At 28.3% G+C, this 72,089-nt stretch overlaps 3 protein-coding genes across 3 annotated transcripts; 1 reads left to right on the forward strand and 2 right to left on the reverse strand.

Annotated features, from left to right (window-relative positions):
* Positions 1–2,423: 2,423 nt before the first annotated feature.
* On the reverse strand, positions 2,424–51,816 carry LOC129615499 (myb-like protein D). Its single transcript, XM_055530762.1, has 3 exons — positions 50,308–51,816; positions 4,438–4,731; positions 2,424–3,765 (listed from the first exon to the last, which is right to left on the reverse strand). Exons 1-3 carry the CDS (start codon positions 51,331–51,333, stop codon positions 3,346–3,348), a joined length of 1,740 nt encoding a protein of 579 aa, XP_055386737.1. The 5' UTR covers positions 51,334–51,816; the 3' UTR covers positions 2,424–3,345.
* A 2,061-nt stretch (positions 51,817–53,877) lies between these two features.
* LOC129615929 (uncharacterized) lies at positions 53,878–55,629 on the reverse strand. Its single transcript, XM_055531357.1, has 2 exons — positions 55,417–55,629; positions 53,878–55,352 (listed from the first exon to the last, which is right to left on the reverse strand). The coding sequence occupies exons 1-2, from the start codon at positions 55,429–55,431 to the stop codon at positions 53,979–53,981; spliced, it is 1,389 nt and encodes a 462-aa protein (XP_055387332.1). The 5' UTR covers positions 55,432–55,629; the 3' UTR covers positions 53,878–53,978.
* A 394-nt stretch (positions 55,630–56,023) lies between these two features.
* On the forward strand, positions 56,024–59,033 carry LOC129615575 (X-ray repair cross-complementing protein 5). The gene is made up of 5 exons (XM_055530834.1): positions 56,024–56,225; positions 56,298–56,414; positions 56,470–56,708; positions 56,769–56,891; positions 57,170–59,033. Exons 1-5 carry the CDS (start codon positions 56,211–56,213, stop codon positions 58,893–58,895), a joined length of 2,220 nt encoding a protein of 739 aa, XP_055386809.1. The 5' UTR covers positions 56,024–56,210; the 3' UTR covers positions 58,896–59,033.
* The last annotated feature ends 13,056 nt before the right edge of the window (positions 59,034–72,089 follow it).

Consider the following 72,089-nt stretch of genomic DNA (forward strand, 5'->3'; position numbering starts at 1 on the left):
TGAATAATATAAGCGTATGTTATACTTGAAAATAAAAATTCAATAGGAATTTTATTTTTGTTTTGGTTAACAAGGAAAAAGATTTATTTTATAGCATATATTTAAGGACTTAAAAAACTTTAACAAGCACTTAAATATTATAAATTTTTAAAAATATACACGTAAAAAAAAAGTTATCGTCTCACACGGCAGTACACACACCATTCTCAGTTTATCCGTTTTATTAAAAATCACATATTACGAGTATACTCGGTTTACAAATAATAAAGGAGTTTTTTTTGTTGTATTGTAAAACTGTTATAATTTTTTTGTTTCTATACAGGTGTTAAAAATCATTGACAAAGATAAGTAAACTCCAATTGTCATCAGACCTGTTAATATAGCAGGAATTTATTAGCCTAAAAGAAGCTTGAGTAGTTGTGACTTCCTAGAACTAGTCAAACTGACTAACCATTAGTTTTGCTCTATTTTGTCTTTGTGTTTATATTCCGTGAAAGAAGGCATGGAAGGACCGTATCAGCGCTTTAGACTGAATCGAAAAATCTCGTTCGTTTCAGTTTTTGTGTCCTAATCCTCCCCTCTATAAGGCCAGAGGTTTCAATATTCACATGATGCTCCATATACTGTATGGAGCATCATGTGAATATACTATGTTTAATAGCACAGTCTCTTATTTCTTCATGTACTTCGGGAAGATCAAAATTACTAGCAACCAGGGAGCACCCACCATATTGCGAAGCGCCCTGCTCTAGGATGTTTCCATTTCCTTGCGTTGCTCAACTCCATAGCTGTATACAAATTGTCGATAGAAGATTTATGAGAAATGTAATCTATGAATAAAAATGATTAAGTATAAAATATTTAACAGAATTTAATATTATTATGATTTTTTTTTTTGGTTTTTGTTTTAATAAAATTTAAATAACACACTTGTCAAAATAAATTTTCTTGTTTCAACTACTTTCACTTTTCACTTAAAAAAAATTTTTTTAATGAATGAACAAACTTACATTTGGTATCAAGAATTAATGCCCTTACCATCCGGAACAATTAAATTTTTATGCTATACAATAAAATATAGAATAAAAAACAAAATATTTTTGATCCTTAATTCCATAACGTTCAACAATTATTGTCCCTTTTTTTTAAATTTCTGCATACACACTACCAAAAAAAGAAAGTGTTTTTAAAAAAAAAAGGAAAAAAAATTAATAATTGACTTTTTTCTTTAAATAAAATTTAATTTTCAATGTGAAAGCTTTTCATAATATCACATAAAAAAATGCAATAGCCAAGGTCTACTTTCTTTTTTCATCCCCATATTTCATGAAAATTTAAAGATTTTTTAATTTTTATATTGCACCTACATGCAGATTAAGAATGTCTAATAGGATTGTACACTTCCCTATTGTTTATATTCCCCAAAAATTAAAATTAAAATAAATTTTTTTTTTTACTTTTCGTTAGCAAAATAAAATCCGATAATGGAATGAAAATTTTAAATTTAAGTGAATAATAATGTGTTAATTTTTCGCGTCATGAAGATCCTTTAACACTATAAATGTATACGAGTATATCTGCTTTATTGCGTCTATATGCATTATGTGTACTTCTTAATTTTAAATATTGCTAAGCTGATTTACAACATATGTACACAAACACATACGAAAAAAAAATTTTGTTGAAAAATTTTATACATATTATATAAGTGAAACTTATTACGCCAACATTGAATAATAAATTAAATATAAAATTTATGACTTCGTATACGAATAATTTTATTTTTCTGTGAGCTATTATTTTTTTAAGTGAAAAAAAACATAATGGCAATATTAATGACCAAAATATTGCATATTTCTACGCGCATAAATTAATTCCAATTAAGGTCGTGCTATCAAATTGTAATAAATCTTTAAAAATAAAAATGTCCTGATTTTGTTCAAACACATATTGTTTGAAGTTCACAAAAATCATGTGGGATTTATAATTGTGTTGATTTTTTTTCTAGAAATAATGCGTAAGTAATAGTTATGTATATTAATAATAAACGAGACTTCAAATTTAGCCGTCCAAATTAAAACGATCTAAAAAAGTCATTAGCACTTTTTGAAAAGTCGTAAATCTATTGAGTGACTGAAAACAAAAAAGTCATTTTACTAAATGTTACATTAAGTCGAATTTATTTATCATTACTGATAAATAAAACAGTTGAAATGAACCCAGCAGAATACTCCTGGGCTAATTTCGTAGCCAAGCAGTATTAAATATTTGGATAAAAAATTAAAATTAAAAGTAATAATTTTAATATTAACAAAATCTACATTTAAAAAACTTCACAAATATCTAAAAAATTTCTTACAATAAGTTCATAATTTAAATTTTTTAATAATATGCTAGTTAAATAAATTAAAAAACTTTAAATTAAATTTTTATTTATTTAAAATTAAATATTTATTCATTTTTTCTATTTATTCTAATATTTTTCGCATTTTGTTTTTTTTTTTAGTTTTATTTTTTCGTAAATAATTTTATAATAAAATATAATTTTCATTTATTCAAAAATCTTTACTTGAAGCGTTATTACTTTATTTTTTGAAATTATTTTACTTTTTTTCTGCCTAAAAATTTTGATATTGTGAAGAAGAAAATATTTTACAAAACATAAAGAACGAAAACGTATAGTAGTAAGTATATAAGTATATTTTTTTTTTAATTTGAATGTTGGTTTCTTTTTATTTTAAGTAACGTAGCTTGCTTGCCTCTTTTTGTTTAGTGTTTGCCATCCTTAATTTGATCTCGGCTTAATTTAATTGAGAATTAAATAAAATTTAATGGTGACATAATAAAATCTTTAATTGAAAACTGTGAAAATAATTATTTTGATTTTTGAGGTTCATTATTCTTAATATTAATTATTTCCGGAATATTAATATTTTTAATAGAAAGTTTTTAAATCAATAAGTGACTGTAAGAGCAATAGCATTTATGACTTTAGAAATTTTATTTTAATTACAAAATTTAATTAAAGTATTGAAATGTAAAAATTTATACTTTTTTTTTTAATTTTTTTGCATAAAATTTTAAAACAAAATTATATTTTTCAAATTAAAATTCATTTAGCTATAAATTTAATAAATAAATTATAAATATTAATTCGCATATTTTTTTTTTGAATTCATAATTTGGTAATAAATTTTTTTTTCTTATAACGTTATTATTTCGTTATTAATACACATAATTTGTATATAAATATTAAATAATATAGAGGTATATATACATATATATATATATTTGTATATATATATACATATATGTACATACAAATATTTATTATACAAAAATTTATCATCGTCCATTAGTTGCTTTTTGCTGGTCCAAATCCGTTGTTGTCGATGATGATGTTGTTGGTGAAGATGAAGAATTTGTTGTACTTGATGTTGTTAAAACTGGTGTTTGTATTTCACCGTTAACAACATTTGATAAACCATTTTGATGATGACCATTTTGATGTAAAAATGTTGGTTGAGGATACATATCTGGTGTACAACCTGTTTCATTTGCTAATTTATTACGTTGATCATAAATTTCCTTAACTAATTTTTTAACGAAACTATGCTCAAATTTTCCATCTGTTGAATCAAAAAACTCTTGATGTTTCATTAGGCAATTATCACGTTTTTCATATTCGAAAGCTTGTAAAACCATATCAAGACGATCTAAATCTTTAACAAATTTTGATTCAGGTGATTCACCACTTTCGTATTCCTAAAATAACAAAAAAAGGATTTGAATTAAATGTTTAAGGTATGAATGAATTTTGCATTAATTAAATTAAAATTGAATCAACTCTTCACTTTTCTTCTCTAGATTAAAATTGTGAGATATCAGTTCTCCGAGATATCATTAAAAGCTAATAAAACTTTAGAGCTACTACATACATTGAACACAATAATTATGGTAATATAAATATTTGAAGTATATGTGTAAATTAAGTTTAGAAAAAGTCCCTCAGCATAATAAAAATGAGAAAAATACTTTAATTCTATTCTTTCCAATATTTGTGAACTTACAAAAGAATTCAAAAAAAAAATGATGCTATTGTTAAACAATTTTAATTTAAATTTCAAAATATCTGACAACTTTATTATTTTTAAAGTAAAAATAATTTTAAAATATTAAAAATTTCATTTCTTTAAAAATGTTCATTTACAATAAATAGAAAAGCAATGCATACATACACATTTCGACATATAAACGTAATATACAATAAAATATTTAATATCCTTTTTGTTCAAATTGAAAGTGACTTACAATTTTAACTGCTTTTAACATAGACTATTTACAGCAAACAAAAATATATTTGTATATACATATGTATGTAAGTACATATATGAATGTTCTCACATAAGCAAATATAGAAAAAAAACTAATATTTACCACAAATAGTTCCCACATTCTTTTGCCTCTTGGTTCAATTAATTTACAAATTTTTTCCATAGCTTCCATTTCCATTCGTTTTTTATCCTCTTTAGTAACACCACAGAATGGTGTTAAATCACCAACAATACATTCAGCTAAATCATGTACCAATGCTAATTCCATACATTTTGTTTGATTTAATCCTTCGGTACCATCTAATAGGAATGTCATCATTGCCATACGATACATATGACCGGAAATTGATTCACAATTTTTAACATCACGTAATACAAAACCAGTACGTTTGGTGTGCTGAAACAATGAATAAAAAAAGAATGAATTAAAAAAAATTAAATTTTTAAATATTTTTTTTTAAACTAGGTACAGTATGTATGTATAGTCGACATGAAGTTTATACACATATTCTGAATAAAGAATATAATTATTGTATGTGAAAATTAAGTTAAAAAAGTAAATCGGAAATATACACAGAAAAGAAAAATAATAACAGACAATCACAATAATAATTTATTCATTTCGATATTCATCTCAATAATAGGGTAAGTGATTTATTAAAATTTTTATAAAAACACAGAATTGACCGGCGATAGAAACCTTGAATTATAAAAGTATTATAAAATTGAGTGTATTGTCATATGTTTTTAAGGTAAAAATGGCAAAAGTGTTTTACAGAGAACACAAAACAAAAAGTGTTATACAGCCTAATTCCAACTGACCAACAAAAGAAAATATAAGGCCGTAATTATTACAGCACTTTAAATTTCATTTATAAACTCCATTTTTATCAACTTAGGTATTGTAAACTAAATTATAACAAAATAGGAATTCTTTTACAGCCATATTCAAATGTCGTTAGAATTTAAAGAGAGAAAAAAACAAAGGATTATCAAGATTAAAAAATTTTCATTTAACACAAAAGAATTTTTTTTCCTGTTTTTATTCGTTTTTATTAAAGTAAAACCAACCCTTCTTGGTCAGACTCCTGGTTTTAAGTTAAAAAACAATTGCTACAATATTATACTTTTTGATCCGGAATTTTTATTTAAAAAAAGAAAATATTGTTTTTGTACCTCTTTGAAATAAAAATTGAAACGATTATTTTTACCAATTTACTTGCATTTTTGTATAGAATTGACTTCAATTGTAATCAAAATTTTGCAAAATTACGATATATGCTTAAATAAACATTAAACAGTGTTGCAAAGCGAAAGAACACTAAGATATTTTAGAGCTTAAAAACTGCGCCAAAAAAATCATGAAAAAATTAGATGTTCGCAAAATTGTTTAGTATTAATTACGTGATTTACTAGGTCAATTTAGACCTAGTCAAAAATATGTTTACTCGAAAGGGCTGAAGCCTGATTTAACATTTTTATAAAACTAAGTTAATTATAAGGAAAACATACAAAGAAACACCTTGGCGTGGGAAAACCCCTTTCGAAGTAATTCATTCGTAGGCGAGCCACCGCTTTGCATTCACGCAATAAGTCCTCCACTGTTTCGTTCTCTTCCATGCAAAGACGGCAGATATCTCGATCTCCCTCTGCCTTGTCTATACTTTTCAGATGGTGAGGGCAATGACCTCAAATCTGGAGAACCAAGCGGAAATTTTTCCAATGATTAACTATGACCGTTCCTTCCAATCATGCACGGCGCGCCTGACTGTTGGCCTCAGCACTCTGGGTGAGACCATCAGTTTTTTCATTTGCGTCTATACCATAATGTCCCGGCACCCACATCAAAGTTACCTTGTCGTACCTAGTCAGAACGCCGAGAGTACGAGTATCAACACATTTCTTTAGCAGTTTGGATCCCAGTACATCAAACAAGAAGGTTCCAAGAATGGCCCTCCTGTTCGACATAACAAAGTCCCGCTCCTCATGAGTCTCTTTCTGGTACACTTCAAAGCACACAATTCAATAGCACAATGGTTTTCTTTGAAAGATGTTATTTCAAATACGTATGTTATTTAAATACGTAAAATATTTACAACGTCTACAATCGAAATTGAAATAAACTTATGAATTCACCACTGGAGCCAACTGCTGACTATTCAAACACACATTTATATACACATTTATGCCAAATTTATAAGTATAAGATTATCATTTGAAAATATAATAAGGGATTGTTATTAAAATATGTATACGTATATGAAGATTTACGTAATTTAATGAAGACTCAAAGGGCAAAACAACTCGAAGGCAAATAAAAGGAAAATAAAAAAAAAATTTTAAAAATACACGAATCAAGATAATTTTTTTAATAACATGAAAATTCAAAAATTATCATTTGCCCCAATAAAAAAAAATAAAATAAATCCAATTTAAAATGGAAAAAAATGAATTTTTTCCTGTTTGTTACAACTTTAATAATTTAGTAATTAAGTTGAATTGATGTAAATTAAAAAAAGAAGAAAAAAAAGCAGAAAAAATATCGTCAGTAAACGGTAATTGTGGACCAACTTTTAAAAATATTAAATTATTTACAGTTTTGCACTTGCACTTGCATTTGTTTTTTTTTTAAATTTTTTTATTTTTCGAAAAATCAACCTTTATTGGAATGAAAGTGTTGGTAAACAGAAATTAATTACAAATTTAAATCGCACGTACAGTGGCTATAAAACTTTTCTGAATGCAAATCATATATGTAATTGATTTTTAAGTAAGAGTATTTAAAGAGTAGTGAAAATTAAAAATTTTATTGATTCGAATGAAATTTAATTTGGGATTATGACATTTAATTAAAGAAAAAGATGTCCAAAATTGCTGTAACATATCTGTATAAATGCATGTGGCGCTTAAATACACATCAAGTTACTGTAATTTTTCAATATTAATACTTATAATGACAGATTTGTCATAAGTTGTCATAAATTTTTCTTATAACAAATATAAACTAATAAAAAATGCTTAACTTTTAACCCGACGAGGTGGTAGTAAATTTTGTAATTGTTGTATGCTCTCTTACTCATTGTTAATTTGTTAATGTTCGATGAATATGTCAAAAAATTTCACGTCGCCATACAACAACATTACATTTGTTGCACTAACTACTTATTCAAAAACAAGCGTAATTATTTTCATTTTCAAATTTAAAATCCGTCACTATTTACTTTTAAAACAACTTTTGAGATCAACCATTACAAGTGCTATAAATAATTTTAATCAGAATCAACTGGTTGCCATTTTGTTTTTATAAATTCTAAGTATTATAAAAAAATTACTTGACTAAAAAGGAGGTTAAGTGTAATAAAATAGGAAAAATAATTGCCAAAATTTATATAAAATATTTCTAACGACTTTGATTACACAATAATAATTTGAACTTTAAAAATTGACCTGAAAATTAATGTTTCTTAATTTATAAGAAATAATTTAATGAAAGAAGTTTAGTACCTAACAATAAGCAGAGGTGGGTTGTGTTAAAACATATGTTTAAGACAGTATGTAAGAACATGATAAATAAGACAATATTAAAACAATTTCTATAGAGCATTTACATTTCAGAATAACAGGTTACGATTCACAGTATAAGACAAAAATAACCAGTTTGATAAAATTACAATAGTTACTTTTATTAATTATATCATGACCGGAAATAGTTGAAATGAACTCTGTCTACAAATAAAAAAACAACCTACAAAATGCATATTTTTAAGTTAAATAACAGTTCTGCAATAAATTATTAATCTACTCTCTGCTTCAGAAAAAAAAATCAATTACTTTAAATTATTTTAACACTTTTAAAGAGAAAAATGCTTTAATTTATATGGCACACTTTTTAACAGCAGTTTCTATTTCTCTTTCTGCTTTCGTTTTTTTCTGTACTTGACAAATAAACATAAAAATTCCTTTAAATTTCTCTTGCACGTTCTATTTATGTTGAAAAACTTTTCACTTATATTTTGAGAAAAATAAAGTAATTTGTTATTAAAAATCGATTTATTTGATTTCCATCTAAAAGCAAAAATTTAAAAAAAAACAACGATCAATAAAAGTTTTTATAAAACAAATATAATTTTTATCAAAATAGTTTCGTACATAGTTTTAGAAGTGCATGTAATAGTTTATACTTTTATATATATACAAATATACTCTCGCATTTACAATACCCACGTAGAGCGCCATGTGCACGGGAGCATACTGTATATCTAATACTCACACATAATATATAGAGAAGAGCATTTCAAAAAAATTGTACAAGAACATTTTTACCACACTTAAAACTTAATACTAATTTCCTGAAGATTTTTGTTTTTGTTTCGAGCCATAAAAATTTTATATATAAATAAGAGCTATATAAAAATTTTAGACAAACGTTGCATTTTCTAACAGCTTTTAATGTCATTACGAATAAAGATTATGAGGAGGATGTAGTTAAACAAAGAAGAAAGGAAAAAAAAAATTGTTTTTGCAATGACACCAAGTGTATTCTTAAGAATTATATTTAAATTTACGTGTTATTCTTTGTAAATACGTAAGAATTGAAGAAAAATAAAAAAAAAATAACATTTTTGTAGCTGAGGCTTAAATTTTTATGTAATTACTAATTTTCTTATTTGTTTTAGCTAAATATTATTACATTTGCACTTCTACACAACACCGTATCGTAAATATTTTTTTTTTTTCATAATTATTAGGCACTTCAATTATAGACACATGTGCTTACATGTACTTAGCAAATATGAATAGAAGGCGATTTATTTACACGATCGGCTAAAAATACCTCTTGTTACTTGTGTTATCCAACTATATAGACATACATATGTATATACATATGTATTTTCTAACTCTTAATTCAACAAGTGTACTAAAATTAATTATTTTATTGGTGCTAATTGATTTATTAAGTAGATCTATTTTTTTGCTTGACATATAACAATAAAAAAAATTTTAAAATAATAATGAAATTCGATTTTTAAGATGTTCATACAATTTTTTATTCGATTTCAACTAGCGATTCTAAATATTTAATAATTTTTCTAAATTAATTAAAAAGTAATTTAAGAAAATGGTAAGGTAGTCACTATATTCTTATTTTCGAAATTATTCGAAACAAATTGAAATTATTCCGAAGAGGACCCAAATTTTTGGCGACTATATTTTTATTCACTTTTTCTCCTTAATTTTGAGAAAATTAGTTTTAAACAAGTTGGGATCACGAAACAAATTCATTCATTAAAAAGAGAAAGATTCATTCATTGTCGCCAGAAACTAGAACATACATAACGTATATGTATGATAAAGTTTCAGCCCGATAAAATTTATCAAATTTATTAAACTACACCGCCAAAGTAGAAGAGAGCGTGCTAAGTAGTTAAGTGTATCAGTTATAAAAAAGTGTGTCACAAAAAACACTTAAAATCAGTGATCACAAAAAACACTTAAAATCGCTCTATCTCTTCTAGTTTAGCCAGAAAACGCGTTTAAAGTTTTGCAAAAGATATTTTTAAATATCTCCAATAATGTTTTTGCTACGGCCTATTATCATATAATGGCGGACTCTGTGGATTCCCAGTGATCACCAAAAACACTTAAAATCGCTCTATCTCCTCTAGTTTAGCCAGAAAACGCGTTTAAAGTTTTGCAAAAGATTTTTTTAAATATCTCCAAAACTATTTTTGCTACAGCCTATTATCATATATTGGCGGACTCTGTGAACTCCCAGTGATCACAAAAAACACTTAAAATCGCTCTATCTCTTCTAGTTTAGCCAGAAAACGCGTTTAAAGTTTTGCAAAAGATTTTTTTAAATATCTCCAAAACTATCTTTGCTACAGCCTATTATCATATATTGGCGGACTCTGTGGATTCCCAGTGATCACAAAAAACACTTAAAATCGCTCTATCTCTTCTAGTTTAACCAGAAAACGCGTTTAAAGTTTTGCAAAAGATTTTTTTAAATATCTCTAAAACTATTTTTGCTACAGCCTATTATCATATATTGGCGGAATCTGTAGATTCCAAGTGATCACAAAAAACACTTAAAATCGCTCTATCTCTTCTAGTTTAGCCAGAAAACGCGTTTAAAGTTTTGCAAAAGATTTTTTAAATATCTCCAAAACTATTTTTGCTACAGCCTATTATCATATAATGGCGGACTCTGTGGATTTCCAGTGATCACAAAAAACACTTAAAATCGCTCTATCTCTTCTAGTTTAGCCAGAAAACGCGTTTAAAGTTTTGCAAAAGATTTTTTAAATATCTCCAAAACTATTTTTGCTACAGCCTATTATCATATAATGGAGGACTCTGTGGATTTCCAGTGATCACAAAAAACACTTAAAATCGCTCTATCTCTTCTAGTTTAGCCAGAAAACGCGTTTAAAGTTTTGCAAAAGGTTTTTTTAATTATCTCCAAAACTATTTTTGCTACAGCCTATTATCATATATTGGCGGACTCTGTGGATTCCCAGTGATCACAAAAAACACTTAAAATCGCTCTATCTCTTCTAGTTTAACCAGAAAACGCGTTTAAAGTTTTGCAAAAGATTTTTTTAAATATCTCCAAAACTATCTTTGCTACAGCCTATTATCATATATTGGCGGACTCTGTGGATTCCCAGTGATCACAAAAAACACTTAAAATCGCTCTACCTCTTCTAGTTTAACCAGAAAACGCGTTTAAAGTTTTGCAAAAGATTTTTTTAAATATCTCCAAAACTATTTTTGCTACAGCCTATTATCATATATTGGCGAACTCTGTGGATTCCCAGTGATCACAAAAAACACTTAAAATCGCTCTATCTCTTCTAGTTTAGCCAGAAAACGCGTTTAAAGTTTTGCAAAAGATTTTTTTAAATATCTCCAAAACTATTTTTGCTACAGCCTATTATCATATATTGGCGGAATCTGTAGATTCCAAGTGATCACAAAAAACACTTAAAATCGCTCTATCTCTTCTAGTTTAGCCAGAAAACGCGTTTAAAGTTTTGCAAAAGATTTTTTAAATATCTCCAAAACTATTTTTGCTACAGCCTATTATCATATAATGGCGGACTCTGTGGATTCCCAGTGATCACAAAAAACACTTAAAATCGCTCTATCTCTTCTAGTTTAGCCAGAAAACGCGTTTAAAGTTTTGCAAAAGGTTTTTTTAATTATCTCCAAAACTATTTTTGCTACAGCCTATTATCATATATTGGCGGACTCTGTGGATTCCCAGTGATCACAAAAAACACTTAAAATCGCTCTATCTCTTCTAGTTTAGCCAGAAAACGCGTTTAAAGTTTTGCAAAAGATTTTTTAAATATCTCCAAAACTATTTTTGCTACAGCCTATTATCATATAATGGCGGACTCTGTGGATTTCCAGTGATCACAAAAAACACTTAAAATCGCTCTATCTCTTCTAGTTTAGCCAGAAAACGCGTTTCAAGTTTTGCAAAAGGTTTTTTTAATTATCTCCAAAAATATTTTTGCTACAGCCTATTATCATATAGTGGCGGACTCTGTGGATTCCCAGTGATCACAAAAAACGCTTATAATAGCTCTATCTGTTCCAGTTTAGCCAGAAAACGCGTTTAAAGTTTTGCAAAAGGTTTTTTAAATATCTCCAAAAATATTTTAGCTACAGCCTATTATCATATATTGGCGGACTCTGTGGATTCCCAGTGATCACAAAAAACACTTAAAATCGCTCTATCTCTTCTAGTTTAGCCAGAAAACGCGTTTAAAGTTTTGCAAAAGATTTTTTTAGATATCTCCAAAACTATTTTTGCTACAGCCTATTATCATATATTGGCGGACTCTGTGGATTCTCCGTGATCACAAAAAACACTTAAAATCGCTCTATCTCTTCTAATTTAGCCAGAAAACGCGTTTAAAGTTTTGCAAAAGATTTTTTTAAATATCTCCAAAACTATTTTTGCTACAGCCTATTATCATATATTGGCGGACTCTGTGGATTTCCAGTGATCACAAAAAACACTTAAAATCGCTCTATCTCTTCTAGTTTAGCCAGAAAACGCGTTTAAAGTTTTGCAAAAGATTTTTTAAATATCTCCAAAACTATTTTTGCTACAGCCTATTATCATATAATGGAGGACTCTGTGGATTTCCAGTGATCACAAAAAACACTTAAAATCGCTCTATCTCTTCTAGTTTAGCCAGAAAACGCGTTTAAAGTTTTGCAAAAGGTTTTTTTAATTATCTCCAAAACTATTTTTGCTACAGCCTATTATCATATATTGGCGGACTCTGTGGATTCCCAGTGATCACAAAAAACACTTAAAATCGCTCTATCTCTTCTAGTTTAGCCAGAAAACGCGTTTAAAGTTTTTGCAAAAGATTTTTTTTAAATATCTCCAAAACTATCTTTGCTACAGCCTATTATCATATATTGGCGGGACTCTGTGGATTCCCAGTGATCACAAAAAACACTTAAAATCGCTCTATCTCTTCTAGTTTAACCAGAAAACGCGTTTAAAGTTTTGCAAAAGATTTTTTTTAAATATCTCCAAAACTATTTTTGCTACAGCCTATTATCATATATTGGCGGAATCTGTAGATTCCAAGTGATCACAAAAAACACTTAAAATCGCTCTATCTCTTCTAGTTTAGCCAGAAAACGCGTTTAAAGTTTTGCAAAAGATTTTTTAAATATCTCCAAAACTATTTTTGCTACAGCCTATTATCATATAGTGGCGGACTCTGTGGATTCCCAGTGATCACAAAAAACGCTTATAATAGCTCTATCTGTTCCAGTTTAGCCAGAAAACGCGTTTAAAGTTTTGCAAAAGGTTTTTTAAATATCTCCAAAAATATTTTTGCTACAGCCTATTATCATATATTGGCGGACTCTGTGGATTCCCAGTGATCACAAAAAACACTTAAAATCGCTCTATCTCTTCTAGTTTAGCCAGAAAACGCGTTTAAAGTTTTGCAAAAGATTTTTTTAGATATCTCCAAAACTATTTTTGCTACAGCCTATTATCATATATTGGCGGACTCTGTGGATTCTCCGTGATCACAAAAAACACTTAAAATCGCTCTATCTCTTCTAATTTAGCCAGAAAACGCGTTTAAAGTTTTGCAAAAGATTTTTTTAAATATCTCCAAAACTATTTTTGCTACAGCCTATTATCATATATTGGCGGACTCTGTGGATTCCCAGTGATCACAAAAAACGCTTATAATCGCTCTATCTGTTCCAGTTTAGCCAGAAAACGCGTTTAAAGTTTTGCAAAAGATTTTTTTAAATATCTCCAAAAATATTTTTACTACAGCCTATTATCATATATTGGCGGACTCTGTGGACTGTCAGTGATCACAAAAAACACTTAAAATCGCTCTATCTCTTCTAGTTTAGCCAGAAAACGCGTTTAAAGTTTTGCAAAAGATTTTTTTAGATATCTCCAAAACTATTTTTGCTACAGCCTATTATCATATATTGGCGGACTCTGTGGATTCCCAGTGATCACAAAAAACACTTAAAATCGCTCTATCTCTTCTAATTTAGCCAGAAAACGCGTTTAAAGTTTTGCAAAAGATTTTTTTAAATATCTCCAAAACTATTTTTGCTACAGCCTATTATCATATATTGGCGGACTCTGTGGATTCCCAGTGATCACAAAAAACGCTTATAATCGCTCTATCTGTTCCAGTTTAGCCAGAAAACGCGTTTAAAGTTTTGCAAAAGATTTTTTTAGATATCTCCAAAACTATTTTTGCTACAGCCTATTATCATATATTGGCGGACTCTGTGGATTCCCAGTGATCACAAAAAACGCTTATAATCGCTCTATCTGTTCCAGTTTAGCCAGAAAACGCGTTTAAAGTTTTGCAAAAGGTTTTTTTAAATATCTCCAAAAATATTTTTGCTACAGCCTATTATCATATATTGGCGGACTCTGTGGATTCCCAGTGATCACAAAAAACACTTAAAATCGCTCTATCTCTTCTAATTTAGCCAGAAAACGCGTTTAAAGTTTTGCAAAAGATTTTTTTAAATATCTCCAAAACTATTTTTGCTACAGCCTATTATCATATATTGGCGGACTCTGTGGACTGTCAGTGATCACAAAAAACACTTAAAATCGCTCTATCTCTTCTAGTTTAGCCAGAAAACGCGTTTAAAGTTTTGCAAAAGATTTTTTTAGATATCTCCAAAACTATTTTTGCTACAGCCTATTATCATATATTGGCGGACTCTGTGGATTCTCCGTGATCACAAAAAACATTTAAAATCGCTCTATCTCTTCTAGTTTAGCCAGAAAACGCGTTTAAAATTTTGCAAAAGATTTTTTTAAATATCTCCGAAAATATTTTTGCTACGGCCTATTATCTCCAAAAATATTTTTACTACAGCCTATTATCATATATTGGCGGACTCTGTGGATTCCCAGTGATCACAAAAAACGCTTATAATCGCTCTATCTGTTCCAGTTTAGCCAGAAAACGCGTTTAAAGTTTTGCAAAAGGTTTTTTTAAATATCTCCAAAAATATTTTTGCTACAGCCTATTATCATATATTGGCGGACTCTGTGGATTCCCAGTGATCACAAAAAACACTTAAAATCGCTCTATCTCTTCTAATTTAGCCAGAAAACGCGTTTAAAGTTTTGCAAAAGATATTTTTAAATATCTCCAAAACTATTTTTGCTACAGCCTATTATCATATATTGGCGGACTCTGTGGATTCCCAGTGATCACAAAAAACACTTAAAATCGCTCTATCTCTTCTAGTTTAGCCAGAAAACGCGTTTAAAGTTTTGCAAAAGATATTTTTAAATATCTCCAAAACTATTTTTGCTACAGCCTATTATCATATATTGGCGGACTCTGTGAACTCCCAGTGATCACAAAAAACACTTAAAATCGCTCTATCTCTTCTAGTTTAGCCAGAAAACGCGTTTCAAGTTTTGCAAAAGATTTTTTTAAATATCTCCAAAACTATCTTTGCTACAGCCTATTATCATATATTGGCGGACTCTGTGGATTCTCCGTGATCACAAAAAACATTTAAAATCGCTCTATCTCTTCTAGTTTAGCCAGAAAACGCGTTTAAAATTTTGCAAAAGATTTTTTTAAATATCTCCGAAAATATTTTTGCTACGGCCTATTATCTCCAAAAATATTTTTACTACAGCCTATTATCATATATTGGCGGACTCTGTGGATTCCCAGTGATCACAAAAAACGCTTATAATCGCTCTATCTGTTCCAGTTTAGCCAGAAAACGCGTTTAAAGTTTTGCAAAAGGTTTTTTTAAATATCTCCAAAAATATTTTTGCTACAGCCTATTATCATATATTGGCGGACTCTGTGGATTCCCAGTGATCACAAAAAACACTTAAAATCGCTCTATCTCTTCTAATTTAGCCAGAAAACGCGTTTAAAGTTTTGCAAAAGATATTTTTAAATATCTCCAAAACTATTTTTGCTACAGCCTATTATCATATATTGGCGGACTCTGTGGATTCCCAGTGATCACAAAAAACACTTAAAATCGCTCTATCTCTTCTAGTTTAGCCAGAAAACGCGTTTAAAGTTTTGCAAAAGATTTTTTTAGATATCTCCAAAACTATTTTTGCTACAGCCTATTATCATATATTGGCGGACTCTGTGGATTCTCCGTGATCACAAAAAACATTTAAAATCGCTCTATCTCTTCTAGTTTAGCCAGAAAACGCGTTTAAAGTTTTGCAAAAGATATTTTTAAATATCTCCAAAACTATTTTTGCTACAGCCTATTATCATATATTGGCGGACTCTGTGGATTCCCAGTGATCACAAAAAACACTTAAAATCGCTCTATCTCTTCTAATTTAGCCAGAAAACGCGTTTAAAGTTTTGCAAAAGATTTTTTTAAATATCTCCAAAACTATTTTTGCTACAGCCTATTATCATATATTGGCGGACTCTGTGGACTCCCAGTGATCACAAAAAACACTTAAAATCGCTCTATCTCTTCTAGTTTAGCCAGAAAACGCGTTTAAAGTTTTGCAAAAGATTTTTTTAGATATCTCCAAAACTATTTTTGCTACAGCCTATTATCATATATTGGCGGACTCTGTGGATTCTCCGTGATCACAAAAAACATTTAAAATCGCTCTATCTCTTCTAATTTAGCCAGAAAACGCGTTTAAAGTTTTGCAAAAGATTTTTTTAAATATCTCCAAAACTATTTTTGCTACAGCCTATTATCATATATTGGCGGACTCTGTGGACTCCCAGTGATCACAAAAAACACTTAAAATCGCTCTATCTCTTCTAGTTTAGCCAGAAAACGCGTTTAAAGTTTTGCAAAAGATATTTTTAAATATCTCCAAAACTATTTTTGCTACAGCCTATTATCATATATTGGCGGACTCTGTGAACTCCCAGTGATCACAAAAAACACTTAAAATCGCTCTATCTCTTCTAGTTTAGCCAGAAAACGCGTTTAAAGTTTTGCAAAAGATATTTTTAAATATCTCCAAAACTATTTTTGCTACAGCCTATTATCATATATTGGCGGACTCTGTGAACTCCCAGTGATCACAAAAAACACTTAAAATCGCTCTATCTCTTCTAGTTTAGCCAGAAAACGCGTTTCAAGTTTTGCAAAAGATTTTTTTAAATATCTCCAAAACTATCTTTGCTACAGCCTATTATCATATATTGGCGGACTCTGTGGATTCTCCGTGATCACAAAAAACATTTAAAATCGCTCTATCTCTTCTAGTTTAGCCAGAAAACGCGTTTAAAATTTTGCAAAAGATTTTTTTAAATATCTCCGAAAATATTTTTGCTACGGCCTATTATCTCCAAAAATATTTTTACTACAGCCTATTATCATATATTGGCGGACTCTGTGGATTCCCAGTGATCACAAAAAACGCTTATAATCGCTCTATCTGTTCCAGTTTAGCCAGAAAACGCGTTTAAAGTTTTGCAAAAGGTTTTTTTAAATATCTCCAAAAATATTTTTGCTACAGCCTATTATCATATATTGGCGGACTCTGTGGATTCCCAGTGATCACAAAAAACACTTAAAATCGCTCTATCTCTTCTAATTTAGCCAGAAAACGCGTTTAAAGTTTTGCAAAAGATATTTTTAAATATCTCCAAAACTATTTTTGCTACAGCCTATTATCATATATTGGCGGACTCTGTGGATTCCCAGTGATCACAAAAAACACTTAAAATCGCTCTATCTCTTCTAGTTTAGCCAGAAAACGCGTTTAAAGTTTTGCAAAAGATTTTTTTAGATATCTCCAAAACTATTTTTGCTACAGCCTATTATCATATATTGGCGGACTCTGTGGATTCTCCGTGATCACAAAAAACATTTAAAATCGCTCTATCTCTTCTAGTTTAGCCAGAAAACGCGTTTAAAGTTTTGCAAAAGATATTTTTAAATATCTCCAAAACTATTTTTGCTACAGCCTATTATCATATATTGGCGGACTCTGTGGATTCCCAGTGATCACAAAAAACACTTAAAATCGCTCTATCTCTTCTAATTTAGCCAGAAAACGCGTTTAAAGTTTTGCAAAAGATTTTTTTAAATATCTCCAAAACTATTTTTGCTACAGCCTATTATCATATATTGGCGGACTCTGTGGACTCCCAGTGATCACAAAAAACACTTAAAATCGCTCTATCTCTTCTAGTTTAGCCAGAAAACGCGTTTAAAGTTTTGCAAAAGATTTTTTTAGATATCTCCAAAACTATTTTTGCTACAGCCTATTATCATATATTGGCGGACTCTGTGGATTCTCCGTGATCACAAAAAACATTTAAAATCGCTCTATCTCTTCTAATTTAGCCAGAAAACGCGTTTAAAGTTTTGCAAAAGATTTTTTTAAATATCTCCAAAACTATTTTTGCTACAGCCTATTATCATATATTGGCGGACTCTGTGGACTCCCAGTGATCACAAAAAACACTTAAAATCGCTCTATCTCTTCTAGTTTAGCCAGAAAACGCGTTTAAAGTTTTGCAAAAGATATTTTTAAATATCTCCAAAACTATTTTTGCTACAGCCTATTATCATATATTGGCGGACTCTGTGAACTCCCAGTGATCACAAAAAACACTTAAAATCGCTCTATCTCTTCTAGTTTAGCCAGAAAACGCGTTTCAAGTTTTGCAAAAGATTTTTTTAAATATCTCCAAAACTATCTTTGCTACAGCCTATTATCATATATTGGCGGACTCTGTGGATTCTCCGTGATCACAAAAAACATTTAAAATCGCTCTATCTCTTCTAGTTTAGCCAGAAAACGCGTTTAAAATTTTGCAAAAGATTTTTTTAAATATCTCCGAAAATATTTTTGCTACGGCCTATTATCTCCAAAAATATTTTTACTACAGCCTATTATCATATATTGGCGGACTCTGTGGATTCCCAGTGATCACAAAAAACGCTTATAATCGCTCTATCTGTTCCAGTTTAGCCAGAAAACGCGTTTAAAGTTTTGCAAAAGGTTTTTTTAAATATCTCCAAAAATATTTTTGCTACAGCCTATTATCATATATTGGCGGACTCTGTGGATTCCCAGTGATCACAAAAAACACTTAAAATCGCTCTATCTCTTCTAATTTAGCCAGAAAACGCGTTTAAAGTTTTGCAAAAGATATTTTTAAATATCTCCAAAACTATTTTTGCTACAGCCTATTATCATATATTGGCGGACTCTGTGGATTCCCAGTGATCACAAAAAACACTTAAAATCGCTCTATCTCTTCTAGTTTAGCCAGAAAACGCGTTTAAAGTTTTGCAAAAGATATTTTTAAATATCTCCAAAACTATTTTTGCTACAGCCTATTATCATATATTGGCGGACTCTGTGGATTCCCAGTGATCACAAAAAACACTTAAAATCGCTCTATCTCTTCTAATTTAGCCAGAAAACGCGTTTAAAGTTTTGCAAAAGATTTTTTTAAATATCTCCAAAACTATTTTTGCTACAGCCTATTATCATATATTGGCGGACTCTGTGGACTCCCAGTGATCACAAAAAACACTTAAAATCGCGAAAACGCGTTTAAAGTTTTGCAAAAGATTTTTTTAGATATCTCCAAAACTATTTTTGCTACAGCCTATTATCATATATTGGCGGACTCTGTGGATTCTCCGTGATCACAAAAAACATTTAAAATCGCTCTATCTCTTCTAGTTTAGCCAGAAAACGCGTTTAAAGTTTTGCAAAAGATATTTTTAAATATCTCCAAAACTATTTTTGCTACAGCCTATTATCATATATTGGCGGAATCTGTAGATTCCAAGTGATCACAAAAAACACTTAAAATCGCTCTATCTCTTCTAGTTTAGCCAGAAAACGCGTTTAAAGTTTTGCAAAAGATTTTTTTAAATATCTCCGAAAATATTTTTGCTACGGCCTATTATCATATATTGGCGGACTCTGTGGATTCCCAGTGATCATAAAAAACACTTAAAATCGCTCTATCTCTTCTAGTTTAGCCAGAAAACGCGTTTAAAGTTTTACAAAAGATTTTTTTAAATATCTCCAAAACTATTTTTGCTACAGCCTATTATCATATATTGGCGGACTCTGTGGATTCCCAGTGATCACAAAAAACACTTAAAATCGCTCTATCTCTTCTAGTTTAACCAGAATACGCGTTTAAAGTTTTGCAAAAGATTTTTTTAAATATCTCCAAAACTATCTTTGCTACAGCCTATTATCATATATTGGCGGACTCTGTGGATTCCCAGTGATCACAAAAAACACTTAAAATCGCTCTATTTCTTCTAGTTTAGCCAGAAAACGCGTTTAAAGTTTTGCAAAAGGTTTTTTTAAATATCTCCAAAACTATTTTTGCTTCAGTCTATTATCATATATTGGCAGACTCTGTGGATTCCCAGTGATCACAAAAAACACTTAAAATCGCTCTATCTTTTCTAGTTTAGCCAGAAAACGCGTTTAAAGTTTTGCAAAAGATTTTTTTAAATATCTCCAAAACTATTTTTGCTTCAGTCTATTATCATATATTGGCGGACTCTGTGGATTCCCAGTGATCACAAAAAACACTTAAAATCGCTCTATTTCTTCTAGTTTAGCCAGAAAACGCGTTTAAAGTTTTGCAAAAGGTTTTTTTAAATATCTCCAAAACTATTTTTGCTTCAGTCTATTATCACATATTGGCGGACTCTGTGGATTCCCAGTGATCACAAAAAACACTTAAAATCGCTCTATCTTTTCTAGTTTAGCCAGAAAACGCGTTTAAAGTTTTGCAAAAGATTTTTTTAAATATCTCCAAAACTATTTTTGCTTCAGTCTATTATCATATATTGGCGAACTCTGTGGATTCCAAGTGATCACAAAAAACATTTAAAATCGCTCTATCTCTTCTAGTTTAGCCAGAAAACGCGTTTAAAGTTTTGCAAAAGATTTTTTTAAATATCTCCAAAAATATTTTTGCTACAGCCTATTATCATATATTGGCGGACTCTGTGGATTACCAGTGATCACAAAAAACACCTAAAATCGCTCTATCTCTTCTAGTTTAGCCAGAAAACGCGTTTAAAGTTTTGCAAAAGATTTTTTTAAATATCTCCAAAAATATTTTTACTACAGCCTATTATCATATATTGGCGGACTCTGTGGATTCCCAGTGATCACAAAAAACGCTTATAATCGCTCTATCTGTTCCAGTTTAGCCAGAAAACGCGTTTAAAGTTTTGCAAAAGGTTTTTTTAAATATCTCCAAAAATATTTTTGCTACAGCCTATTATCATATATTGGCGGACTCTGTGGATTCCCAGTGATCACAAAAAACACTTAAAATCGCTCTATCTCTTCTGGATTAGCCAGAAAACGCGTTTAAAGTTTTGCAAAAGATATTTTTAAATATCTCCAAAACTATTTTTCCTACAGCCTATTATCATATATTGGCGGACTCTGTGGACTGTCAGTGATCACAAAAAACACTTAAAATCGCTCTATCTCTTCTAGTTTAGCCAGAAAACGCGTTTAAAGTTTTGCAAAAGATTTTTTTAGATATCTCCAAAACTATTTTTGCTACAGCCTATTATCATATATTGGCGGACTCTGTGGATTCCCAGTGATCACAAAAAACACTTAAAATCGCTCTATCTCTTCTAATTTAGCCAGAAAACGCGTTTAAAGTTTTGCAAAAGATTTTTTTAAATATCTCCAAAACTATTTTTGCTACAGCCTATTATCATATATTGGCGGACTCTGTGGATTCCCAGTGATCACAAAAAACGCTTATAATCGCTCTATCTGTTCCAGTTTAGCCAGAAAACGCGTTTAAAGTTTTGCAAAAGATTTTTTTAGATATCTCCAAAACTATTTTTGCTACAGCCTATTATCATATATTGGCGGACTCTGTGGATTCCCAGTGATCACAAAAAACGCTTATAATCGCTCTATCTGTTCCAGTTTAGCCAGAAAACGCGTTTAAAGTTTTGCAAAAGGTTTTTTTAAATATCTCCAAAAATATTTTTGCTACAGCCTATTATCATATATTGGCGGACTCTGTGGATTCCCAGTGATCACAAAAAACACTTAAAATCGCCCTATCTCTTCTAATTTAGCCAGAAAACGCGTTTAAAGTTTTGCAAAAGATTTTTTTAAATATCTCCAAAACTATTTTTGCTACAGCCTATTATCATATATTGGCGGACTCTGTGGACTGTCAGTGATCACAAAAAACACTTAAAATCGCTCTATCTCTTCTAGTTTAGCCAGAAAACGCGTTTAAAGTTTTGCAAAAGATTTTTTTAGATATCTCCAAAACTATTTTTGCTACAGCCTATTATCATATATTGGCGGACTCTGTGGATTCTCCGTGATCACAAAAAACATTTAAAATCGCTCTATCTCTTCTAGTTTAGCCAGAAAACGCGTTTAAAATTTTGCAAAAGATTTTTTTAAATATCTCCGAAAATATTTTTGCTACGGCCTATTATCTCCAAAAATATTTTTACTACAGCCTATTATCATATATTGGCGGACTCTGTGGATTCCCAGTGATCACAAAAAACGCTTATAATCGCTCTATCTGTTCCAGTTTAGCCAGAAAACGCGTTTAAAGTTTTGCAAAAGGTTTTTTTAAATATCTCCAAAAATATTTTTGCTACAGCCTATTATCATATATTGGCGGACTCTGTGGATTCCCAGTGATAACAAAAAACACTTAAAATCGCTCTATCTCTTCTAATTTAGCCAGAAAACGCGTTTAAAGTTTTGCAAAAGATATTTTTTAAATATCTCCAAAACTATTTTTGCTACAGCCTATTATCATATATTGGCGGACTCTGTGGATTCCCAGTGATCACAAAAAACACTTAAAATCGCTCTATCTCTTCTAGTTTAGCCAGAAAACGCGTTTAAAGTTTTGCAAAAGATATTTTTAAATATCTCCAAAACTATTTTTGCTACAGCCTATTATCATATATTGGCGGACTCTGTGAACTCCCAGTGATCACAAAAAACACTTAAAATCGCTCTATCTCTTCTAGTTTAGCCAGAAAACGCGTTTCAAGTTTTGCAAAAGATTTTTTTAAATATCTCCAAAACTATCTTTGCTACAGCCTATTATCATATATTGGCGGACTCTGTGGATTCTCCGTGATCACAAAAAACATTTAAAATCGCTCTATCTCTTCTAGTTTAGCCAGAAAACGCGTTTAAAATTTTGCAAAAGATTTTTTTAAATATCTCCGAAAATATTTTTGCTACGGCCTATTATCTCCAAAAATATTTTTACTACAGCCTATTATCATATATTGGCGGACTCTGTGGATTCCCAGTGATCACAAAAAACGCTTATAATCGCTCTATCTGTTCCAGTTTAGCCAGAAAACGCGTTTAAAGTTTTGCAAAAGGTTTTTTTAAATATCTCCAAAAATATTTTTGCTACAGCCTATTATCATATATTGGCGGACTCTGTGGATTCCCAGTGATCACAAAAAACACTTAAAATCGCTCTATCTCTTCTAATTTAGCCAGAAAACGCGTTTAAAGTTTTGCAAAAGATTTTTTTAAATATCTCCAAAACTATTTTTGCTACAGCCTATTATCATATATTGGCGGACTCTGTGGATTCCCAGTGATCACAAAAAACGCTTATAATCGCTCTATCTGTTCCAGTTTAGCCAGAAAACGCGTTTAAAGTTTTGCAAAAGATTTTTTTAGATATCTCCAAAACTATTTTTGCTACAGCCTATTATCATATATTGGCGGACTCTGTGGATTCCCAGTGATCACAAAAAACGCTTATAATCGCTCTATCTGTTCCAGTTTAGCCAGAAAACGCGTTTAAAGTTTTGCAAAAGGTTTTTTTAAATATCTCCAAAAATATTTTTGCTACAGCCTATTATCATATATTGGCGGACTCTGTGGATTCCCAGTGATCACAAAAAACACTTAAAATCGCTCTATCTCTTCTAATTTAGCCAGAAAACGCGTTTAAAGTTTTGCAAAAGATTTTTTTAAATATCTCCAAAACTATTTTTGCTACAGCCTATTATCATATATTGGCGGACTCTGTGGACTGTCAGTGATCACAAAAAACACTTAAAATCGCTCTATCTCTTCTAGTTTAGCCAGAAAACGCGTTTAAAGTTTTGCAAAAGATTTTTTTAGATATCTCCAAAACTATTTTTGCTACAGCCTATTATCATATATTGGCGGACTCTGTGGATTCTCCGTGATCACAAAAAACATTTAAAATCGCTCTATCTCTTCTAGTTTAGCCAGAAAACGCGTTTAAAATTTTGCAAAAGATTTTTTTAAATATCTCCGAAAATATTTTTGCTACGGCCTATTATCTCCAAAAATATTTTTACTACAGCCTATTATCATATATTGGCGGACTCTGTGGATTCCCAGTGATCACAAAAAACGCTTATAATCGCTCTATCTGTTCCAGTTTAGCCAGAAAACGCGTTTAAAGTTTTGCAAAAGGTTTTTTTAAATATCTCCAAAAATATTTTTGCTACAGCCTATTATCATATATTGGCGGACTCTGTGGATTCCCAGTGATCACAAAAAACACTTAAAATCGCTCTATCTCTTCTAATTTAGCCAGAAAACGCGTTTAAAGTTTTGCAAAAGATATTTTTAAATATCTCCAAAACTATTTTTGCTACAGCCTATTATCATATATTGGCGGACTCTGTGGATTCCCAGTGATCACAAAAAACACTTAAAATCGCTCTATCTCTTCTAGTTTAGCCAGAAAACGCGTTTAAAGTTTTGCAAAAGATATTTTTAAATATCTCCAAAACTATTTTTGCTACAGCCTATTATCATATATTGGCGGACTCTGTGAACTCCCAGTGATCACAAAAAACACTTAAAATCGCTCTATCTCTTCTAGTTTAGCCAGAAAACGCGTTTCAAGTTTTGCAAAAGATTTTTTTAAATATCTCCAAAACTATCTTTGCTACAGCCTATTATCATATATTGGCGGACTCTGTGGATTCTCCGTGATCACAAAAAACATTTAAAATCGCTCTATCTCTTCTAGTTTAGCCAGAAAACGCGTTTAAAATTTTGCAAAAGATTTTTTTAAATATCTCCGAAAATATTTTTGCTACGGCCTATTATCTCCAAAAATATTTTTACTACAGCCTATTATCATATATTGGCGGACTCTGTGGATTCCCAGTGATCACAAAAAACGCTTATAATCGCTCTATCTGTTCCAGTTTAGCCAGAAAACGCGTTTAAAGTTTTGCAAAAGGTTTTTTTAAATATCTCCAAAAATATTTTTGCTACAGCCTATTATCATATATTGGCGGACTCTGTGGATTCCCAGTGATCACAAAAAACACTTAAAATCGCTCTATCTCTTCTAATTTAGCCAGAAAACGCGTTTAAAGTTTTGCAAAAGATATTTTTAAATATCTCCAAAACTATTTTTGCTACAGCCTATTATCATATATTGGCGGACTCTGTGGATTCCCAGTGATCACAAAAAACACTTAAAATCGCTCTATCTCTTCTAGTTTAGCCAGAAAACGCGTTTAAAGTTTTGCAAAAGATTTTTTTAGATATCTCCAAAACTATTTTTGCTACAGCCTATTATCATATATTGGCGGACTCTGTGGATTCTCCGTGATCACAAAAAACATTTAAAATCGCTCTATCTCTTCTAGTTTAGCCAGAAAACGCGTTTAAAGTTTTGCAAAAGATATTTTTAAATATCTCCAAAACTATTTTTGCTACAGAATATTATCATATATTGGCGGACTCTGTGGATTCCCAGTGATCACAAAAAACACTTAAAATCGCTCTATCTCTTCTAATTTAGCCAGAAAACGCGTTTAAAGTTTTGCAAAAGATTTTTTTAAATATCTCCAAAACTATTTTTGCTACAGCCTATTATCATATATTGGCGGACTCTGTGGACTCCCAGTGATCACAAAAAACACTTAAAATCGCTCTATCTCTTCTAGTTTAGCCAGAAAACGCGTTTAAAGTTTTGCAAAAGATTTTTTTTAGATATCTCCAAAACTATTTTTGCTACAGCCTATTATCATATATTGGCGGACTCTGTGGATTCCGTGATCACAAAAAACATTTAAAATCGCTCTATCTCTTCTAATTTAGCCAGAAAACGCGTTTAAAGTTTTGCAAAAGATTTTTTTAAATATCTCCAAAACTATTTTTGCTACAGCCTATTATCATATATTGGCGGACTCTGTGGACTCCCAGTGATCACAAAAAACACTTAAAATCGCTCTATCTCTACTAGTTTAGCCAGAAAACGCGTTTAAAGTTTTGCAAAAGATATTTTTAAATATCTCCAAAACTATTTTTGCTACAGCCTATTATCATATATTGGCGGACTCTGTGAACTCCCAGTGATCACAAAAAAACACTTAAAATCGCTCTATCTCTTCTAATTTAGCCAGAAAACGCGTTTAAAGTTTTGCAAAAGATATTTTTAAATATCTCCAAAACTATTTTTGCTACAGCCTATTATCATATATTGGCGGACTCTGTGAACTCCCAGTGATCACAAAAAAACACTTAAAATCGCTCTATCTCTTCTAGTTTAGCCAGAAAACGCGTTTCAAGTTTTGCAAAAGATTTTTTTTAAATATCTCCAAAACTATCTTTGCTACAGCCTATTATCATATATTGGCGGACTCTGTGGATTCTCCGTGATCACAAAAAACATTTAAAATCGCTCTATCTCTTCTAGTTTAGCCAGAAAACGCGTTTAAAATTTTGCAAAAGATTTTTTTAAATATCTCCGAAAATATTTTTGCTACGGCCTATTATCTCCAAAAATATTTTTACTACAGCCTATTATCATATATTGGCGGACTCTGTGGATTCCCAGTGATCACAAAAAACGCTTATAATCGCTCTATCTGTTCCAGTTTAGCCAGAAAACGCGTTTAAAGTTTTGCAAAAGGTTTTTTTAAATATCTCCAAAAATATTTTTGCTACAGCCTATTATCATATATTGGCGGACTCTGTGGATTCCCAGTGATCACAAAAAACACTTAAAATCGCTCTATCTCTTCTAATTTAGCCAGAAAACGCGTTTAAAGTTTTGCAAAAGATATTTTTAAATATCTCCAAAACTATTTTTGCTACAGCCTATTATCATATATTGGCGGACTCTGTGGATTCCCAGTGATCACAAAAAACACTTAAAATCGCTCTATCTCTTCTAGTTTAGCCAGAAAACGCGTTTAAAGTTTTGCAAAAGATTTTTTTAGATATCTCCAAAACTATTTTTGCTACAGCCTATTATCATATATTGGCGGACTCTGTGGATTCTCCGTGATCACAAAAAACATTTAAAATCGCTCTATCTCTTCTAGTTTAGCCAGAAAACGCGTTTAAAGTTTTGCAAAAGATATTTTTAAATATCTCCAAAACTATTTTTGCTACAGCCTATTATCATATATTGGCGGACTCTGTGGATTCCCAGTGATCACAAAAAACACTTAAAATCGCTCTATCTCTTCTAATTTAGCCAGAAAACGCGTTTAAAGTTTTGCAAAAGATTTTTTTAAATATCTCCAAAACTATTTTTGCTACAGCCTATTATCATATATTGGCGGACTCTGTGGACTCCCAGTGATCACAAAAAACACTTAAAATCGCTCTATCTCTTCTAGTTTAGCCAGAAAACGCGTTTAAAGTTTTGCAAAAGATTTTTTTAGATATCTCCAAAACTATTTTTGCTACAGCCTATTATCATATATTGGCGGACTCTGTGGATTCTCCGTGATCACAAAAAACATTTAAAATCGCTCTATCTCTTCTAATTTAGCCAGAAAACGCGTTTAAAGTTTTGCAAAAGATTTTTTTAAATATCTCCAAAACTATTTTTGCTACAGCCTATTATCATATATTGGCGGACTCTGTGGACTCCCAGTGATCACAAAAAACACTTAAAATCGCTCTATCTCTTCTAGTTTAGCCAGAAAACGCGTTTAAAGTTTTGCAAAAGATATTTTTAAATATCTCCAAAACTATTTTTGCTACAGCCTATTATCATATATTGGCGGACTCTGTGAACTCCCAGTGATCACAAAAAACACTTAAAATCGCTCTATCTCTTCTAGTTTAGCCAGAAAAACGCGTTTCAAGTTTTGCAAAAGATTTTTTTAAATATCTCCAAAACTATCTTTGCTACAGCCTATTATCATATATTGGCGGACTCTGTGGATTCTCCGTGATCACAAAAAACATTTAAAATCGCTCTATCTCTTCTAGTTTAGCCAGAAAACGCGTTTAAAATTTTGCAAAAGATTTTTTTAAATATCTCCGAAAATATTTTTGCTACGGCCTATTATCTCCAAAAATATTTTTACTACAGCCTATTATCATATATTGGCGGACTCTGTGGATTCCCAGTGATCACAAAAAACGCTTATAATCGCTCTATCTGTTCCAGTTTAGCCAGAAAACGCGTTTAAAGTTTTGCAAAAGTTTTTTTTAAATATCTCCAAAAATATTTTTGCTACAGCCTATTATCATATATTGGCGGACTCTGTGGATTCCCAGTGATCACAAAAAACACTTAAAATCGCTCTATCTCTTCTAATTTAGCCAGAAAACGCGTTTAAAGTTTTGCAAAAGATATTTTTAAATATCTCCAAAACTATTTTTGCTACAGCCTATTATCATATATTGGCGGACTCTGTGGATTCCCAGTGATCACAAAAACACTTAAAATCGCTCTATCTCTTCTAGTTTAGCCAGAAAACGCGTTTAAAGTTTTGCAAAAGATATTTTTAAATATCTCCAAAACTATTTTTGGACTCTGTGGATTCCCAGTGATCACAAAAAACACTTAAAATCGCTCTATCTCTTCTAATTTAGCCAGAAAACGCGTTTAAAGTTTTGCAAAAGATTTTTTTAAATATCTCCAAAACTATTTTTGCTACAGCCTATTATCATATATTGGCGGACTCTGTGGACTCCCAGTGATCACAAAAAACACTTAAAATCGCGAAAACGCGTTTAAAGTTTTGCAAAAGATTTTTTTAGATATCTCCAAAACTATTTTTGCTACAGCCTATTATCATATATTGGCGGACTCTGTGGATTCTCCGTGATCACAAAAAAACATTTAAAATCGCTCTATCTCTTCTAGTTTAGCCAGAAAACGCGTTTAAAGTTTTGCAAAAGGTTTTTTTAAATATCTCCAAAACTATTTTTGCTTCAGTCTATTATCATATATTGGCAGACTCTGTGGATTCCCAGTGATCATAAAAACACTTAAAATCGCTCTATCTCTTCTAGTTTAGCCAGAAAACGCGTTTAAAGTTTTACAAAAGATTTTTTTAAATATCTCCAAAACTATTTTTGCTTCAGTCTATTATCATATATTGGCAGACTCTGTGGATTCCCAGTGATCATAAAAAACACTTAAAATCGCTCTATCTCTTCTAGTTTAGCCAGAAAACGCGTTTAAAGTTTTACAAAAGATTTTTTTTAAATATCTCCAAAACTATTTTTGCTACAGCCTATTATCATATATTGGCGGACTCTGTGGATTCCCAGTGATCACAAAAAACACTTAAAATCGCTCTATCTCTTCTAGTTTAACCAGAATACGCGTTTAAAGTTTTGCAAAAGATTTTTTTAAATATCTCCAAAACTATCTTTGCTACAGCCTATTATCATATATTGGCGGACTCTGTGGATTCCCAGTGATCACAAAAAACACTTAAAATCGCTCTATTTCTTCTAGTTTAGCCAGAAAACGCGTTTAAAGTTTTGCAAAAGGTTTTTTTTAAATATCTCCAAAACTATTTTTGCTTCAGTCTATTATCATATATTGGCAGACTCTGTGGATTCCCAGTGATCACAAAAAACACATAAAATCGCTCTATCTTTTCTAGTTTAGCCAGAAAACGCGTTTAAAGTTTTGCAAAAGATTTTTTTAAATATCTCCAAAACTATTTTTGCTTCAGTCTATTATCATATATTGGCGGACTCTGTGGATTCCCAGTGATCACAAAAAACACTTAAAATCGCTCTATTTCTTCTAGTTTAGCCAGAAAACGCGTTTAAAGTTTTGCAAAAGGTTTTTTTAAATATCTCCAAAACTATTTTTGCTTCAGTCTATTATCACATATTGGCGGACTCTGTGGATTCCCAGTGATCACAAAAAACACTTAAAATCGCTCTATCTTTTCTAGTTTAGCCAGAAAACGCGTTTAAAGTTTTGCAAAAGATTTTTTTAAATATCTCCAAAACTATTTTTGCTTCAGTCTATTATCATATATTGGCGAACTCTGTGGATTCCAAGTGATCACAAAAAACACTTAAAATCGCTCTATCTCTTCTAGTTTAGCCAGAAAACGCGTTTAAAGTTTTGCAAAAGATTTTTTTAAATATCTCCAAAAATATTTTTGCTACAGCCTATTATCATATATTGGCGGACTCTGTGGATTACCAGTGATCACAAAAAACACCTAAAATCGCTCTATCTCTTCTAGTTTAGCCAGAAAACGCGTTTAAAGTTTTGCAAAAGATTTTTTTAAATATCTCCAAAAATATTTTTACTACAGCCTATTATCATATATTGGCGGACTCTGTGGATTCCCAGTGATCACAAAAAACGCTTATAATCGCTCTATCTGTTCCAGTTTAGCCAGAAAACGCGTTTAAAGTTTTGCAAAAGGTTTTTTTAAATATCTCCAAAAATATTTTTGCTACAGCCTATTATCATATATTGGCGGACTCTGTGGATTCCCAGTGATCACAAAAAACACTTAAAATCGCTCTATCTCTTCTGGATTAGCCAGAAAACGCGTTTAAAGTTTTGCAAAAGATATTTTTAAATATCTCCAAAACTATTTTTCCTACAGCCTATTATCATATATTGGCGGACTCTGTGGATTCCCAGTGATCACAAAAAAACACTTAAAATCGCTCTATCTCTTCTAGTTTAGCCAGAAAACTCGTCTAAAGTTTTGCAAAAGATTTTTTTAGATATCTCCAAAACTATTTTTGCTACAGCCTATTATCATATATTGGCGGGACTCTGTGGATTCTCCGTGATCACAAAATACACCTAAAATCGCTCTATCTCTTCTAGTTTAGCCAGAAAACGCGTTTAAAGTTTTGCAAAAGATTTTTTTAAATATCTCCAAAAATATTTTTACTACAGCCTATTATCATATATTCGGACTCTGTGGATTCCCAGTGATCACAAAAAACGCTTATAATCGCTCTATCTGTTCCAGTTTAGCCAGAAAACGCGTTTAAAGTTTTGCAAAAGGTTTTTTTAAATATCTCCAAAACTATTTTTGCTACAGCCTATTATCATATATTGGCGGACTCTGTGAACTCCCAGTGATCACAAAAAACACTTAAAATCGCTCTATCTCTTCTAGTTTAGCCAGAAAACGCGTTTCAAGTTTTGCAAAAGATTTTTTTAAATATCTCCAAAACTATCTTTGCTACAGCCTATTATCATATATTGGCGGACTCTGTGGATTCTCCGTGATCACAAAAAACATTTAAAATCGCTCTATCTCTTCTAGTTTAGCCAGAAAACGCGTTTAAAATTTTGCAAAAGATTTTTTTAAATATCTCCGAAAATATTTTTGCTACGGCCTATTATCTCCAAAAATATTTTTACTACAGCCTATTATCATATATTGGCGGACTCTGTGGATTCCCAGTGATCACAAAAAACGCTTATAATCGCTCTATCTGTTCCAGTTTAGCCAGAAAACGCGTTTAAAGTTTTGCAAAAGGTTTTTTTAAATATCTCCAAAAATATTTTTGCTACAGCCTATTATCATATATTGGCGGACTCTGTGGATTCCCAGTGATCACAAAAAACACTTAAAATCGCTCTATCTCTTCTAATTTAGCCAGAAAACGCGTTTAAAGTTTTGCAAAAGATATTTTTAAATATCTCCAAAACTATTTTTGCTACAGCCTATTATCATATATTGGCGGACTCTGTGGATTCCCAGTGATCACAAAAAACACTTAAAATCGCTCTATCTCTTCTAGTTTAGCCAGAAAACGCGTTTAAAGTTTTGCAAAAGATATTTTTAAATATCTCCAAAACTATTTTTGCTACAGCCTATTATCATATATTGGCGGACTCTGTGGATTCCCAGTGATCACAAAAAACACTTAAAATCGCTCTATCTCTTCTAATTTAGCCAGAAAACGCGTTTAAAGTTTTGCAAAAGATTTTTTTAAATATCTCCAAAACTATTTTTGCTACAGCCTATTATCATATATTGGCGGACTCTGTGGACTCCCAGTGATCACAAAAAACACTTAAAATCGCGAAAACGCGTTTAAAGTTTTGCAAAAGATTTTTTTAGATATCTCCAAAACTATTTTTGCTACAGCCTATTATCATATATTGGCGGACTCTGTGGATTCTCCGTGATCACAAAAAACATTTAAAATCGCTCTATCTCTTCTAGTTTAGCCAGAAAACGCGTTTAAAGTTTTGCAAAAGATATTTTTAAATATCTCCAAAACTATTTTTGCTACAGCCTATTATCATATATTGGCGGAATCTGTAGATTCCAAGTGATCACAAAAAACACTTAAAATCGCTCTATCTCTTCTAGTTTAGCCAGAAAACGCGTTTAAAGTTTTGCAAAAGATTTTTTTAAATATCTCCGAAAATATTTTTGCTACGGCCTATTATCATATATTGGCGGACTCTGTGGATTCCCAGTGATCATAAAAAACACTTAAAATCGCTCTATCTCTTCTAGTTTAGCCAGAAAACGCGTTTAAAGTTTTACAAAAGATTTTTTTAAATATCTCCAAAACTATTTTTGCTACAGCCTATTATCATATATTGGCGGACTCTGTGGATTCCCAGTGATCACAAAAAACACTTAAAATCGCTCTATCTCTTCTAGTTTAACCAGAATACGCGTTTAAAGTTTTGCAAAAGATTTTTTTAAATATCTCCAAAACTATCTTTGCTACAGCCTATTATCATATATTGGCGGACTCTGTGGATTCCCAGTGATCACAAAAAACACTTAAAATCGCTCTATTTCTTCTAGTTTAGCCAGAAAACGCGTTTAAAGTTTTGCAAAAGGTTTTTTTAAATATCTCCAAAACTATTTTTGCTTCAGTCTATTATCATATATTGGCAGACTCTGTGGATTCCCAGTGATCACAAAAAACACTTAAAATCGCTCTATCTTTTCTAGTTTAGCCAGAAAACGCGTTTAAAGTTTTGCAAAAGATTTTTTTAAATATCTCCAAAACTATTTTTGCTTCAGTCTATTATCATATATTGGCGGACTCTGTGGATTCCCAGTGATCACAAAAAACACTTAAAATCGCTCTATTTCTTCTAGTTTAGCCAGAAAACGCGTTTAAAGTTTTGCAAAAGGTTTTTTTAAATATCTCCAAAACTATTTTTGCTTCAGTCTATTATCACATATTGGCGGACTCTGTGGATTCCCAGTGATCACAAAAAACACTTAAAATCGCTCTATCTCTTCTGGATTAGCCAGAAAACGCGTTTAAAGTTTTGCAAAAGATATTTTTAAATATCTCCAAAACTATTTTTCCTACAGCCTATTATCATATATTGGCGGACTCTGTGGATTCCCAGTGATCACAAAAAAACACTTAAAATCGCTCTATCTCTTCTAGTTTAGCCAGAAAACTCGTCTAAAGTTTTGCAAAAGATTTTTTTAGATATCTCCAAAACTATTTTTGCTACAGCCTATTATCATATATTGGCGGACTCTGTGGATTCTCCGTGATCACAAAATACACCTAAAATCGCTCTATCTCTTCTAGTTTAGCCAGAAAACGCGTTTAAAGTTTTGCAAAAGATTTTTTTAAATATCTCCAAAAATATTTTTACTACAGCCTATTATCATATATTCGGACTCTGTGGATTCCCAGTGATCACAAAAAACGCTTATAATCGCTCTATCTGTTCCAGTTTAGCCAGAAAACGCGTTTAAAGTTTTGCAAAAGGTTTTTTTAAATATCTCCAAAAATATTTTTGCTACAGCCTATTATCATATATTGGTGGACTCTGTGGATTCCCAGTGATCACAAAAAACACTTAAAATCGCACTATCTCTTCTAGTTTAGCCAGAAAACGCATTTAAAGTTTTGCAAAAGATATTTTTAAATATCTCCAAAACTATTTTTGCTACTGCCTATTATCATATATTGGCGGACTCTGTGGATTCCCAGTGATCACAAAAAACACTTAAAATCGCTCTATTTCTTCTAGTTTAGCCAGAAAACGCGTTTAAAGTTTTTCAAAAGATATTTTTAAATATCTCCAAAAATGTTTTTGCTACGGCCTATTATCATATAATGGCGGACTCTGTGGATTACAAGTGATCACAAAAAACACCTAAAATCGCTCTATCTCTTCTAGTTTAGCCAGAAAACGCGTTTAAAGTTTTGCAAAAGATTTTTTTAAATATCTCCAAAACTATCTTTGCTACAGTCTATTATCATATATTGGCGGACTCTGTGGATTCCCAGGGTTCACAAAAAACACTTAAAATCGCTCTATCTCTTCTAGTTTAGCCAGAAAACGCGTTTAAAGTTTTGCAAAAGGTTTTTTTAAATATCTCCAAAACTATTTTTGCTTCAGTCTATTATCATATATTGGCGGACTCTGTGGATTCCCAGTGATCACAAAAAACACTTAAAATCGCTCTATCTTTTCTAGTTTAGCCAGAAAACGCGTTTAAAGTTTTGCAAAAGATTTTTTTAAATATCTCCAAAACTATTTTTGCTTCAGTCTATTATCATATATAGGCGGACTCTGTGGATTCCCAGTGATCACAAAAAACACTTAAAATCGCTCTATCTCTTCTAGTTTAGCCAGAAAACGCGTTTAAAGTTTTGCAAAAGATTTTTTTAAATATCTCCAAAAATATTTTTGCTACAGCCTATTATCATATATTGGCGGACTCTGTGGATTACCAGTGATCACAAAAAAACACCTAAAATCGCTCTATCTCTTCTAGTTTAGCCAGAAAACGCGTTTAAAGTTTTGCAAAAGATTTTTTTAAATATCTCCAAAAATATTTTTACTACAGCCTATTATCATATATTGGCGGACTCTGTGGATTCCCAGTGATCACAAAAAACGCTTATAATCGCTCTATCTGTTCCAGTTTAGCCAGAAAACGCGTTTAAAGTTTTGCAAAAGGTTTTTTTAAATATCTCCAAAAATATTTTTGCTACAGCCTATTATCATATATTGGCGGACTCTGTGGATTCCCAGTGATCACAAAAAACACTTAAAATCGCTCTATCTCTTCTGGATTAGCCAGAAAACGCGTTTAAAGTTTTGCAAAAGATATTTTTAAATATCTCCAAAACTATTTTTCCTACAGCCTATTATCATATATTGGCGGACTCTGTGGATTCCCAGTGATCACAAAAAAACACTTAAAATCGCTCTATCTCTTCTAGTTTAGCCAGAAAACGCGTTTAAAGTTTTGCTAAAGATTTTTTTAGATATCTCCAAAACTATTTTTGCTACAGCCTATTATCATATATTGGCGGACTCTGTGGATTCTCCGTGATCACAAAAAAACACTTAAAATCGCTCTATCTCTTCTAGTTTAGCCAGAAAACGCGTTTAAAATTTTGCAAAAGATTTTTTTAAATATCTCCGAAAATATTTTTGCTACGGCCTATTATCATATATTGGCGGACTCTGTGGACTCCCAGTGATCACAAAAAACACTTCTATCTCTTCTAGTTTAGCCAGAAAACGCGTTTAAAGTTTTGCAAAATATTTTTTTAAATATCTCCAAAAATATTTTTGCTACAACCTATTATCATATATTGGCGGAATCTGTGGATTCCCAGTGATCACAAAATACACCTAAAATCGCTCTATCTCTTCTAGTTTAGCCAGAAAACGCGTTTAAAGTTTTGCAAAAGATTTTTTTAAATATCTCCAAAAATATTTTTACTATAGCCTATTATCATATATTCGGACTCTGTGGATTCCCAGTGATCACAAAAAACGCTTATAATCGCTCTATCTGTTCCAGTTTAGCCAGAAAACGCGTTTAAAGTTTTGCTAAAGATTTTTTTAGATATCTCCAAAACTATTTTTGCTACAGCCTATTATCATATATTGGCGGACTCTGTGGATTCTCCGTGATCACAAAAAAAACACTTAAAATCGCTCTATCTCTTCTAGTTTAGCCAGAAAACGCGTTTAAAATTTTGCAAAAGATTTTTTTAAATATCTCCGAAAATATTTTTGCTACGGCCTATTATCATATATTGGCGGACTCTGTGGACTCCCAGTGATCACAAAAAACACTTCTATCTCTTCTAGTTTAGCCAGAAAACGCGTTTAAAGTTTTGCAAAATATTTTTTTAAATATCTCCAAAAATATTTTTGCTACAGCCTATTATCATATATTGGTGGACTCTGTGGATTCCCAGTGATCACAAAAAACACTTAAAATCGCTCTATCTTTTCTAGTTTAGCCAGAAAACGCGTTTAAAGTTTTGCAAAAGATATTTTTAAATATCTCCAAAACTATTTTTGCTACAGCCTATTATCATATATTGGCGGACTCTGTGGATTCCCAGTGATCACAAAAAACACTTAAAATCGCTCTATCTCTTCTAGTTTAGCCAGAAAACGCGTTTAAAGTTTTTTAAATATCTCCAAAACTATTTTTGCTACAGCTATATATTGACGGACTCTGTGGATTCCCAGTGATCACAAAAAACACTTAAAATCGCTCTATTTCTTCTAGTTTAGCCAGAAAACGCGTTTAAAGTTTTGCAAAAGATATTTTTAAATATCTCCAAAAATGTTTTTGCTACGGCCTATTATCATATAATGGCGGACTCTGTGGATTCCCAGTGATCACAAAAAACACTTAAAATCGCTCTATCTCTTCTAGTTTAGCCAGAAAACGCGTTTAAAGTTTTGCAAAAGATTTTTTTAAATATCTCCAAAAATATTTTTGCTACAGCCTATTATCATATATTGGCGGACTCTGTGGATTACCAGTGATCACAAAAAACACCTAAAATCGCTCTATCTCTTCTAGTTTAGCCAGAAAACGCGTTTAATGTTTTGCAAAAGATTTTTTTAAATATCTCCAAAACTATTTTTGCTACAGCCTATTATCATATATTGGCGGACTCTGTGGATTACCAGTGATCACAAAAAACACCTAAAATCGCTCTATCTCTTCTAGTTTAGCCAGAAAACGCGTTTAAAGTTTTGCAAAAGATTTTTTTAAATATCTCCAAAACTATCTTTGCTACAGTCTATTATCATATATTGGACTCTGTGGATTCCCAGTGATCACAAAAAACACTTAAAATCGCTCTATCTCTTCTAGTTTAGCCAGAAAACGCGTTTAAAGTTTTTTAAATATCTCCAAAACTATTTTTGCTACAGCCATATATTGGCGGACTCTGTGGATTCCCAGTGATCACAAAAAACGCTTATAATCGCTCTATCTGTTCCAGTTTAGCCAGAAAACGCGTTTAAAGTTTTGCAAAAGGTTTTTTAAATATCTCCAAAAATATTTTTGCTACAGCCTATTATCATATATTGGTGGACTCTGTGGATTCCCAGTGATCACAAAAAACACTTAAAATCGCTCTATCTTTTCTAGTTTAGCCAGAAAACGCGTTTAAAGTTTTGCAAAAGATATTTTTAAATATCTCCAAAACTATTTTTGCTACAGCCTATTATCATATATTGGCGGACTCTGTGGATTCCCAGTGATCACAAAAAACACTTAAAATCGCTCTATCTCTTCTAGTTTAGCCAGAAAACGCGTTTAAAGTTTTTTAAATATCTCCAAAACTATTTTTGCTACAGCTATATATTGACGGACTCTGTGGATTCCCAGTGATCACAAAAAACACTTAAAATCGCTCTATTTCTTCTAGTTTAGCCAGAAAACGCGTTTAAAGTTTTGCAAAAGATATTTTTAAATATCTCCAAAAATGTTTTTGCTACGGCCTATTATCATATAATGGCGGACTCTGTGGATTCCCAGTGATCACAAAAAACACTTAAAATCGCTCTATCTCTTCTAGTTTAGCCAGAAAACGCGTTTAAAGTTTTGCAAAAGATTTTTTTAAATATCTCCAAAAATATTTTTGCTACAGCCTATTATCATATATTGGCGGACTCTGTGGATTACCAGTGATCACAAAAAACACCTAAAATCGCTCTATCTCTTCTAGTTTAGCCAGAAAACGCGTTTAAAGTTTTGCAAAAGATTTTTTTAAATATCTCCAAAACTATTTTTGCTACAGCCTATTATCATATATTGGCGGACTCTGTGGATTACCAGTGATCACAAAAAACACCTAAAATCGCTCTATCTCTTCTAGTTTAGCCAGAAAACGCGTTTAAAGTTTTGCAAAAGATTTTTTTAAATATCTCCAAAACTATCTTTGCTACAGTCTATTATCATATATTGGACTCTGTGGATTCCCAGTGATCACAAAAAACACTTAAAGTCGCTCTATCTCTTCTAGTTTAGCCAGAAAACGCGTTTAAAGTTTTTTAAATATCTCCAAAACTATTTTTGCTACAGCCATATATTGGCGGACTCTGTGGATTCCCAGTGATCACAAAAAACGCTTATAATCGCTCTATCTGTTCCAGTTTAGCCAGAAAACGCGTTTAAAGTTTTGCAAAAGGTTTTTTTAAATATCTCCAAAAATATTTTTGCTACAGCCTATTATCTTATATTGGCGGACTCTGTGGATTCCCAGTGATCACAAAAAACACTTAAAATCGCTCTATCTCTTCTAGTTTAGCCAGAAAACGCGTTTAAAGTTTTTTAAATATCTCCAAAACTATTTTTGCTACAGCCATATATTGGCGGACTTTGTGGATTCCCAGTGATCACAAAAAACACTTAAAATCGCTCTATTTCTTCTAGTTTAGCCAGAAAACGCGTTTAAAGTTTTGCAAAAGATATTTTTAAATATCTCCAAAAATGTTTTTGCTACGGCCTATTATCATATAATGGCGGACTCTGTGGATTCCCAGTGATCACAAAAAACACTTAAAATCGCTATATCTCTTCTAGTTTAGCCAGAAAACGCGTTTAAAGTTTTGCAAAAGATTTTTTTAAATATCTCCAAAAATGTTTTTGCTACGGCCTATTATCATATATTGGCGGACTCTGTGAACTCCCAGTGATCACAAAAAACACGTAAAATCGCTCTATCTCTTCTAGTTTAGCCAGAAAACGCGTTTAAAGTTTTGTAAAAGATTTTTTTAAATATCTCCAAAACTATTTTTGCTACAGCCTATTATTATATATTGGCGGACTCTGTGGATTCCCATTGATCACAAAAATTACTTAAAATCGCTCTATCTCTTCTAGTTTAGCCAGAAAACGCGTTCAAAGTTTTGCAAAAGATTTTTTTAAATATCTCCAAAACTATTTTTGCTACAGCCTATTATCATATATTGGCGGACTCTGTGGATTCCCAGTGATCACAAAAACACTTAAAATCGCTCTATCTCTTCTAGTTCAGCAAGAAAACGCGTTTAAAGTTTTGCAAAAATTTTTTTTAAATATCTCCAACAATATTTTTGCTACAGTCAATTATCATATATTGGCGGACTCTGTGGATTCCCAGTGATCACAAAAAACACTTATAATCGCTCTATCTGTTCCAGTTTAGCCAGAAAACGCGTTTAAAGTTTTGCAAAAGATTTTTTTAAATATCTCCAAAAATATGTTTGGTACAGCCTATTATCATATATTGGCGGACTCTATGGATCCCCAGTGATCACAAAAACACTTAAAATCGCTCTATCTCTTCTAGTTTAGCCAGAAAACGCGAAAGTTTAGCCAGAGAATTTTCTAAATTAATTAAAAAGTAATTTAAGAAAATGGTAAGGTAGTCACTATATTCTTATTTTCGAAGTTATTCGAAACAAATTGAAATTATTCCGAAGAGGACCCAAATTTTTGGCGACTATGTTTTTATTCACTTTTTCTCCTTCTTTTTGAGAAAATTAGTTTTAAACAAGTTGGGATCACGAAACAAATTGATTCATTAAAAAAAGAAAGAAATTCATTCATTGTCGCCAGAAACTAGAACATACATAACATATATGTATGATAAAGTTTCAGCCCGATAAAATTTATCAAATTTATTAAACTACACCGCCAAAGTAGAAGAGAGCGTGCTAAGTAGTTAAGTGTATCAGTTATAAAAAAGTGTCTTCAGTTAACATTAATTGAGAAATGAATACTTATTTAGTTAAAAATAATAATGAATAATTAATTAATTTCATCAATACTATGCTATGTGCATACTATATAATTTCATTTAAATATTAATCTCCTGATTACATTTTTATTTAAATGTCCATTAAAATGTTGCTTCAAAATTGTGTACAAATTATTATGTGAGGCACATAACCACATTTTGGGTCAGTTATACAATACAATTTTTTTTGAAAAGAAAATGGTTTTAATCATTATATAATGTGAATAATTACAAAATAATCAAAGTTTTTCAATAAATTAATCAATTAATTCTACACTATTCAAAATAAAATATTCAAAAAAAAATATTTTATTAATTTTTTTTATGATTTTATTTTGCATTATTAAATTACAATTAAATAATAATACTTCATCGAGTATTAAATGATTAACAAATATTCAAAAATAAATAAATTCTTCTTTCAATGACATCACGTAAATCAATACTTTATAATAATTTTTTAACTAATATAATAGCAATTTACATACATATACATATTAAAAAAAGGTTTTGAAGCTGCAAAACTATACATATACTCGATATACTGTACATATAGAGAACGTTATAAATTTAAATGGCCGAACAAGCCAAAGATATCGACACTTTTGCTATCAATTAATTGTTCGAAATATGAATTTTGTAATAAATATTTTTAGTCTAAAATTGTGAATTATACCTGCGGTCATAAAAATAATTTTCACTGTATATAATGTATCTAGTTTTTGTATATATGTGAATTTAATAATAATAAAGTACAAACATATTGTGATAATTTATTATTTTTATCAATATTTTATTAACATAAAACAGATTTGATAGTTATATTTAAAGAAAAAATTATTATTACATATTTTGTTATTTATTAAATATTAAAAGAGATCAATACAAATATTTTGGCATGCATTTAATAAAATATATTTGGAAATTTAACTTTAATGAAAATAAATACTAATATTAATAAAATTGATTGACGTAATTATTTAATTAACGAAAAGAAAAAAGCATAAATACAAATAAACCATTATTCCAAATAATACAAAATAATGTATTTGTGTATTTTTTTTCTTTCCTTTACACATGAATAACTTTATATGTAATATCAATATGTCAAACATGACGTACATATACCGAAATCGAAAAATATTATTTAGCAAAATGTTACATGTATTTAATTTTTACACGCCTTTCAATAACTCATGGTGCATTTAAAATTTCAAAAAAAAAAAATTCATTTGACAATACGAGTAAAACTTAATAGTTTATACAATGAACCTGAAATGTTGGCACGCTGCACAGTTCCAATAAGAACAAGAAATTATTTATTGTAATGTTTTGAAAATATTTTACAAGTGATTATGGCAAAGCTGCTTAAAATAAGCCCTACTACAACTGCAAAAACAATGCACCTAATAAATAACAGAATCTAGCAAATAGAACAAATATCGTGCTGCTGTAACAAGAGCATCGTATTATAGCTAGCAAAAATGGGAGACTTAAATGAGTGCAAAAATTAACGTTGTATAACAGTAATGAACATTGCTATAAAGGTATTTTCGTCTATTGTACATTACAGAATTGAGAATAAAACAGAAATAGGACTTAGAGAAGAATATGCGGGATTCAGGAGGGAATAATCACCAAACAATCAGTCGAATGAAACTTGCCATTGTATATCACTTTCGCAGTTTTCGGGTCTTCGATACGCTTAGTAAATAAAGGCATTAAACAAAATAATGAAAATATAAAGTCATTATACCTATGAATCTGCGGAAGCAACAACTATTTCCAGTGGTATCAAGTGTATAGTCACGAATAGGCAAAAACCTCAAATATGCAGACATAGCCTTACTTTCTTATACACAAAGATGCTTTCAAATTAATTCTAATATGTAAAATTAAAAAATGCTCATGTTGAAGTTTAAAAATTTTAAAATTGTGTTATTTCCATATTTTTGCAAAAATAACCCAAATGAAATTATTTTAATAAAATAATTACAAAAATAAATTGAACTAATAAAAAAAATAAAATTTCAGTACTTAAAAATAAAATAATTTAAATATTTATTACTGTAACATATGACAATTTAAATTTCTTAGAAAAAAACAAAAGTGACCAAGTAGGTTTTAATGCGAGGGAAGGAAATTAAAATCGGAAATCTTTCGAATTACACAAACACTGAATACAAACAATACTTATATGTATATGTACCTATGTATACTTATAATTATATAAAATATGTAGTTGTAAAACGAGATAAAATCGTAGATTCATTAAGTATGTCGAAATTTTATAAAAGTATAGGTATGGCTATATATGCCTTAACATACTTCATAAGATGTAAATCTAAATATAATTTCAAATTGAAATATATAGCAATTGAAAATCAATAAAATAATGATGACAATCGTTAAGGTTAATGGCGAATGATTTTGATTTTCACTACTTATACTGCTTTTCCGTTTTTTTTAGTTCTCATTTCATTTATTTTAATTTAATTCTTCACACTGCTTCTTTACTTGCTATTCTAATACAAAACATGTATATATGCATATAAGTTTATCGCACCTCTCTAGATATGTCATGATATTTTAAAAAAGTTTAAATTTTATTAGAAATAATTAATTAATATGAGCAGGATGATCTCTTTTACAGAAACAGTTCTCTTGCATATTATAAGATAGCAAAATCTTAAAAAAGTACATTGCTATATATATGAGATCATGACACGCATCTCAAATAAATTTCTTAATTCAATTCTATTCTAAATTCTAAAATTAAATTCTAAAATTCTATTACAGAAAAGGACTATGAAACGTAATTTATAATTTTAGAACTGATGATTATCTTTAAATTAACTTTAGATTATTTGGTATTTAGGGGTGCAGTAAATATGTAGTTCAATTTATTATTCATATATACATACATATGAACCGATATGTATATTTTCAATGGTGTTTAGCGTATTACGTACTATTTCTATGTTATGTGTATATCTGTACGGTATAATACACTTTCCACTATTTGAAAATCTTGAAATAGCGTAGACTTTTCGTCGTCTTTTTTCCACTTTTATAATCCTGTTTTTTTTTTTTCTTCTAGTATTTTTTTATATAATGATTCATTATTTATTTTACATGTGCTTCTATTTTCACTATACACTTACACAACATACTTGTTAAAGAGAAAAAAAAAGCTATGTAATTCAGTTCAAGAAAGTAAATTGCGAAAATTGGTTAACGACTTTGTCGAATTGAAGCTTTTTCCATTTGTAATTAGTTTAAATTAAAATTTATTTCCATAGTTAAATTTTGCTATAAAAAGGTATTGAATAAGTACAATATCTAGGTATATCAACATGATTACATATTTACATTGAATAAGTACTTATTGTATAAGGAACTACTGTTCTCTGTGTATATAACAAAAATATTCTTGAACTAAAATAAACATAAAGCCACTTATGCAAATTCGTTAACATTTTATTTTCATTAAAAAATACCACGAAATTCTATGAAATTTTCACATTTTAATTAAGAACTAAAATATAAGTGTGGGCATAATTATTTATACATAGGCTTATACATGTTTATTGTGTTTTATGATATACTACTTTCATAATGTATTTTTCCCGAATTAATTTTCATAGAATTTTCATAATTAAATGTGTTAAAATTAAAATTTTGCCGAATATTTATATATAAATTAATTAAATTATATTGATATTAATACTAAAATAAATTAAATGTTAATGTTCTGTAGCTGCCAATACAACCAAATTATTTAAATGTAACTTTTATTTGTATTGTAAACGTCTAATTAAATTCGGTTAGTTAATCCATTTTTTTTATTGTATGATATACAATATGATTTTTCTCAGAAAGTAGTTGCTTAGTCATAGCATTCTGTTAATGTGTTGATGACTTAATAATTATGCATACTTATCTATTTTGGTGATAAATTAAGCGTAATTATTCAAAAAAAAAAAAAATTAAATTTGGTTACACACATGAAAACATGCAATAGATTAACGAAAACCTGGTATTGTGACAAATCGAAACAAGTACGTACACTTATTTTATATATAACTTTAAACCAATAGAAAACATTTGTTGTCCTCGTAAGCTTTTAAAAAATTTGCGCCATCTCGACCAAAACAAAAAATATTAAGTACTTTAGAGTTAACCGTAATTGAGATACAGAATTTAAAATCCCGGTGCGTTAAGAGAGAAGTACTTCTCTTGCTTAAAATAATATCACGATGGATGGTGCATTAAAATAATATAAGAAATTTTGACATACAACTAGAAAATGACTCGTACAGTTTAACAGCGCTATAATGTAGTTAAATTATTAAATTTCGAATCACTGCAATATTATTATTGATTTCTCATTTCCAACTTTATTAACTCGATTTTAATAATTTCGAGATCAATTTAGAAGTTGCTTGTATAAAACATTCTACTTAAGCGAAGAGAATCATACGATTTTAAAATATCTACTTAAGCATTATAAATGGAAATGAAACTTATCATTTGCGTTACTAATTCAAGAATTATTTCTACTTACTTAGTAAAAATAGACTTTGTACTTTTTACTAGATAGTGACAATAAATGTCTTAACACATTTCTAAAAAAAAATTAGGTATAACAATTGAGTTTATTAGTCATTCGATAAATTATTTAAAAAAAAAACGACAGAAAACGTGAAAACTTTTTTGTTAATCACAATAAAAAAGCAAAAAACTGAAATAAACGGATTACTTCTAGTTTTTTATCACCTGTTACGTCACATTATACTAGATTAAACTATACCAATCGTCATTTGTCTGGAAATACAATTAGTATAAGAAAAAATATGCAAAATAAATGTGACACTGAAAATAACTTAATAAAGTAAAATAAATCCCTAATTTTATTGCGAATGCATAATAATTATAAAATTTGAAAAAGCTAAAGGAGTCGAGAACATAAATAAGTACGAAATTTTGGATTTCAAGCATTTTCGATATTGAATTATCGGGTGATTTTTTTCTTGCTGCTTGATTTTTTGAGTTCTTGTTTTTATTTTTAGCCCTTGAAAATTTTTAATATTTAACAATTTGCATGAACAACTACTTTCAAGTTTTCAATATCTCTGGATTGACCGCCGATTACTTAACGCTAAATTATTGCCTTGAGTAATAAGTACTTGAAACTTTTGTTTTTATGGACAATTTAGCATCGATTGTAGGTTTTGAGAACAATATAACTAAATTGTAACTAATACTCTCGTTTTTTTTGTTTAAATAACTTATTTTTAAACTTAAATCTTTTCGATGAAATTTTTACAATTTTCTCCTATTTTTCTTAATTGTACAGTAAGAATTTTATATTAATAAATATTGAAAAAGTATTTCACGTTCAGAAAAATTTATTTATTTTTTTGGCTAGCACTCAATACTTTTGAAATTATTTCATTTTATTAAATTTTTTTTAAAGGTTGAAGGTTAGCTAATAATAAATTGTATTATACTACTTAACAATATTAAAAGCACATAACTATAGCATACCAAATACATATATATATGCATACGTATTTAACAACGTTTTTATGTTAACCCTGTTGCGATTACAAGGACATATTATGTACGCATATGTTTTTTAATTTCTTGAAACACCAAATTATTACTTTAATTGAATTTTTATTATGATTAGTAAGTAATTATAAAATATACACCTGTTTTGTGATGTTGTCTAATGCGTTTTTATTTTACAAAAAATTTTTTTATCAAACTGTTTGTTATGCATAGTTTGAAATATTAGCTACCTAAAACTAAATTAGCATCCAAAACTAAAAATAAACCACAGAAATTAATAAATCTTCGGCAATCTTGCAGCACATTACGACAAATTGCCTGAAAAAAATCAAGCCCTGTTTCTAACCCGCAAATATTATCAACAAAGTTGTGAAAATCGCAATAATTAAAATCTCGCATTAAAATCACTGCGAATGGGTTAAAAGAATAGTGAAATAAGTCTTATGTTCTTCATATGCTTTATTTTTTTTATAAAATACGGAAATGTAAAATTTGCTGAAATGACAAAAAAAACTCATTAAAATTGCATTATTAAAAAAAAAATTAAGCTGAATATTGATTTGAAAAATTTTCATTTTTATAAAATTTCTATAAAAAACTACTCATGAATCACAAATATGAAAAGCAATATAGCTTCCAAATCTAAATAAGTAATTAAAATTTTAAATCGAATATCATTTTTTACAGAAAAATAAAATTTTCAATCCCTGGTATCACAGAGCCTAATGACAAGTTAGTTTTAATAATTAAAATAATTATCAAGATTTTTAAATTTGCTTTAATTTTTGCTCGAGCTTTTGTTTTTATTTGGTTTTCATTTGATAAGATTTTCATTTGAAAGAAAATGTAAAGTAAAATTTGTAAAATATACATACATACTTAAGCATTTGGCGACTTAATAGTTTTCTAAATTTTTAAAAAGAAATTTAAAATTAGACACAATAAATTATTGGTATTATCAGTACCAAGATTTATAACTAATTAAATAATTAGTTAAAATTAATTTTAATCAATTTTAGAATCTAATTACGAAATATATGTACATTGGGAATTCCCGTTTCATTTGACAATGATTTGATTTTATTGTCATTTCAAAATTTTAAATTAGTATTGGTCAATACTTGTGTGACATATAAACAACCACCTTATTATAAATTACAGAAGCCATTGAAATCTCATATAATTATTTAAACAATTTTTTATTTACTTATCTACACATTTACATTGTATTTTTACTCAATTTTTGGCCACTGCCAACCATTCACAGTGCGACAACGGCTTATTTATTTTTTTTTATTTAGAAAATAAAAAGTTTTATAAAATAAGTACGTATAGTACGTTCATAAATAAATAATTCATTTATATTCATAGCACATTAACATATTTATGAAAATATTTAAGTTTTTTTATGAATACATGACTTATATACAAGCATAGACATAGTACCTATATACCTAATAGCAATGTATTCCAAATGTCTACTACTACTAGATATGTTTAACCACTTAAATAAGAAGCGATACAAAAGAAATATAAATAAAAACTCTTCTTAAGCATTTTCACATTTTCAAAGAATTCAAGGTCAATTAGAAAAGCTTTCTTGACTTTGTTTTCGTTTCTCTGTAATATTTAATAGATTTTTGTTTTAGCAAAGTGTCCCTGCTAAATATTTTTGGTATTTTTATTAGAATTCTTCTTCTTTATTATTGTTATTATTTTTATTATAGTCATTTTATTTTTGTTATACTCATATATATAAAATATTTTCTATAAATAATTCAAAACACTTTTTGTTTTTATATTTTGGTTTCTTGCTGAGAAAGTCGCTCTTTGTAAGTACGTTAGTTAGGCAAGCATGTGTGTACAATAAAATAATGAGTGTGTATAACACATAAACAATACGTGTTTCTAATAAATATAAAATAAAAGAAAACTTTCATATTTAAAAGTGAATAATTTAATCCAACACATTTATTTTATTATAAAAAAATATTGTCATATTAAATGTTCTCAGATTGTCGGAGAAAATTATGGAATTTACGCTAACCTTTTCTAATGAAACAAAAATCTGTTTCATGTTACCTATTCTTCTAGCTACTTGTCCTATTGAAATTTAATAAAAATGTTACAATTAAGTAATTAAAAAAATAAAATTATGTACATAAACGCTGAGAGTTCTTGTTTAAGAAAAAGCCTTAGCAATTTTTTTTATAACAAAAAACTGTCATAGTTATTAATAAATGTGCATGATTATAATTAAATAATTAAAAATTAATAAATAACAAATTGAAATTTAGAAAACTGAATATTCCCCTCTGCTTCAAATTAACATTTATATTTTGCCAAAAATGTACACGAGCCGATATTTTAAATTTTAATGGAAATTAATTATTTTCTAAAACAAAAAATATTATTCATGTTTGTATATAAGCACATATTAAAATAAATATTTTAATTTTTAAATACATAGCTATATTTATATATTTAATTGGATTTCTTTAATGCATAAAGTATGACATCAGGTTTTCAAAAAAAGGACTACCCCCACAAAATAATTTCAAAAACTAAAAAACTTTTATACAACAAATTTTATATAAACAAATAATTTGTTAAGTAATATTAATTTTCCAAGATTTAAATTACTTATTAAAGGAATAATTAAAAGGATTTAAACACAAATCCTTTTTCTTTTTTCCAAAACTCCCATGAAACAAAAAGAATACTGTCGTCATTCCGATTAATATGGTGACAACATTATTTCATCAAAAGATACATTTACATTGTTTCAAATATTTATATATAGATACATACAAATGCATGTATACCTGCGTTTATATGTTTGTAAACATATGAACATAGATACATAGCTATTTATGTTTCATAACTAACAGAATGTAGTCTAAAATAAAGGAACACATTATATAGGGGTGTGTGGAGGGGCATGTACCTTATACAATTTGTTACCAACAGTTACAGACTAATTTAATAATCCTTCTCCTTTAAGCAAGTAGGTAGAAAAGCTTCAGTTAAATAAAGATGTGTAATGCAGCGCTATTCAATTATTGAACACGAAGGGCCAGAATTCATATTTATATTAGAACCAGAAATTTTTTTAAATAATTAAAAACAAGTAAAGTTAAAAAAAAATTGCCTTGTCCAGACGTTTTCTAAAATATGCCACACTGTTTTTTTCACCCAACTCAGGACCTATTTCGGACCTTAAACGGATCAGTTTTCTAAAGGATCCTTAAACAAAATGTGTACCAATATGACCAAATTTAGGAAGTTTCAATTTTGGTAGAAAAGGTCCTGGAAAAAACTTGCAAATTGTATTAACATGAATTCTTGTCATCCAGTAGAAGACTAAGAAAATTTATTTGGATTTGATTGGATGAATAAAACATATTAATTAACGGTTGGGAATTTGAACCAGATTATAATTTTTTGGCCCTTCCGCTTTGATATACTCAAATAATCAAACTCTGACATAATCAAATTTCAAGTACAATGTTATTATTGTGTAAATTCTATATTTACTACTTAAGTTATATGTACGACTATATGTATACACTTATCCACATAATACATTTATTATGGCATTGCATATCGACCAAATAAAATGTAAACAGTAGTGTGATTGTAACTGTTAAGGACATCTTGTACAAACCACAATATTTTATCTTTAGGTAAATACTATGCCTTATACTTTATACTTAAAGATATATTTTTTTAGAATAATAAAATATTCTATTTATAGAAATGTTTGCCTTATTATTTTAAGAATGTACCTACAGCTACATACATAAATGAAGAATTTTTAGCTTTAGTTTTGTGTGCATTTTAGATAATTTATTAAAAATTTCAAATTACTTGGAGTTTTAGTAAGTACACTTGTATATTATGTACTTGTGAATGTATTCACAAAATTTTGTTTTATAATTTTATGCATAATTTTTATTCTTATTGTTGTCGTTTAACCAAACAAAGAAACTACAACGAAGTATTTTAAGAAATTTCTTACGACATAAAATAGAAGATATTCTGATTTCTGAACTTTCTTATTTTTAGTTTTAATATTTTATTCTTTTAACACATTCCGTGTTTGTTTTGTATTTGGAAAAACTACAGAACAAAGTCTCCAAGGTTAAAAATTTCATTCATATTTTATTATTCATGAAAAATCAATACACATAAGAAAATAACTTTGTTTATAAAAAGTTTTCCTCTTTTACGCAATCAAACCAAAAAGTATTTTATAATAGATACATAATTATATAGAATACGTAAGCGTATTTATTAATAGAGTTTTTGATTAAAATTTTTAATCAAACTCTTTAGGATTAAATTGATTTTGAGTAGGTTCATAAGTAGATACCTAGCTATCCACCCAGTATAATCTTCTTCAACTATTTACAGGATAAAGAGGATCTTTAACAATATTTCGAAATTTTCGAATTTTCAATAATTACTGTTAGTAGAAAGAAAAAATGCCACATTTTCATTATAGATATATCCATATAAAATAATATGCCTATTCAACAAAAATCAATATTATATAATATGTACATATGATTTTATATATTTATATATTGGGAGGTCACTTACTTTTAAACCACCAACAAGTTCTAAAAATTTTATTATATCACCCAAGCTTGCTGTAAAACAGGAGCCTTTTTCTGGTTTTTCTAAATTACTATTTCCATTGTTTGTATTATTTCCTGACGATGTAGATGATGATGTTGACATATCTTGATCAATAGATAATGATGTTTCCTTTGAATTAGTATTATTTGTATTTCCTTTCGAAATATCAATTGGAGGTTTTTCAGTTGCAACTTTAGACATATTTTTTATATTTAAACTTTTGCTATTGCTATCACCTTTGAAAAAATTTACTATATTTTTATTAAATCTTAAACATTTACTAATGAGATTAGCACCAAAAATATTTGCACTATAAATTTTATTAATATTTCTAGAATTATTAATATTTTCAGCTAATATTATTGCCGGATCTTTTTCCAAATTTTCTCTGTTGTTGCCGTTCAATACTATATTTAAATTGAAACTAAAATAATTTTGAAAACAATTTATATTATTTATAAATTCTGTGATGAAATTGCTTAAAAGATTTGCACAACTTTCAGCTTTTAACGTAAAAAAATCACTGTCAAAATATCGTGAAAATTTACTTGTGTTTGTATCAACATTGTTTTGACATATCAAAAGATTATATGTAGCAGCAAATTCATTTGTTATCATTGAAGCTTTTATATTATGGTGTAGTCGTTGATTTTGTTTAATCTGGTTTCGGTATGGTTTTATGGTAGTAATTAGCTTGCTTCTATAAATATTCAAAATAGCTTTCAAAATTTTAGAAAGGAAAAATTCTCTGTTGTGAAGTTTTTCATTGAATGTTATCAGCTGCATTAAACCTGGTGCAATTTCTTCTTGATTTTCTTGGATATTTCTATTATTTCTATATATTCCAAAATTATTACGTTTTTTAAATGAAGTTTGTGGAGTTTTAATTAATGTGTTATTTAAAGGTAAAGCCGATGAAATAAATTTTGTTTGGCCAATTCTTCGTTGAAGTTTTAAATTAGTAAAGATTTCCTTAACATTCAACATGTTTCACTTATATGTGTTTAGGAGTTGATGAACATAAAAATTATTATAATATTCCAGTGTAAGCCAATTGAATGAAAATTTTGATTAAAAATATTTTTTATATAATTATAAGCGTAATTGATTTACTGCAGTCATTACTGGACATTTCTACGTCTAAAAACTTTTGCTTGGTTTTTCAAATTTTTTTCTAATTCAAATTAACACACAACCTTTTGTTGAAAATGGTATTTAAGTATAATTTCCAGTAGCATCTAATCTTATTTTTAATTTTTATGTGCTAATGGTAATTTTTTGAAAATATTCTAATTGTTCCATCATTTTTTTTTTCTTTTGTTAAAAGCTATTTTTAATGTTGACACAACCACAATTCATTTTATTCTGCTGAGGTACTTATATTATTCTTTTATTTTAACACTTTCATTTTAATTAAACTAATTTAATAAACCATTAACTAAACATTTTGCTGAAATTCCCCGCGCACCAAACCAAGGTATTAAACTAATCCTTTTTTATTATTTTTGTTTTTGTGAAGGAGATTAAAAAAAAAATGGTTTCCTCAAACGTCAAAATCACATGTAAATCAAAGTTCACATAAATGATTAGCAATCATTAAAAAATAAGCAAAAAAGCTTATAGATGTCGCCCTTTGTAATTTTCAAATAATTTTTTTTGAATTTTCTTTTTGCCGTTACTATTCTTTGGTTTTGCAATCATTATTGCAATTAGTATTTTTCACGGCTGACAAATTTTTGTAATGTCAAGGTATTTTTAGTTAAAATACAATATATAAAAGTAAATTACCAACAACAGTAAAAAGTTTTATTTTTTGAAATTTATTTAAATATTTAATTTGGTTTGAATTTCAACAGCTTCAGCTGTGTTTTCAAATTTATTATGTTTCAATTCACTATAGCACTTCCCATATGTTCAATTCACAATAGCACTTCCCATGTGTTCATAATTCACAATAGTACTTCACACGTTTTCATAATTCAATTCAAAAATATCAATAATTTATAATATTTGTTTAATTAATTTTTATACAAAATTATAATTTACAGTTAATACAAAATTTTAATTACAATGTTTTCTGTAGCAGCTCTGTCATTGCAAAGTGAATTTAACATAATCAATCCTACTATGAATTTCGTTCATAGCTGTGAAATTCGAAATATTACGAATATCATATTGTCAATTAAGAATTATTAACATTCTGCTCCGAATATTCGCAATACAATAATCATAATTACGAATATTCGTAAGTATGATTACTGTATTACTCCCCAAACTAACCCCTAAAAGTTTAAAGTAAAATAACCCCCAAAAGTTTTTAAATTTTCAAGTTTTGAATTTTTTTGTTTAAGTTTGCATTACTTTAACAAAGTTACCATGAAGGGAAATGAATTTATATTTGTCAAAAAAAAAAATTTTTCCCCTATTCAAAAATATTCAAAAACTAAGAAATTGCCAAAGTTCAAAAAAAAAATATTTGAATGTTATTAATAACATCCTTTTGTATGAAAGTTATTTACTGAAATAGCAACCAAAAAATTTAAATAAACATTTAACAGTTGAAATAAAATATTGATTTTGACTGAAAAAAGGTACTGCCATTGGTGATTCATAATTTCTAGGGAAGGAATTTGTGATTAAAGATTTCGATTATTCAAAAAGTCTACGTCGTAGCGTAATTCGTAGAATTCTACGAGTGGAATCCATGATAGGGCTGAATATCTTTTTTTGTTAAATTAATATTTGAACAATAAAAGAAAAATCTCATGAGTAGTTTAAACTTGTAAATGGAATGTAAATATTTTGTTTTATTATTTATGTAGGAGAAATAACTAAAACAAATTTATCACCTGTTATAAATTGGTCTTAGTTGTTTCTCCTACATTTTACTTAAACAAATATAGTATAGACTTAATACATTTCAGATTCGAAAAAATCACATTGCGGTTGCACAAGAAGTTTTTATGTAACATTGTATTGAACTAGGAACTAAAAGCGATTTTTCAAAAACAAATGGTTTGCATCTAAGATAAAAAAGCGTTTATCTTTAAATTAACTTCAAAATTTTCTTTTGAGAATTACTAACTACATATTTCAAAATCCTGAAACTATAAAGGAAATGGTTAGCTATACAATACAATTTAACAATAGTTTTTATTATGATTCGGGAATTACTTGGCGTTTTTTCAATTAGATATGCAATTTTATTTTTTGAGGTTAAAAAAGAAATAAAAAATTAATTTTTCTCTTACCACTTATCAACAGATTTTTTGTGATAGAGCTAACACAATTTATTCCCGCATTCGACACTACTTTCGATTTTTGCTACTAAGTTCACGCAATATGCGCATAGTAACATGTAGCGTATTTATGAAAATATATGTGTGTGTCTGATGCGTCGTAGATGCAATTAAGAAGATACCCCGGCTATATTTGGGTACAAAAAATTTCCAATTTCAAATGAAAATAAATTTTGGATGTTTTGAATCTTCTGAATATGTACATATTTATGAAAAATGTAATTCATTTACTTTATATCAAAATTTATTAATAACAATTAACATTTTTATGAAGCAATTTTAATTCAAGTTTCCAAGTTACTAAAACAAATTAAATCTTTGTACAAAAAAGGTTTATTCAATTTTGTAAAAATTTTCGGGCTCTTTATCTTCCATATCATCAAAAAAATCGCAATCTCTAGCCCATAGTAAACCTAATTCATTTTTAACAATTACATTTTTCCAGAAATCAAGCATTTTTTTCTCTATAATTTTGGACTTAAAAATTTTAATCCAACTATTATAATCGTAAGGATTATAGAAACATGCTTCTTCTCTGTAAGCTTTAAGAGCTTCTGCGGCTTTTTCCAGTTCAGGTATTTCTTCTTCGAATAGTAAGCGATTGATTATAGTTTGGATTTGGTTACTAAGATCATCAAATATGTCCATTTTTACATCATCCTCTTCAGGATCTATTTCTTCTACCTCTTTTTTAACCAGATTTCTGTAATCTTCTGCTGGTGTCAAGATCCCAACTTTGAGCGATTTAATATGGTCCTTTGATGTTTGAGAATCGATTTTATAAAATTTTTGGGGCTCCTCATCTTCCATATCATCGAAAAAATCACAATCTCTTGCCCATAATAGGCCCAACTCATTTTTAACAATAACTTTTTCCCAAAAACTAAACATTTTGCGTGTTAAAATTAGGTTTTTGATTTCTACAATCCAGTCATTGTAGTCATAAGGATTGTAAAAGCAAGCTTCATCCCTGTATATTTTTATATCCCTGGCAAGCTTATTATAATCTAAATCGGCTGAATTCAATATCGCTTCTTTTAAAATATCCCGAATTTGTTTGCTTAAATTATCAAAAATTGTAATCTTTTTATTTTCTTCATCTGGATCAATTTCCTCCACTTTCTCTTTAACTAATTTCAAATAATGATCTGCCGAGGTCACCTTGTCTTTCTTTACATTTTGAGTTGATTTCGCGTCATTTGATTTTGGAGAGCAATTTTTTGTTTCCTGAGGGTCAACTTTATCACTTGTAAGTTTTATCCTTTTATTACTGTCATCCGAATCATTTTTGATTTTGTAAAATTCTATGGGCTCTTTGTCCTCAATGTCGTCAAAGAAATCACAATCTCTTGCCCATAATAACCCTAATTGGTTTTTAACAATTATTTCTTCCCAAGCATCAACCATTTTTCTTTCTATTAAATTACTTTTGATTTCTCTAATCCAATCATTATAATCATATGGATTATAAAAACAGGCTTCATCGCGATATGTTTTGAAGGTAGCCAAAAGTTTTTCCTTAGGAACCGGTGGTGTTTTGAAGAGGATTTTATTTATAACTGAACGCATTTCAGCACTATATTTGTCAAAATTTGAGATTCTTTCGTCATCATCTACACAATTTTCAACATTTTCCTTAATTAGCTTTTCAAAATCTTCAACCGGCGTTTCTTCTGTTATAAGAATTTCTTTTTCCACATCAATTTCCTAAAAACAAATGACGTCATTATTACTCATTTTTTACTACTTTTTTTTTATAAATTGAAATAACCTTCTTAGCTGCCATTTTGTAATTATTAATTCTTGAGGAGCAGACTGATTATAAGCCAAATCTTTTAATTTGGAACTCTAAGTACGTACATAAATAAATTATTTTTTATAACGAAAAAATTTTCGAAAATTTATTAAGTTTTAGTCCAAACAACAATTATAGTTTTTATGACGGTTTGTTGATAGATATTACTTCACCTTCAACATATGTTATATATATTATTGAATGGTGAATAATATTTGTTCGTTTCTGATGCCACAAATTACAGCTACTAACATATTCACAATGTAATCATACAATTCACAATTGTTGGCAATTTAGTTTATTTTTAAAATTAATTTTCCAAATATTATAAATTTTCAACCATTACAATAATCTAAAAAAAGGTTTCTTAAAACAAGAAGAACATCATATATGATGACTATAGTTTTCCTATTTATCTCCGCTGGATGCAACATAAAAATAAAATTAAATTTAGTTACTTTTTTAGTTTAAAAACTTTCAACATTATTAAATGACACTTATATGTCAAATGTCTGTCATGTCACATTTGGCCCATATAAGTTTTGTTTTGTTTGATTGAGTATAAAAGTAAGATGTCATTAAACGTATGTTGGGAAATTATATCCGATATTGTTAAACTTTAATATTTTGAATTACACAAATTACATTTAGATATTCGTTATTTAAATTTATTATTCAGATACAACAGTGATATTTAGAATTTATATCGAAGCACATGGTTCTTATTTCAGTTCTTTCATATAGCGGATTTCAAAATAAAACAAAAATTAATGGCGCAAACTAAGGTAAGAGATCAACAATATGAAATTATGACCAATTTTAAAAACGTATGTACATATGTATGTATTACATTGCAGGAAGGAGTTATAGTTATATTAGATGTTTCTAAAAAGACTAGAGAAAAAGAAGAAAAAGCTGAAAACACGTTTTTTGAAAAACAGAAAGAATGTTGCATTAAATTTCTTCAACAGAAGGTACATTGTTAACACATTTTTAATTTGGTAAAAATGTTAAAACCGTAAGTTTTAGATATTTGTTGGTAAGAAGGATGAAGTTGCTTTTGTTCTGTTGGGAGCTGAAAACACTGATAATGAATTAAATATAAACCTTGGTGGTTATGACAACATTGTTGAAGCGTTTTCAATGCAAATACCTAGTTGGACAATGCTAACTTCAATCGTAAATTCAATTGATCAAGAGAAGGGATCAGAAACTGCAGATTGGATGGATAGTCTCGTTGTAGCTTTAGACATTTTAAAAAGAGAAGAGTAATTAAAAAAGAAAAAAATAAATTATAGCTCTAAATTTAAATATTTGTTTGATTTCAGGTCAAAACGTTTCAAATATTTAAAAATAATATTATTTCATCAATTCTTGTATCCTATAGATGAGAGCAATTCAGAAGCAGTTATAGAACGTTTAAAGGAAACCAACGTCGACCTTGTGATTATGTAAGTACCTATTCAATAAAGCAGCATCTACAAAAATTTGTGTATAGATTTTGCTTTCTGACATTGTAAATGTTTATGCCATGTCCTATTTCAGTAGTTCAAATGAAGTAGGTTTTTTTTATTTTAAACTAGATACATGTATGCTTCATTATGCATATTAAACTTTGCTTTTAGGGTAGGTATTGGTTTGCAATTAAAATCTACATATATTACATTTCTAACCTTTAAATTTTTTCAACTATTAAAGTCTATTAAATAAAATTTATTTCATTTTGTAGAAGTAATTATGTGAAATATAAAGACGATCCTACTACAAATATTGTAAAACCATTTTTCTCAAGTTTGATGGAAAAAACTGAAGATCAGATTATGTCTGAAAAATTAGCAAGAAGTGTACTAGACCAAACTGATGGGGTATTGTGTAATTTCGATATTGCCCTTTCTCGTATGTCATACGGTTTAAAACCCAAGGGCAGACCATGGTTTTGGTACTCAACGCTTGATATTGGAACTAAAATAAAAATTCACATTGGAGTAACAATAAGTATTAAATCAGAAACCCTTTTACAATTTAAAACGCAAAGTGCAAAACCCCATTCGATTTCTTGGCTTGCAACAGAATATTTTCAAAATGGTGAAAAAATGAAAATGGAAACCGAATCAAATATATCCAGCGATTCTTCTTCTTTTTCAAATGAACAAGCAAAAAAACAATTTGCGTTTGAGGAGCTAATTGACGGCTATATGTTAGGATCAACAGCAGTACCCTATGAGAAAAGTTTACCTACAACAAAACAGGGTATGCAATGCATTGGTTTTACTCAGAAATCTAATGTTTTACCTCAATATATTTTCGGTAGTGCAACGTATTTGGTATTTGCAAAACAAACAATGGAAACATCAGTGAAAATGATGGATGCTTTAGTTAAAGCTCTTAATAAAAATAATATGGTAATGATAGGTCGCAGAGTGTACAGAGATGGTTTACGCCCAAAATTTGTAGCTTTGTTTCCAAACACAGAACAAAAATATCCGTGTTTAACTTTGTTCGAATTATATTGCTCTGAACAACATGTGAACTGGCAATTTGCACCTTTAAAATCTAAAAGAACAGAACCTACTGAAGAGCAATATAAAGCTATCGATGATTTAATGGATGCGATGGATCTTGATGACGACTTAAGCTCGAATGGTGAAGTTCGTGATTGTTATGAAAAGAGTTTATTGCCATTGAATAATTTACCAAATGTAGCAAATGAATACATTTGTCAAGTAGCAACTGAACGTATTATTGAAGAAACTAAGGAAATAACGTTGTCATTGCGAGGAAGAGATAATATTTTGAATGTACCTGAAAAAGTTTACAAAAAAACAGAAGAACCTCTAGAAAGAATAAAAGAACTTTTCCCATTAGAAGAGATTAAAAAAGAAATTAAGAAGGAATTAATTAGGCATGTTGGTAATATTGATAGCCATGAGGTTAATAATGACATTGAAATCGAAAGAAAACCATTAGAATATAAAAAACTAATATCTATTGGAACTGTAACGCCAGCTGAAGATTTTAAAAAACTAATAAAGAGTGAAGTTGAAGATTTGGGTCCAGAAAAACTAGATCAAAAAACTCCAATATTTGATAAACTTACAAGACAAATTCAGGAAGTGTTAAAAGATTTGATTTTTAAAACTATATCTTTACAATATGAAAAAATTACAAATACTTTAAAGATGTACCGGGATGAAGCTGCACAATATAATCCATATGACTTTAACGATTTTATTAGAGAAATAAAAGCTATAGCTATTAATCGTAAAATGCACGAATTTTGGAATGATGTGGTAGTTAAAAATCAACTGGGCCTGTTGTCATCAAAAGATTGTAATTTCTTTAATGAATTAGACGATGTTAAAGATATAAATGAATTTTACAAAATCAATGTTGAAAAACAAATAGACACTACTGAAAATGAAGGAAATATTGACGATTTATTTAATGACATGTAAGAATTTTAATTTGAATTTAATACTGAAACGCATATGTACATATGTAAATGAAAAGATTAAAAACTTTTTTATATTATATAGTTAATATTATATTATGAAATGAATATTTGTTAAAATATAATTGGAAACAAATTGCTATTTCATTAATTTTTCAATATTTAATTTATAAGTTGATAAATATCTAATTAATAAGTTAGGATGTCTATCTACTACTCCAAACTCTGTTAAGAAAAATATCGCAATTTTAACTTTATACTCGTAACAGCATTAAATTTTTTCTGCAAATGTGTACATATCGAATTTGTAGTTTTTGCAGAGCTTATTTAAATTATATATTTGAATTTTAAATTAAAAATCCATACGCAAACTGCAAATAATTAACTTAAAGCGCTTCAAATATTAAATTATGAGCTCTTATTAATTGACAGTTATAAAACTAACTTGGAATCAAAAACTTTTAATTTTTTTACCTTGTTTTATGTTTTTTTAAAAATATTTATGTTTATAAACATACCAGATTAAGACCATATCACCAAGCGATTTTAGATTTCAAGTAATTTGTGATCAAATTATAGTTATTATCTTAATTTCTTTTCTTCATCAATTATAGGTATCTCCGTTTCTCAATTTGTATTCATTTTCTAAATCTTTTCTCCTCTATCAAATTTTTATTCTATACATAGTATTAAAGTATTATATTTTATAATCAATGATTGCGTGTAAATAATTTTTGTTTTGAGAAAGAAGAAAAAAACAAACTAAGACTGAAGAGTTAAACAACACCATATTTTAGATTGATATCATGCTATAATTCTCTGCCAATAATTTTAAATTTTGCCATAAACTATAATATAGAATTGCAGCACCATATAATCTGATACGTTTTTTCTTTTCACTTCTTATATCGTTATTTTTGCTTTTCTACGTTCTTTTATTGTTTTTGGATTAGTATTTGCGATTTCTTACTATATTTTCTAATATTTCTTTTTTTTATATAAACCGCTTTTAAGGCTTTATGTTTCTGCATTTTGCATAACTTTCCCGTGTTGTACTATTTCTAGGTTTACCTTCAAAACAATACCGAAATTGTCTAAGAGTTTGTAATCAATTATGTAATTGATTGAGTATTTTTTAACTACAAATAACTTAATTTTATGTTAATTTTTTTGATCCTTCCTAAATCAGAATTCCCACGGCATTTTGTAAAAATTTTAAAATAGCGACAAAACTGTATGACTTCGTCTGAACCTTTAAAGCATCGTAAATGTGAATAATGGATGGTGACTCAATTTTGTATATTTTTGGAAGAGGATAAATAATATGAAAAATATTTCTAACATAATATAAATGTTATGTTATTACCTATACTTACATTTCAATAAAAAAGGGTTAGAAAATATAAAGAAAGTCCGATATGTAGGTGTGCGTCGGGAAATTGAGAAATATCAAATTCTTAGTTTTCTAGTTATTATAAAATATCTATTTAGTTATATTCCATACATATGAATTTATTCTCATCTTTAATAATATAATAGTACCTAGATGCTTTAAGTAAAAATGGTGCCTCCAGTTATTCTATTATAAAATTATTTTTCTTAACGGCGGATTTCGTTTCAAATTGAGAATGTAAAAGTAGAGAAAAACTTAAAATTAAAGTTAGTAAACAAGTGATAAAATGTAAAATTACTTTTCGTTTTTACATTACATTTTGTTCCTATCTTAGGCTAAAAAAAAATAAAATTTTAAAGGAATTACTCGTATACATTTCTTTATTATTGGTTTTATATTGCATGCCATAAAAATAAAGTAGAATAAGATTTATATCACGACATTCAAAATTTCTATCGTACGCTTAGTATTAAAATGTTTAAACACAACCTCCTTAACGCGATTATATGATTATAATTTATTGCAAATATTTTTCATCATTTTATTTTTCCTAAATTATCAAGATTTATTAATCGTTTTAAAATAATATCAAGGTTTAAGTATAGTATTATTTGTAGGGTTTTGTTTTTTGTTATTATCATTAAATTTGTGTTTGCAAATATTAGTTTAAGTACAGTGTTTATAGAAGAATTATGTATTTTGGAAATTGAAAAAGGAAAATATTTGAACTTATTAAAGAACAAACGATGTTTATACAAAAACCATAGAATTTCGAGGATTTGTTTTTTGATAGAATGGAAAACATAAAAAGATGTACCTCAATTATACTTTTTTTTTTATGTCCCATTAAAACAGTTCACAATTTATAATATCAGTTCTGCTGGTGCTTAGTTTAAGGTGAAAATTTGTTAGAAATTATTTCCAATTAAAGATATTAAAAAATTAAAGATGAGGTAAAGTAATCTGATTTAATTAAGGTTATCAAATCTGTGTGCATATAACAATTTTCCTGTTTTATAGGTGTTAGTTTGCATAGGTCTAAGTAATAACTTTTGTAAAAATCTATATTTTTCCCTGTGAATATCTTTTCAACTTTTCTCTACATTGTATTGATAACAACTTTTTCGACGCATATAGTCACTTATACCAAAACAAAGTGGTTTGCTTTAACTAAAATATAATTTTTTTCATATATATATATTTCTTGTACAAAATTTCACATTATAAGGAAAAAAAATTTAGCGCTACGCTTAAAGCGTTTGTATAAAGAATCAGTGATTTCTGATTTGTTTCTTTCTATTTCTTTGAAATATTTTACCCCGAAGGTTACAAATTACATAGTTTAACAAAGTTGGAGGAAAGTTAGACATACAAATCGGCAAACTTATATATTATTTTATTTATAATATATGTTATAAATTTATATTATACATATACATACGTTTTGCATTATACAAATTAATATCTAATTTCAAATGAACATATCGATTTTTAAGCACATTGCCTTTATAAAATTTTTGATTATTATATAAATAAAATTTCAATTTAAACATGACGAAGAGAGCAAATTTATAGAAAGCCCAACAAACATTTCAGTCAAACTTAGAATGTGAGGTTTTCCGATGAGATGAGTTTTTTGGTCTAGGATTCTCAGTAAACAAATTTATTTAGGGAACTTCTATTTTGATATTAAAAACCAAAGGATTACGCCGCATTAAATGCATTTTTTCGTTGCCTGTTTTGCCGATTCATGGCCTGTATTACACAATTCAGCAATCTCAACTCATAAACTGAATTTTATCTGAACATCGTATTATTTTGCATTATTTACTTTATTTTATGAAAGTAGTTTCTTGGTTCGATGATCTAAGTTATAAGTTACAACAATAATTGCCTTGAGCATTCCAAGTTTATGTGTATATACAATGTTGTCAATATTAAATCTCTTATATAACATTAATTTTACTATTGATTATCATTGCATTAACTGTAAGTGTTTTGTCAATACCCAACATTTATAAGATTTCGGTAAATTTATTCACCTCAAATGTAATGGTTTACAATTTGTTGCTAATAAATATTTTATTTTAAAAGTGCCTAGTGGCCCGTAAAATTAATAGAACAATAAATAAATATGTACTTAATATACATAAATACATACATAATATGTACATGTATAGAGTTTTAAAATATTTTTATTTTTTTAAAAGAAGAAGCAAGTGTTAAAAAGTTAACAAAACAGCATGAAATTTAAAAATGCGTGTTTAAAATTTTTTAATAAATACGAGGTTTTTTTTTCATTACTTTTTTTTTTGTTTGACAGCTGCTTTTAAAACCGTCTAATCATGCGAAATTCAAACAAAGTAAAATGAACTGAAATATGAATGCGAAATGATAAATGTCAATTTAGACTTACAATTTTTTAAAAGTTTTATTAAAAAGTCTGCAAATTAGAAGCAGAAGAATATTAATATGAACATAAGTTGACCATTTGAACTTTTCGTAATAAATATTTTGTAGAAATTTTTACTTTTACAATGTCTAGAAAAAAACCATGTACAAACATGTACGGAGATATTTCAATCACAATATGAAAGTTAGAATTGTATTATAATAATAAAATTACTTTTTCTTTTCAAATTTATTTTTACATTGCAGATTTTTATGAGAAATCAATGCTAACAACAATATTAATTAACAATATTAATTCTTACAAAATTAATTTTAAAATTTACTGTATATTTATTACGGTATATTTGTATTATTTACAGAATTTTCTGTAGCATTTATTAGTACCTTCACTATTTATTTATATTATAAAAGTTCAAAAGTTCATTCTCAATTCTGTTTATTTTCAAACAAAAGTCTCATGCAAGGGACACACTCTGTATAATATAAAAATTATAGATCAATTTAATTTTTTACGTACATATGAACGAATGCTTGCTCCAGCCGTTTATAAATATGTATGTTTTGTAAGTTCATAATATATATTAACTACGGGCACTGATAATAATTAATATATATATGTAGGTGTTTACTTACATAATACGTTATGAAAATTTTGACATATTAATTTATTACATGCGATTATTTTTTATTTTTATTTTTAGGAATTAATTCGAATATTTACATACATACATATACATATAAAGGTAATGGGTAATTAAAGAGTTATACTTCAAGAGTTAATGTTGAAAGCTAGGAAAAATTGATTAAGAAAAAACATTTTTTTTTTCATATTTTAATTCTACAACAAAACTCGTAGTGATATTGAAGGTATATGAAGTTATAAAAAGATGTCATTTTTGATAAAATGTCATGCAATATTTTATTTATAAAATTTTCTTTTCATCGAAAATTGAATATTATCTAAACAGAAATATTATGAAGCTTATGTGTAAAATGAATGAGTGCAGTGCAGTGCAAACCCCTTTCATGTTTAACTACTTAAAGAAAAATTATTCAGCTTCTTCAGAAGGTAGTTATGTTTGTATGTAATAGTTTCTGGATTATTCAGATTATCTAGTGGAAGTAAAAGTATAAAGAAGAATTATGATAATAACCATTAATGACATAAAGTAAAACAGGTGCAATTAATACAAGTTTAAAATTTTTTTACTAAGTGTGAATCAAACAAATATATATGTATGTAGTTAAAGGTTTAATTAAGAGAAGCAAGAAATTGTGATAAAACTATATATATATATATATGCAGATGTTCGTCGCTGCAAATAGTCAAAAGTTTTTTAATTATTCAATTTTTAAGTTGTCTAATATGCCTTCGATTTGGTGAAGATTTTTTTGGATGACAATTCTTTTCGTAATATATTTATTAATTTTTCACTGAGGAAGTGAAATTTTTCAAATATATAAGTCTAAACCATTTTTCGTATTACATTAACGTGTTTGGGTAAGTATGACATAAATTAAATATGCGTTTTAATTGTGACACAAAGCTTAAAATAAATTAAAAACATTTAATTACAGAAAATTTTCATTAAGAGTCTTCTATAATATGGGTATTAATGAAACAACACATAAACGGTTTGTGGACTACTTTGGGAATAGGTTACAATACAATATTCTGAAGTTAATAAATTGAGTGAAGAGCAAAAAGTAAATTCCGGAGTAGTGCAAAGAAGTTCCCTTTGGTTTTACTCTATTGCTATGCTACGTAAATGAAAAAAAAAAACTTAGAATATATATGGCTAATGTACTACTTATATGTAATTCAAAAATTAACACAAGGAAGAATGTTACACCAACATAGAATTGGAAATGCAAATTCTAAAGCATGGTTTGCCATGCTTTAGAATTTGCATTTACATATGACAACAAATTAATAATTTTCCATTTTTAATAGTTAATTGTTTTTTCTATAAAATTTTCTAAATTATTGCGTATTTCAAATGAAGTATATAATATGGATATTTTACCTTTGTATAAATACCAATGGACATTGGGGAACTGTCAATGATAAAAATAAGAATAACACAACTTTATTTATAAGCTAGAAAAAAAAACGAAACTAGCTTTTTTTCCATAATTTTTTTATAGATTTTTTTTTAGTTTTTTATATTTGATTCAAAACAATTTTCTTTCCTTTTTAAATTTAAAAGGAAAAAAAGCAAAATATTAATGGTTGTAATTGTAAAAAACAGCGTGACCATAATTGAGTATAAAAAGTAATTTATTATTATCAAGTTAAAAATCCGTCAATCTGAACGACTAAAAGTTAATTTTAGCTGTTTATAAGTTTTAAAAACCCAATTAATCAATAAATCTTTTTTTTTTTACAAAATAATTAATTTCAACCAAGGTGTGAGAGATTAAATTATACAACTTATTACAGTAAAGAAATATCTAAATTTATTATACTACTTTGAAAAAAAAACTTGGCAAAAAATTTAGGTATATTTAAACGAACAATTATTTATTTAAATTGTTTATTTAAAATTCAACATGTTCATGTATAATATTTTAATTTACAGGTGATAACGTGAATTTTTTCTCCTTACACTATTCTTTATATTAGTTTACTTATTAGTTATAAGTAGTATTATTGGTAGACAATTCTGAGGAAACCGAATTTAACCGAATCTGTAAATTTTTATAATTTTTGTAATTTTTTAAAGATTAATTTCAACAGTTCTTTTAGTACAGCTTCATATTCTGTAATAATATCCTTGTAGCTGCCGTTCCAAAATTAATGTCGCTTTCCGGATTTGAATATAATTAGGATAAGTTAAAATAAGTGTGCAGTTATAATTTGACTATTGCATTTATTACTTAATTTATTAATACATTACATGTAATTTAACAAATTTTGTAATTTTTAAAACAAACAAATATGGTATTAAAATAAATTATTGAATTACTAAAAGAATGAGCCCTTCTATATTTAAAAAAACTTCTTTAATATTAATACGAAAAACTGTTGACTAAAAATTACTTGTACGTGCGTCCTTTTTAAATCATTAAATTTTTTTTTTCGTTTCCTTTCTTCATTTTCAAAACTCAATGATTACTTAAGAAATTACTCATTAAAATAATGTTCTAGCATATGGTTATACTATAAAAAAAACTCTTAAGTACATTTAATTTTAAATAAAATTGTAATCATTTCAATTTGTGTTAATTAAAGTAGATATAGCAATAAAAAATACATTCAATAAATGGTTAATCATACAAGCACAACATAATAAAAGAAAAAATTAGCAAGTAAAACATGTTAAATAGCGCAAACTAATCGTCACGAGTAAAAATATCTCAAGCATAATGTACAAATCGCATACCTAAGCATATACATATATCTATATATTTGCTAATATTTATGTATAATACACATATATAAAATTACATTTTATTACATAAAAGTATCAATCGATACGAAATTGATTAAATTTTCAATTTATAAAATTATTTTTGGAGTCAGTCAGCAGCTACTTATAAAGTAAGTAGTAAAATAAAAGTTTAAGCGCAGAAAAAAAGGAAAAAATCATAAAAATAAAGAAAGCAAAACTAAAAAAAAAGAAAAATTAAACAGACCTAGACGAGACACGGTTCAATTCTTCTTATATGACACGATGATCGTCGTGGATGACGATGGTGATAACAAGAAGAGAAAAAAAAAAGTATTTTGTGCCTTTTTTAAAGTGGCATGTCATGGAATTGCAGGAATGGAAAAATGCCATAAAATGCGGCAACAAGTTTTTAAGTTGTTAAACAATTTTGTAAAAAAAAACTATAGTTGCACTTTTAATTTTTTTTTTCTTGTATTTCTACCATTTTAATATTTTCTTTCCCTTTAAAGAACAAAAATAACTTGTTAAAATATTTTGTTGTAATGTAAGAAGTTGAGAACTGTTGCTGCTATTACAAATCACCATCATCTTTATCTATAGTCATTGTTGTCCAGTCTCTTTTTGTCCTTGTCATCACCATATAGCATCATCATAATTAAAATCCAATCAATTATATGTTTCATTTAAAGCTAAAATATAGAGGTCGAAGAAAATTCTTAAAATATTTTTAATTTTTAAACATACATAAAAGTTTATAATGGAATATTACGGTTTGACAAAAAAAAAAAAGCATAGTAAAGCTCAAATACCAACATGTATGGGGTCTTATTCAAAAGGTTTTGGTGAGTGTTTCGATATTTTTTTTAACACAGTTTTGTTTATCAGTTCTATATGAAGATCCCAATAAACTAATTAGACTGAAATTGCAAAAACTAAAAATTTTTCTATTTCTTAAAGACTATTATAGACTTTATAAAAACAACGTATGCAGTTTAGTCAGAATAATCTAATACTTTTTTCATATTAAGTAAAAATAGATGACAATATGTCCTGATATGAAACAATCCTGATATTTGAGTTAAAATTAATGAAGAACAAAAATTGAAAGCAAATTAAATATTGAATTCCAATAGCTGTTTCGGAATCTTAATTTTCAAATACATAATTACATAAATACATATATTCTCAATCTACATAATTATACCTACATACAAATTTTATTTAAAAAAGTTCCATTTAATAAAATTTTGATGTATATGCAATGTGGTTGAATTTTCGTGCATTGATAAATTTTATCGATATTGAAAATTATGTGGAAGTAAATGAATTTCTTTGGGACAACTTTAAAAAGTAAAAATTGTTTTTGGTTTAAATTAAAATATGGATAGTTCTCGGTAGAATGGTGGAGGTAAAAAAAAACTTAAAAAATTCATAATAAACGTGGGATATTTAAAAAATTAAATGGCAAATAGTATTTGAAATTAGTAGGAGAAAGAGTGAAAAAAATGTGTGGGAAAATGAAACGATTAAAATTGATTTTGAAAAATTTTGTCAAAAAGATCTATGGCATATTTTCAGGGGTTCAATTGTATTCCTTTTAGAAAAATATGCTTTGTTTTGCTGGACTTGAGTAGTTTTAGTTTTTAAATATTGCATTTTTAAATAATTCCCTAACTTATATTTAATTATATAGTTTAAAATTATAAAGAAAATTTTTTTAAAATATTTGTATCTAGATAGTGAACGTATAGGTACTGTTATAAATAAATTATGTTTACTTACTGCTATGAATATTATAAGAAAAAAAATATTTATGAAATGAATAGTTACAATTATAATTACATTCAAATATGAGCTCCAATTCAAAAATACTTTATGATAGTAAATGTAGCCATAGAAAATTAGTTTTAAACAAGAAAAAAAAATTTCGTGATTTTCAAAAATATTACCATAAGGCTTTTCGAGTGAATTCAATTTTTATATACTTGCATTATATTACACAGGATACATATAAATAAAATATATACAAAATAAAAATATGTGTATATATGCATGCACACTTAATATTATTTTCAAAAATATAACAAAATTAAAATTCTCATCAGATTTAAGAGCCATACACCAACAATATATCTAAGTACATATATACATTTGAATATTATTTATGTATGAATGTACGTATATTTATTTTAAATATTGTGTTTAGAGGCAAAATTCAATTCGAATGATGAATTCCAAAATTTATAAAAAAAATTTCTCTGATAATATTATTATATTTACTTTTTAAGGTTTTCATGAGGAAAAGTAGAGATTTTCCAAATATCAATTTAATTTTAAAATATTTAAGTGTACCTATATGCATAAAAAATAAAAACACTTTTATTAGAATTTCAATTTGAAAATGAAAATTTTTGAAAATTGGTTCAAAATTAAATATGAAAAATAATATAGAAAAAATTAAAATATTAAAAAAAATAGAATTGTGTTTGATTTGAAATTTAATTGGAATTTGTTATGCATAAATTTGAATTTTCAATTGAAGTTTATATAGTAATGAAATCAAAATCATATATAAATCCTTTGCACATAAGATGAATCATATGTATTAGCACATAGTTATAGCACATTTATATACTCATATATTATGTTTTATATTTTCGCTTATTGTTTTGTTATCTATTTAAATACGGGTGGTAATACAAGAAAAGGCAGTTTAAAATTGAACTTCTAGGATAATTTTCATTGGTAATCTCATCACATACTAGATATCTTAATATCACATATATATATATATATATATATATATGGAGTTTTTGATAAAATTTGACTGAAAAAACTGCCTCAATTCGATTATGTATTCAAATTTTACTACTTTCTATTTATTTCTGTCATTATTTTAAGAGCGCAATTTTGATCAATTGACATTTCTGTATCTTACTATTTGACATAAGTCAAAGAATTTGAACATTTTTGATATCTTTTGATATCTTGATTCAACCTTCTTAGAAGAATAACCATTCCATATAGTGTCACTTATTTACCATATTTAATAATTTATTACATTTTACTCGATATATAATTCGTGATATTTTTGCTAAGATAATCTTAATTGAGTTCTAACTAGTTTCCTTTAATTTCATTACACGTATATACGAGTAATATTATGTACATACATATGAATATAATATATTTATGCACATTTTTTTCATTTGAATTGATATCAAATAAGGGGTAAATCTAATAAATAAATTGATTTGTTGTCTTTCCCATGAGACTCTCATGTATGTACGTACATTTTGATTTGATCGCATACCTATACTATAAATGCTGATATTAACGTTTCTTATATGTATGTATATATGTATATAGTTTCGAATGTTAACATAAAATGTTAAACAATTCTTATTGAATAATAAATTTTATTTTTATTTCTATATTATTTATTACAATCAATTCTAAATGAAACAAAAATCGAATTACTATAATAATGGTAATGCTTGCAGAAAAATGAAATTAATGGTAAAATTAATTTATTTGTATAGACTACGTTTGTATGTACATATATACAAACATTGTATGACTATATGAATATAAGATTGAGTAAATAATTGGAATTCTTTCAATCGTAAAAAGTGTTAACCAATGCAACAAAAAAATTTCTTTGCAAATATAGTTGTGTAAAATACCAAAAAAAAAAAACAAATAGCAAAAAAAATGTTTTAATAACGTATATAGAAAAATTTTTAATATACTCTTGTGATCTTTAAATTTAACCAACTATAGTTAAACAGTTTATGTTACTTTGCCCGTTTATAATACTAATGGTTTTTGCAGATTAATTATTGGTTTTATGTTAGATCATTTTATTTAGAAAAATTGTGTAACAGGGCGCTGTTGATTAGCTAGTTTGCGATATGAAAATTTACACACCAATTATATAAATGTAATTATCGGGACTTCGAAGATCTTGGATTCAATTCCTTTTTAGAACTAAATTTCAACATTATACCTCTTATAATATAAAATTGCATGTTAAAACTTATTGAAATCGATTTTTATTAAGAAAATCAAGCACTTTTCAAGAAATCGAAGTATACTGAACTGCAAGTTAATGCCCTAGCAAAAATATATGTACACAATCGTATTTGTTATCAATTACTATGTAAAAATAAATGTTCTTCAAAATAAAATCTCAATATTTCACTATAGCATTTATGGAATAAATTGTTGTTAATTAAGTTTTTTAATTATTAATTCCATTTAGTTACAAATTCTCTATAATAAAAACAGAAAATTAAATTAATAATGAATATTTATGAATTGATACATGAAACACCTTATTAAGTAATTAGACACATTTTTTTTTTACTTTTAATTCAATTGAATTTTACTTGCTTTTTTTGGTCACATATGCGAGTTTTTCCATACTCCTTTATTATATTTTAAACGATGTTTACAAGCAAAAGTAAGATGAGAAGATGATAAAAAAATAAATGAGTCAAGAAGCGAGTGTTTCCACATTCTATTCATACAAATGTGGCCTATTTGATGGTTTTTGGTTCTGCCGTCCGTTTACACTCATGTGTTATATACATGTATCATCTTATGCGGGAAGATGGTTCCGCCGATTTTTATATCGTGCTCTTCACGTATTTCTGCAAGTCTGTCTCCATATTTCTGCTAAAAATGTGCCTTATTTGGTTTTTGGTTCTAACGTCCGATATCATTCATGTATATTTATGCATATTTATGTCTTATGCGGAAAGGTGGTTTGACCAATTATCATGTTGTGCTCTTCACATATTTCTGCCAGTCTTTCCCCATTGTTTTTGCGTACAGCTGTTGTAGTCGCTTAATATCCCCAATTTTTGTGTTAAAGTCACCCTTTAAAATGTATATTGCATTTCTGGTAATTTTGCACAATATTGTTAACAGTTAGAGGTAGAATGCGTTCTTAATATTTTCGCTTCCGGTCCTTGTAGGGGCATAGTACTACACGAGTATCATTTTTTTATTTTTGTACATACCCTGATTGTTATTATTCTATAGGATATAGCCTCCCATACTTCATAACGTTCTTGTATACATTTCTATCTACTGAATATATATTATCATATTTCAGAAGGATGTTTATAATTCTCCTTTGCCTTACCCCTTTATTTCACTTATGCTAAAAATCTTTATACCCTATTTAAACATTTTTTTTTCTCCTTTTTTTTTAGACGGTTCCTTAAGCGTTCTCATATTAGATTCTTCAATTTGTGTTTTATTTTGTGTGCCAATAGCTGTTCCGTGTTTCCATTGTTTTCCGAGGTTTTTTTCAGTTTTTATCTGCAGGATATGCTTACGAAGCGCGCAATGCTTCATCAAATCTGTTTAATTTATTCTTCATTTCCATTGGTTAATATCACTCTAAATATATTTCTTGGTTTTCTGTCATTCTGATTCTCCCATAAGTATGCAATAAGAATATTATATGAAAAAGAGAACTGATATTAAAATCGTTTTCATAACTTCTAAACAAAAAAAAAAACAATTCTATAATAGTTATTAAACTTCTACCTGTTTCTGCAGAATTTAAAACAACAAATATTCAATAAGCGCAATTATTAAAACTGTCAAACTTCCTAAAATGTTAGCATCCACAAAATTGAATTGTAAAAAGAGTAATACAAGGTTTTTTTAAAACTCTTGGTTTGAACTAAATTTTCAAATACACTATTTACATATTAATTTATATTTATTTAATTTTGATGCTAATTGAACATGTTGTAAAAACCGATACAAATCCATGTTTAATGTCTAATTAAATTTTTATATTTTAATTTGAATTAATTAAAAAAAAATTATGGGTATAGTAAAATAAAAATTTAAACCCATAATGTAAATACAATTTAAAGAATTCAGTAAAACAATTTGCTATAAAAGGCAAAAATATTTTGAAAAGCTTAAGCCGATACTTTTTCCCAAAGAAAATTTCATTCAAATACACAAAAAT

Source organism: Condylostylus longicornis, unplaced genomic scaffold (assembly GCF_029603195.1).
Source record: "Condylostylus longicornis isolate FDR11 unplaced genomic scaffold, ASM2960319v2 ptg000005l, whole genome shotgun sequence".
In the NCBI taxonomy this organism is placed as follows: domain Eukaryota; kingdom Metazoa; phylum Arthropoda; class Insecta; order Diptera; family Dolichopodidae; genus Condylostylus; species Condylostylus longicornis.

Excerpts from the sequence above, each read along its gene's own strand:
- LOC129615499 (XM_055530762.1), bottom strand. The coding sequence starts at position 51,333 with ATGTTGAATGTTAAGGAAATCTTTACTAATTTAAAACTTCAACGAAGA. Across the intron at positions 4,732-50,307 it reads AACTTGTTGGTGGTTTAAAA|CACACCAAACGTACTGGTTT; the intron begins GTAAGTGACCTC and ends TCATTGTTTCAG. Across the intron at positions 3,766-4,437 it reads GAATGTGGGAACTATTTGTG|GAATACGAAAGTGGTGAATC; the intron begins GTAAATATTAGT and ends TTGTTATTTTAG.
- LOC129615575 (XM_055530834.1), top strand. Across the intron at positions 56,415-56,469 it reads TTAAATTTCTTCAACAGAAG|ATATTTGTTGGTAAGAAGGA; the intron begins GTACATTGTTAA and ends CGTAAGTTTTAG. Across the intron at positions 56,709-56,768 it reads GACATTTTAAAAAGAGAAGA|GTCAAAACGTTTCAAATATT; the intron begins GTAATTAAAAAA and ends GTTTGATTTCAG.